Source organism: Impatiens glandulifera, chromosome 4, assembly GCF_907164915.1.
Source record: "Impatiens glandulifera chromosome 4, dImpGla2.1, whole genome shotgun sequence".
In the NCBI taxonomy this organism is placed as follows: Eukaryota; Viridiplantae; Streptophyta; class Magnoliopsida; order Ericales; family Balsaminaceae; genus Impatiens; species Impatiens glandulifera.
Window position 1 is genome coordinate 14,183,134 of NC_061865.1, and position 72,089 is coordinate 14,255,222.

At 33.1% G+C, this 72,089-nt stretch overlaps 5 protein-coding genes across 6 annotated transcripts; 4 read left to right on the forward strand and 1 right to left on the reverse strand.

Moving 5' to 3' along the window:
• The first annotated feature begins 8,759 nt into the window (after positions 1–8,759).
• LOC124936469 (translation initiation factor IF-2, chloroplastic-like) lies at positions 8,760–14,650 on the forward strand. The gene is made up of 13 exons (XM_047476971.1): positions 8,760–8,920; positions 9,194–10,641; positions 10,751–10,783; positions 11,052–11,165; positions 11,443–11,592; positions 11,670–11,768; positions 11,998–12,060; positions 12,236–12,391; positions 12,507–12,572; positions 12,847–13,083; positions 13,239–13,514; positions 13,833–14,021; positions 14,118–14,650. Exons 2-13 carry the CDS (start codon positions 9,223–9,225, stop codon positions 14,280–14,282), a joined length of 2,967 nt encoding a protein of 988 aa, XP_047332927.1. The 5' UTR covers positions 8,760–8,920; positions 9,194–9,222; the 3' UTR covers positions 14,283–14,650.
• A 19,898-nt stretch (positions 14,651–34,548) lies between these two features.
• Positions 34,549–38,907, forward strand: LOC124934117 (UDP-glycosyltransferase TURAN). Of its 2 annotated transcripts, XM_047474589.1 has the most exons (16): positions 34,549–34,688; positions 34,973–35,006; positions 35,425–35,480; positions 35,567–35,707; positions 36,002–36,150; positions 36,238–36,327; positions 36,441–36,507; positions 36,592–36,655; positions 36,729–36,840; positions 37,229–37,395; positions 37,486–37,596; positions 37,685–37,746; positions 37,815–37,867; positions 38,165–38,240; positions 38,497–38,625; positions 38,742–38,907. In XM_047474589.1, the coding sequence occupies exons 1-16, from the start codon at positions 34,656–34,658 to the stop codon at positions 38,760–38,762; spliced, it is 1,365 nt and encodes a 454-aa protein (XP_047330545.1). In that variant the 5' UTR covers positions 34,549–34,655; the 3' UTR covers positions 38,763–38,907. The 2 variants fall into 2 exon arrangements, with proteins under 2 accessions (XP_047330545.1, XP_047330544.1); XM_047474588.1 differs by lacking the exon at positions 38,742–38,907 and having other exon boundaries at positions 34,563–34,698; positions 38,497–38,682.
• Positions 38,908–41,097: 2,190 nt separating this feature from the next.
• Positions 41,098–44,544, forward strand: LOC124933914 (polyadenylate-binding protein-interacting protein 8). The gene is made up of 10 exons (XM_047474356.1): positions 41,098–41,685; positions 42,235–42,342; positions 42,426–42,473; positions 42,556–42,628; positions 42,735–42,847; positions 42,931–42,990; positions 43,067–43,114; positions 43,202–43,270; positions 43,848–43,909; positions 44,078–44,544. Exons 1-10 carry the CDS (start codon positions 41,377–41,379, stop codon positions 44,136–44,138), a joined length of 951 nt encoding a protein of 316 aa, XP_047330312.1. The 5' UTR covers positions 41,098–41,376; the 3' UTR covers positions 44,139–44,544.
• Positions 44,545–52,033: 7,489 nt separating this feature from the next.
• On the forward strand, positions 52,034–52,390 carry LOC124934787. Its single transcript, XM_047475293.1, has one exon. The coding sequence runs from the start codon at positions 52,034–52,036 to the stop codon at positions 52,388–52,390; it is 357 nt and encodes a 118-aa protein (XP_047331249.1).
• A 12,974-nt stretch (positions 52,391–65,364) lies between these two features.
• On the reverse strand, positions 65,365–66,684 carry LOC124934788 (benzyl alcohol O-benzoyltransferase-like). Its single transcript, XM_047475294.1, has one exon. The coding sequence runs from the start codon at positions 66,682–66,684 to the stop codon at positions 65,365–65,367; it is 1,320 nt and encodes a 439-aa protein (XP_047331250.1).
• Between the last annotated feature and the right edge of the window lie 5,405 nt (positions 66,685–72,089).

Genomic DNA, 72,089 nt, shown 5'->3' on the forward strand with positions numbered 1-72,089 from the left:
CCGCCCTTGAACACCGGTTCAAGAGTCTGTGACAGGTTGTGCAGTGCTGAGAACGGTTTTAGTCTCTAACCGGACTATCACCAAGTTGTGTGTGTTGTTGTAAGCGGCCACCCTTATCTAAACCGGAAAAACACCCCGGTCCTCCAAGGGCGTCCCCGATCCTAACAGTATGATTATTAGCTAAGTCTTTAACTTTATGTATGATTTATGTAAACATTAATAACATATTTAACATGTAAATAAAATAAAATATAACTAATAAAAACATGAAGCTTAATGTAAATAAGAGGTTAAAAAAAATTTGTTTTCTTTGTACAATTTTCTTTTCTTTAGTTTTCTTTTGTCTTTTTTTATTTTTTTTCTTTTTTTTTTATTTTTTTTTATCTCATGCAAACCCTTTAAATGTTTAAAATGAAAAAAATTATAAAATGTAAAGCGTAAGAAATTTAAAAAAAGGTCAAAATTAATTAGTAGAGACCTTAGGGCATTGTGGGACATGTCATCTAAAAAACCCTTTCCCACACGTAACCAAACGCCGAACTCACATATCTTAATTTCCTAATTTTTGAAATTAGGTGGCGACTCTCTAGTCGTGAGGTTAATTAATATTGAAAAAAAGTTAAAAAAGGCCTATGACATACTTCCCATTAAAAAACTCCCAATCTCTCCCAGATTCGACAGGAATGTAAGATATGGAGTTGTCTACAAAACCTCATTTTTAAAACTTCAATTTTTCAAATATTAAAATTAATTCCCCTCATGTTTTAAAAATAATAATTTTTTTAAGAGCGTCCCAGAATTTTCAAACTAGTCGATCAAAAAAATGTTTATAAAAAATTGATCACAGGACACTTGCGGAAAGATTGTCTCAAGAGTAAAAATGAAATGAAGAATTACAATTCAAGAAAGTCTCATGGTTAGAACTACGCTAACACAATAAATGTAGGTCATGCGTATGATAGTGTTGAAGTTCTCATTATGTCCAAAGACGACACTAAATCCTAGTGAATTCTTGATTTAGGGTGCACTTTTCACATGATACCAAGGCGAGATTAGTTGTTTGATTTCAAGGAGTCCACGGGTAATAAGGTCTTGATGGAAAACAACGAGTCATGTGATATCATCAACGTTGGTTCAATAAAGTTCAAGATGTATGATGGGGAGTTTAGGGTGCTAACAAATGTGAGACTTATTCCTGAGCTCAAGAGAAATTTGATATATCTTGGTGTGCTTGATTCGATAGGTTATGAAGTAAAAATGAAGGAGGGGAGTCTGAGTGTTCAGAAAGCAGGTCATATTGTCATTCAAGGAAGTCTTCAAAATGGACTGTATGTTCTTGATGTGGAGGTTATCAGCGGAGAAGCCGATGTGACAACTCAAGCCTCAAACGAAATGATATAGTGGCACAATCGATTGGGACACATGAGCCTTAATGGTTTGTTGGAACTAAAGAAACAAGGTTTCTAAGGAATACAAGATCAAAGATATGGAATTATGTGAGCATTGTGTGATGGGTAAATCACATCGCTTGAGTTTTCCTATAGCGATTCACACAACAAAAGGAACTATTGAATGCATACATTCAGATCTTTGGGGATCAACTCAGGTTCCATTATCTCTTTCTCGATGCCAATATTTCATATCATTTATAGATGATTTCTCTAGAAAAAAACTGGCTTTATTTCTTAAAAACGAAAGATGAGGAATTTGATAAATTTATAAAATAGAAAACTATGATTGAAAAGCAAACAGGAAAAAGATTAAGAGATTAAGAACATATAATTACCTGGAATATTATAATGATCAGTTCGATTCATACTGTGCTATAGAGGGTATATTTAGACAACATACTTGTGTTGACACCCACAATAAAATGAAGTGGCCGAGAAGTTAAATAGAACTCTTATGAACAAAGTAAGATGCATGTTGAATCAGTCTGGTATGCCTAAGAGTTTCTAGGTTGAAGCCGCATTAACTAAATCTATGTTATCAATAGATCACCTTCATCAGTGTTAAGTTTCAAGGTGCCTGAAGAAGTTTGGTCTGGAGTCTCTAGACAATCTCCGAGTTATAATCACTTAAAGCCATTTGGTTGTTTGTCCTATGTACATGTGAACCAGAGAAACTTAGTCTAAGAGTCGAGAAATGATATTTTCTTGGTTATCCTCAAGGTATAAAGGGTTAAAAAGTTTAGCTTAGTGATGAAAAAAATATTGTCATATCTCGTGATGTTATCTTCGACGAAGATATGTTTTATTATAATGATGCACAAGAAAAGCAATATGTTGGTCAATATGATCAGAACAGACACACGAGTTCAATTTCAAGGTGGAGTTTTGGACTCATCGTCTTATAAAGGGTTACAAGGTTTGGCTTAGTTAAAGAAATTTTAAATATCAGACCTGATCAGTAAGAATTTAATCCTGATGTTGTAAACTTGGAATAGGCCTTTGAACAAAAATTTGAAGAAGATGATTTGTTTGATTATCAGTTGGTACGTGATAGAGTTCGAAGAGAAGTGCGACGTCCAACGAATTTTGGTCAAGCTGATTTGGTGGCTTTTGCACTTAATGAAAGGGAAGTTACAAAAGTTGAAGAACCTTTGAGTTATAAAGAAGCAATGTTAAGTAAGGCATTTAAAAAATGGTACGAGTCAATGATAGAAGAGATGAAATCTCTGCATCAAAATCAAACCTTGGATTTGGTTGATAAACCCCAAGGATGTAGGGTGATAGACTGTAAATGGGTATTCAAGAGGAAGTTAGGGATTCTATGGGTTGAGAAGCCAAGATTCAAATCAAGGCTAGTCGCCAAGGGTTACTCTTAGATTGAAAGGACTGACTATCACAAGATATTTTCTCCGGTAATCAAACATTCCTTAATTAGGTTGATGTTGGCCATAAATGTAATGAAGAACTTGGAAATTGAGCAACTTGACATAAAAATAGTTTTCCTTCATGGAAATCTTGAAAAGGTTTTGTACATGAGTCAGCCCGAAGGTTTCATAAAAAAAGGAACCAATCATCAAGTTTGCAAGCTCAAGAAGTCCCTCTATAGACTAAAGCAATATCCTCGTCAGTGGTACAAAAGATTCGACGAGTTCATGTTGAAGAAAGGCTTTACTCAGAGCAAATTCGATAGTTATGTTTATTTCACTTAACTCCAAGATAAGTCTTTCATGTATATGTTAATCTATGTAGACAATATGCTCATAGTTTCAAGTAATGTGGTTGAGATTTCTGAAATGAAAAAGCAATTAAATTCAGTTTTGATATAAATGATTTGGGTGCTATTAAGAAAATTTTAGGGATCAACGTGACTAGAGACATAGTTAATGGAAAATTGATGTTGTCTCAGCAAGACTACTATTAAAGGGTAGTGAAGTTGTTCGAAATTGAGTCAACTAAGTCTGTTTCTACACCAATTGGAGCTTAGTTTAGTCTGTCTTCTGTGAAAGAAGATCAAGCTATGACCGAGTATGAGTACATAAAATAAGTCCCTTACTCAAATTGTATATGAAGCTTGATGTACGCAATGATATGTACGAGACCAGACTTGGCGTATGCAGTTGGTTTGGTAAGTAGATTTATGGGTCGACCTGGAAAAGATCGTTGGCAAGCCGTCAAGTGGATTATTAGATATTTGGAAGGTTCGTCTAATATGACATAGCTTTGTTGCCTCCGATCCCTTATTATTGTCTAAAGTTGATACAGGTACTGCTATCTCATTAACTGTACTACCTTGATAGTAATACAAATTATTATTTTCCTGATAGCTTTCAACATAACTAGTGCTCTAGAGATTACCTAGAGAATTCCATTTTCCAATCTCACATGTAGGCCTTTTGACTCAAAGGCCCCCAAATAAGTGAGATTATTTTTCATATTTAGTATATACCGAACATCTTTGATAATTTTGGTGGATTCATCATCATTTCTCATCTTGATTGAACATCTCTTTTATTTTACATGTATTAGAATCTCCCATTTAAACAACTCCACCATCTAGTTCTTGAAAATTAAAGAACCACTCTCAAACTGGTGTCATATGATAAGTGCAAGCTAAGTTCCATATCCACACGTCAGGATGTGATGTTATGTGTGACATCGATAAAAAGAATTTTGAATCTGCATCACCTTTGTTTTCTGCAACATTTGCATCTTCAAAATCTTTATCTTTTTTATTCAACTTTGGGAAGTTAGTATTCCAATGTCAGTTCTCACGATAAAAAGCATATTCATCTTTGGCAACTCTGCTTTTGAATATTCCTCCTCCCTCTTTTGATTTTCTTTGTTGACGGCCCTTGACCACTAATACTTCATATGTTGTAGCTATTTTTTCCTTTTGTCCCGTTTTCTCAATTCATGACTATATAAATCAAAATTTACAACATTAAAAGATACATTTCTCTTCATATGAAGTAACATTGTTTCTAAATGTTCAGATTCAACAAGAAAGGACGATAATAACATAAGGCCCATTTCTTCATCCTCAAATTTCACATATAATTTAAAAGATATACTACTAATTAATTAAATTTAGTAATGTGTTCATTCATGGTGGTACCTGACTAGTAATCAAACCAGAACAGATGATTTTTCATTAGGATCTTATTCTGACCACTCTTCTTCAGAAATTTTTCCTCCAATGTTTTCTTTGAAGAAGTTTCGTTCTTCACGACATATTTCCACTACAAACTTCAATTTCCACATCGGGGTCCTCGTCTAGGATGACAAAGGATTTGATGCCCATTTTGAAGACTCAATCGTCATGTCATGGATGAACCTTCGACTCTGATACCACTTGTTATAGAAAACTGACATAATAAAGGAAGGAACGAAAGAAATAACATGTTAAAAATTTAATAACGGAGTTTGACCAAATGTTGCCTACGTCTTTAAGCACTAAGGCTACAAATTAATAAAGAAGAAAATAAACAAATATTTGGTACATAAACCAAAGGGGGAGAGTTTCTTTTATAGACTAAAAAACCTCCCATACTCCTATCATCTTTCGATGTCAGATTCTAATTGTGAGAAAAATTTCTTTTATATACTAAGAAATTTCCCTCACTCCCATCATCATCCGATGTGGGATTCTAGTTCTGCCAAATAATAACACAAACTTCTCTCGAAAAACGATAGGCTAGTCCTCATTAAGAACTTCCTCGCCACAATCCCAACATTCACTATGTCACACTTCCTATCCCTACATCTATGGCCATCATAATGGACACAATAATTAGAAATTTCTTTTGGGGAAACTCCAACTCTTCTAAAATCACTCACTTGACGAGATGGGACACAACGAAGCTTGACTTTGTTGACGGCAGACTCAGAATGAATGACTTCTTCCTTTTGAACACGTCGCTCCTCTATAAACGATGGTGGAGATTTCTCAACGACAACGTAAGCCTCTAGAAGAAAACAATCATCGCCAAGTACACACTTCAAGATAATGAATGGATGCCTCATTTTGGGAGAAAGTTTATGAGTAGAAGCATATGGTCTGTATCACTAAAACATGAGAGAACCTTCACCCCTTATCATTTTTACGGTTAGTAATTAATTGTAAGAAAATTGATTTTTGGAATGAATCCTGGCACCCCAACGGGAAATTGTCAAACTCTTATTGAGACCTTTTTGAGATTTCTAGTAAAAAGGAGGCTAAAGTGGCAGACTATTTTCGTCTCATATATCTAAGCAAATTGTTTGGAGAATTAATTTAAATAGACATTTTTTCATCAAAAAGGAGGGGAGGCGGGATCTCTTCATACATGCTCTTACCCATGTTTCGACTAACATAAAGACCGACTCTCTCGATTTAAATTAGTTACATTTTCATGCGTCTCTCTAAAGGATTTCATCCCATTTTCCTTAGAAAGAGTTGTGGAAATCAAAAATTTCATCAAAAATCTTGTTTTTGGTTGGGAAGCTATCAATGGAAGAGTCTTGACATCTAACAAACTGAAAAATAAATGATTTTATCTCGCTAGTAGACACAATATTTATTTGAAGAGTGAAGAATCTATTGATCATATTCTTCTTCATTATGACTTTGCCAAGAGTATGCGAGTTCTTCTGCAGACCTCCTTCATTTTCAATGGAATACACCAACAAAAGTTGTCGACTTCTAGGTTAAATGGATTGAATGGAGTTCTAGCAACAACATCGCGAACGATTAAAAACCAATTCTCCTCATCATGTGGTAGATGATTTGGAAAGAAAAAATAGAAGAGTTTTTAAAGGAAAAGTTATTGATACAAACGTCTCAAAGGATTCATATTACACGTGTTTGCTTCAATCTAAAAAAGGGAGTTTGTACAGGATGATAATTTTTTGATCTTATTAGTATTTAAAATCTTTACGTTGTTTTCTTATTTATTGTTTTATTTTTTCCTTTCTTTTTATAGTGTTCGAACGCACATTGCGCTCTATTTAATAAAAGTTGATATTTTTCAAAAAAATAAATTATTAATGTTTAATTTTTAAATTTAGCAAAATCGTGAATAATGACCATTGTAATCATTTCTATGAATTACAAAATTATTGCATTGAGATGGTTAAAATGTTTTTTATCTGTAATTATCAACTATTTATACAAACGGTAAATATAATATTTATTATATTATATAAAATAATTCAAATGTATAAATATATATTAAAATATAAATAATTAAATTTATAAAAAATAATTTATATATATATATATATATATATATCAAAATATAAATAATCAAATTTATAAAAATAATAATTAAAATGTATAAATATATATTAAAATATAAATAATAAATTTAAAAATAATAATTTAAATATATATATTAAAATATAAATAATCAAATTTATAAAAATATTAATTTAAATTTATATATCAAAATATAAATAATCAAATTTATAAAAAATAATAATTCAAATATTGTGATAAAAATAATATATATATATATATATATTTAATAATGAGTTTAATTATTTAAATATAAATAAATAAATAAATAAATAAAATAAATAAATAAATTGAGTTTAGTCAATAAAATATGTTAGTTTGATAATAAAAGTTGAGAACATGAATATCAATCCAGGTTAATTTAAAAAAACCACCATAAAAACCGGCCCAACACAAAATTGAAGGTATAACACAAAGTCTCTAAATTGGATACGATTAGCCCAACAAATGATGCCCTTGCTCTACTTCTGGTGGGTTGAATTGCATTGACTTGGTCATGGCTTGAGAAAACTCCTACCACCTTACTTATTTTACTCAATTACTCTAAAAACTAATCATTCGACTTTACTGCACAATCCAACGGTTTTAGGTATAAGCAGTTTCTAACACTTGTGTTTTGTTGAGTGTTTTAGGTTCAAGATGTTTCAATCATTTTTTTATTCTTCTCTTAATTCTTCCATAAAACTTTAAATGTAATATTCATATTCTCTTGGTACGACTAATTTTCTAATACTACTTTAGAGTACCTATTTCTCTTAAATGATTAAACCAATTGGGTGACCGTGATTGATAAGGTATTTTGAGAACCACATGTCTAATTCTCTTACCCTAAAATAAGATGCATAGTTAACCTTAAGCATTAGGGTATATATTTAAAACACATAAAAGGAAATTAACACTTACATATGTATCCACTATTTATCAACAAGATAATATTCAATTTTCTTTCGTTTATCATTCTTTAACATTTATCGTTTAAAAATTCAAACCAAGCAATGATTGATGTCATTATTCATTTCTCCTAGTAGTAGAAGACAAGAAGGTCTAAGCATGCTCCACACATGATGATCTTATTTCCTTCGGTACCAACAAGACTAAACCAGTTCACACATCAACATGTATTTTTCTATGAACAATACATTTTAAGTTATTTTTAACAATCTTATCAATTTAGTTTATAAATCATACGATTCAGTGTTTAGATAATTATGACTAACAAATTATCATATTATCTCTATTTCGATCATCTACATAATAATTGAACCCTAATATCAATTAATGGGATACTATAATTAACATAGAAGATGTTTAAGTTTTTTTGGATGATTCGCTTTGTATTTTTTTTTCATGCTTTGTTAGGTTTAGTGTTGTCTTTAATGTTGCATTTCTTATAAATAATATTTTCTTTTATAAAAAAGAAGAAGAAATATTGGCCTACCTAGACCAAATGTCAGTCATTTTTTCCATTAAATGTGAAAATTCATTTTTTATAATTTCCTTTGTCACATTAATTAAAAAAAAAAACATTATATACATCTTAAAACCAAAATTTACTAGTTGATTTAATTTCATTTAAAATATTTTAAATAAGAACTGAATTGGGACCTTTAGCATAAAAAATAATTTTATCACTTTAAACGTAATGTTCAAAATAATATTAATACTTAATAGATTTATTTTTAAACTTAGAAAACTAGCATAACTCACCCGCAATAACTCTACTTTAACTTAAACCATTTTAAATAAGAATTAAACCCGTAATCTTTAGTCTCTTATAAACCATTTTTACTACTCTAAACTCTATAAAAAAATAATGTGCTTGTACCATAAATAATTGCAATTCAAAACTCTTGCAAAATTATGTAATTAGTTGACTTAGTGACTTTTCATTTTACATTTATTTTACATTCTAAATTTAGCCTTAAAGTAAAGGGAGCTATTTGAACTTTGATATGAATTGGTGTGTTATTTGAACTATTTTCATAAGGAGCAAAGTCTCTAAGTAAAAAAGAAAATGAAAAATAACAGGAAGATAAATTGGCCACGAAAATCATCAGACTGATCCTCCTAAAGCCCCTTCACAACCACTCGGCGTTTTAAGGCTTCACAGGCGGAAACTATCTCTATCTCTCTCGCTCTCTATACAGCACCAGTTGATTGAAGAAAGTTCGGGTGACCCTTCTGGTTGTTAAAGGTAAGATTTTTATTTGCTTTCATTAAATTATAGCTCGATTCCCACGTTTGAGTACACTATCCGTTCTGAATTCTGAAAAAAAATGTTAAGAATTCCATTCTTAGGAAAGTTTTCTTAGTGGGTTATTGATCATAAAGCTGATTATCTGACTAGATTTTCTTTATCCCAATTTAGACAAAAGACTGGAAGTTTGAAAATAACATATTGTTGTTCTTGTTAATACTCTACCAAATTTAATGTTATGCATTTGATGATTCTCTCCTGCGTTTTCAGCTGATGATTCAGTAACACTAGTGTCTACCATGGCTTCTCTGACTTCCCTTGCGAGCTTGGGGAGTGTAAGTTGTGGTTCATCTGTGCATTTCGAGGGAACATTTTCGCTAGTCCATAGGGTTTCTTTATCGAGAAATATTCAAAGTTTTCGTGGGAGTTGGATTGGAAAGAAGTGGAAGTACATTGGAGTATGTAGATGTTCAGTAACTACTAATTTTATAACTGAGCAAGGGACATCTGTTTCCCTTGATTCAACAAATGATGCTGAATTCGTACTCAGGGCAGCTCCTAAACCAGCGTCAAAACCTGTTTCTAAACCGAATTTAGCCATTAACTCAGAAAATTCAGACTCTATTGATGAAAAGTTAAAGGACGATGAAGCAGAGAGGAAGAAAGTCATTGAGTCACTAGGAGAGGTTTTGGAGAAGGCCGAGAAGTTAGAGACGAGTAAAAAAGTGAATGTGACTTATAATAGACCACCTCAAAACTTATCTGTGAATCCGAGGAATGGTAAGCCACTCAATGCAGCTGTTGGTCAGAAGTCTAATGCTTCAAAAAGTGTGTGGAGGAAAGGGAATCCAGTGTCTAGTGTACAAAAAGTGGCAAAAGATTTACCGAAAACTGAGAATACCCAGAATCAAGAAATCAGGCCAGAAGTATCAAGAAAGCTAAACCCCGTACAAGCTACGGCTCAACCAAGTTTACAAGCTAAACCCTTTGTTGTTCCGCCTCCTGTGTTGAAGAAACCAGTAATTCTGAAGGACGTAGGGGCATCCCCAAAAAGTCCATCTCCTGAAGGAGTTGTCCCTGTAAAATCTAAAGAAAGGAAACCGATACTAATTGACAAGTTTGCGCCTAAAAAATCTGCAGCTGATTCTCAGATTGCAGCAACAGTATTAGCACCTACAAAGCCTGGAAAGACACCTGTAGCAGGGAAGTCCAAAGATGAATTTCGTAAAAAGAGTGGTTCATTTGGTGGCGTACGGAGACGGATGATGGAAAATGAGATTCCTGACGAGGCTTCTGAACTTAGTGTCTCTATTTCAGGGACTTCTATGCCGAGGAAGGGACGGAAAATTACTAAGGCTTATCGGAAAGCAATTAGACTCAAGGCAGCTCAAGACGCTGCTCCTGTAAAAGTAGAAATTTTGGAGGTCGGTGAAGAAGGTATGCTGATTGAAGAGTTGGCTTACCACTTGGCTACCAGTGAAGGGGAAATATTTGGTTCTTTGTACTCCAGGGGTATAAAACCTGATGGAGTGCAAACCCTTGATAAAGATATGGTGAAGATGATTTGCAAAGAGTATGATGTTGAAGTGATTGATGGCATACCAACCCGAGTGGAGGAAATGGCAAAAAAGAAGGCAATTGTTGATGAAGAAGACCTTGATAATCTGGAAGATCGTCCGCCCATCCTTACCATAATGGGACATGTGGACCATGGAAAGGTAAGGAATGAAATGAACTTTGTATATTGACTGAAACTAGATAAATTCAAATTTTGCTGCCTGTGTGCTAATTTATGTCTATTTTTTGTTTCTTTTGCCTTCCTGGCAGACATCTCTCTTGGATTACATTCGGAAGAGCAAGGTATCTTAATCATGTTGAGTTTCCATTATAGTTAATGATCAACTGATGAGCATATCTATGCTAGATTAGATCTCAAACTTTTATCTTTTCTGATTCATTATAGAGTTATGATTACTATCTCATTCTAGGAAATCTTTTTTTAATGAACATTTTTTAAAATTCTCCGCCCACTGTATCATTACATTGTTATGCTTTGAGATAAGATTTGACATCCAAGGAATGCTGAAATTGCAAATTAAGTATGTTAAAAGCCTATTTCTGATTGTAGGTTGCAGCTTCAGAAGCTGGCGGCATTACACAAGGAATTGGAGCATATAAGGTGCTTGTTCCCATTGATGGGAACCTGCAACCTTGTGTTTTTCTTGATACCCCTGGCCATGAGGTAAAATGCCATACTCGTTGGAGGAACCATTGTAGGATTGTTTTTCCCTTGATGTTAATCATGCTTTCTTGTCAATGATCCTCATTAAATTTATCGGATAACTATTAACAAAATGTCTGTCTATTTCATTGGATTAGTATTGGCTATTTCATCACTTTTGTTGGCTGATTCATTGTTCTTAAATGACATTTTAACAAAAGAAATCTGTACCAAACACAAAGTGATCTCATGAATATGTAATTGAGGAAGTAATTTACTGTACTCCTCCTACCCGCAGGCATTTGGCGCTATGAGAGCTCGTGGAACAAGGGTAACAGATATTGCTATCATTGTAGTGGCTGCAGATGATGGAATCCGTCCTCAGACCAAAGAAGCTATAGCTCATGCAAAAGCAGCAGACGTACCTATTATAATTGCCATTAATAAGGTATCTTTTTCAATCTATATTGTGTAGTTTATTGTGATATGTGTAGTAAATCGATTTATTTGTTTCCTTCAACACAGATTGATAAGGATGGAGCAAATCCAGATCGTGTGATGCAAGAACTTGCTTCCATTGACTTGATGCCAGAAGTTTGGGGTGGTGATGTCCCAGTAGTTCAGGTAGATGTTCCATTCCTATATACATTGATTGTCTTTGGCAGGAATGCTTGAAGCTTCCACTGTATTTGGATGCTTACATAAGGAGAACTAGTTGTCACTTGCCAGATTAGTAGCAAATCAGATGCAGTCTTGACCTTGGATGGGAGTTTTAAATAGAGCCATTGTACTTTCATGTAGGGATGATCACTTTATTTGTTAAATCTTACTGTTTGCATTTTTGCTTTTACAGATAAGTGCGCTTAAAGGGCAGAATATAGATGAACTGTTGGAAACTGTGATGCTGGTTGCAGAGGTGAGAGAATTCTGTAAATTGTTTGTTTTATGTCCAGTTTATATGTTTATTTATACAATCTGGACTGTTTAAGATAAATTTTGTTTGCTTTTTCTAGACGCACAATAGAATAAGATTGTCTATCCTATTTTTTTTCTTTATGTTTCTTACTTTCTATATCTTTGTTGGACTGAAGATGCAAGAGTTAAAGGGCAATCCACAAAGAATGGCAAAGGGTGCGGTCATTGAGGCAGGACTTCACAAATCTAAAGGACCATTGGCTACATTCATTGTGCAGAATGGAACCCTTAAAAAAGGAGATGTTGTTGTTTGTGGTGAAGCTTTCGGAAAGGTTTGTTGATAAGTTTGATGAATAATAAAACTCTATTTTAAGAACTTCTGTTATGATAGTCATAAAAAGTTTGACGCCTATTTGGGATGGTTACCAATTTGTTTGTGGTGTTTAGGTTAGGGCTTTATTTGATGATGGTGGAAACCGTGTTGATGAAGCTGGGCCCTCAATACCTGTACAGGTTTGTACCACATCTCAAACTCACTTACAGATTTAGACTTTTAGTTGCTACTATCCAATAGGTTCATTGTATATTTGAAATCAGTTTCATGTGTTAAGAACTTGCCTTATGATTAGAAATACATGTTATCCAGGACAAGTCATCTAAGAGCATTATATGGCATTTGAACAATTTCTTGGATTTGCAAAATTATTTCCTCAACTGACCCCGTCACTTTACCAGCAAAATTTCTTAGGGCATATCATAAAGTTATTATCTGTACATGCTTCTTCAGGTTATTGGATTGAACAATGTCCCAATTGCTGGTGATGAATTTGAGGTAGTTGACTCCCTTGATGTTGCACGTGAAAGGGCAGAAGTTCGTGAAGAATCATTAAGAATTGAACGTATATCAGCCAAGGCAGGGGATGGAAAGGTTACATTATCTTCCTTAGCTTCTGCTGTTTCTGGGAGGAAGCTTTCTGGACTTGACTTGCACCAGCTGACTATCATTATGAAAGTTGATCTTCAGGTATCCATATTAGTTTTATAAAAAAAAATGCGATTGATTGAAGTGGGAGTTACAGTGGTGGGATGATCTGCGAGCCTAAAATACTTGAATATGTTTATCTTATTAACTAGGATGAATGTTTTTCATTTTTTTTTTCTTTTCTATCATATGACCAGGGTTCTATTGAAGCTCTTAGACAAGCCCTTCAGGTTCTTCCCCAAGAAAATGTCACGCTAAAGTTCCTCTTGCAAGCCACTGGTGACATAAACAATAGTGATGTTGACCTTGCAGTGGCTAGTGAAGCCATCATTTTGGGTTTTAACGTCAAAACACCTGCTTCTGTTAAGAGCTACGCTGACAACAAAGGTGTTGAGATTCGTCTCTACAGAGTTATTTATGATCTTATTGATGATGTAAGGACTGCCATGGAAGGACTTCTGGAATCGGTCGAGGTAATCTACATTGAACGCCATGTGGATTTAATATTACCCTTCAGTTTATTGATGAACATACTTCCATAAGCTATCTTCTTCAATCATTTTATTTATCTTGTTTAGAATCAAGAGTAGCTTTTTTAGTTGATTATTTTAATGATTTGATTGATAATGGGAAAAAATCCAAATGGGCCTTTGTCGGAAAAATGGGTGATGCATGCTATCATTCCATTTTTTGCGATAAAATTGACTGTTCATTAAAGAGGAGAAACAAAACGATACCTGATTCTTCTAAAGATTCAATTTAGAGATGTGTTGTTTTATTTTATCTAACAGGAACAAATACCAATAGCCTCTGCGCAAGTTAGGGCATTGTTTAGCAGTGGAAGTGGTCAGATTGCTGGATGCATGGTGACCGAAGGAAGAATAGTGAAAGATTGTGGCATTCGGGTGATTAGAAAGGGCAAAACAGTACATGTTGGTACACTAAATTCTTTGAAAAGAGTTAAAGAGATCGTGAAAGAGGTATATATATATGTTTGGTCTAATATGTATGATATGCCATATGCAAGAATATGATTACAAATTTATTGTTTAATTAATTTTGGTTCGATTTGACAGGTAAGTGCTGGACTGGAGTGTGGAATTGGGGTAGATGATTACGATGATTGGGTTGTAGGCGATGTTATCGAAGCTTTCAATAGGGTTCAGAAGAAAAGAACGCTTGAAGAGGCTTCAGCCACAATGACGGCTGCTCATGAAGGAGCTGGCATAATCCCCTCGTAGCTTTGTGGGTCCCATCAACCAATTAACGTGTGATTGGGGTTATGAAGACAGCTTGCGAAGTTTACTGAAATCTGGATGGATGAATTCCCACTTTAAACACAAAGCAGTCTTCTGTAAATAGCAAGATGCAAAGAGTTGGCGAAGAGAGGACCAATGGCTGGCTTTAGTGCTTATTGAGAAGATGGCGAAAATTGCGATGTATCATCGTTTTGCAACTCTTGAAATTTTGCTTGCAATTTGTAACTAACTTCATTTAGTTAATTATTATGTACAAACTCCCATTTCAAACTGCATTTATTGTTTGTATAATAATAGCTGTCATGTTTTTCTTCCCAATCAAAAAAGATATTATATTCTCTTTGTGGTTCTTTGATTAGGGTTTATGTTCATCATTGTCCACTTTAAGCCCTTGATAACATAAAATATGCAAATTTCTCTTAATAAATCGTGACACTTGTACTAAGTAAAAAAAATGAATTTAAAGAATCTTAATTAAAAAACAAGTCAAGTTTACTTGACAAAAAAAAGTTAATTGTGTCATATATTTAAGGCATTGTTATATATATATATTAGTAATGTTTTCCTGTCCCATCTTTGATAAAAAAAAAAAAAAAAAAATCACAGACATATTATAATTGTCATCAAGTTTCTTATAGGAAAAATTCACTTATTTTGGATTAATTTTTAAAATTAATTAAAAATTATTTTTAATCATTTATAAATAAAAGAAACATTATTCAAATATATATATATATAATAATGTTTAATTTCAAAGGATTTAGATTGTCCGGTTGAGAATGATAGTTAATTTGAATATATATATATATATATAAGAGTAAATAGATATTTGAGTCGAATTGTGGGTTGACCCGTCCATAAACTTAGAACAGTTAAAAATAAAATTAAAAATATTATATGTATGTTTCTGTTAGGGTCTCCAAATTAATGTATCGGTCCTAAAATAATTCCAACACCATTTATCGGTTCTATTGTGTACATGAGCTAGATTTCTGTTTGTTGTTTTAATATTTTGTTTTGCTTTCCCTTTATATTTTACAAACCGAATTCTGTTATTTTCTAAGTAGTTGTAACCGAATATTCTGAGGCAAGACATCACCTATATAAGGCTGATCTTTCTTCCCCAAGGACTCATGAATAGAATAATGAATATATGAAATTACTTGTGAAAGTTCTTCACTTCTTCACCCCCCATTTGTCTATTATGTTTTGATTATTTATAATGAATAATGTTTTGGGACTGTTTGGTATAGACCAAAAGTATTTCTCTTCTCACCTTTGGTTCTTCTATCTCCTCATCCCAAATTCTCCATTAAAATCTTCCGCTGCCCTTTGGTTATAGAATTTCCACCCGGTCCTAGAGATTAAAAACTTGATTCTTGAAATCAAGAACCATAAACACACCTTACGAAACAAGTCGTAATACTTTCAAACTTGCAACATAACAAAACAAATACAATCATTTAACCAACTAGGCCAATAAAAATTTATATTTTAAATTCAACATCAAATTTGATGAACGTGGAACATTCTTAACAATATAAGTTCAACTTTTTAACTAACTAATATATATAATAATGCTTAACTTCAAAGTGTCTGGATTGCCGGATCGAGAGTTGTGGTTAATTTGAATATATATGTGAGTAAATTGATACTTAGATTGGATTGTGAATTGATCTGCACATAAAATTAAAACGGTTAAAAATAAAATTTAAAATGTTATATGTATGTTTCGAACTTGCAACATAACAAAACAAGTACGATCATTTAATCAACTAGGATAATAAGACTTTATATTTTAAATTTAACACCAAATTTGATGAACGTAAGACATTCTTAATAATATAAGTTCAACTTTTTAAGTAACTAATCTATATATGTAATAATGCTTAATTTCAAAGTGTCTGGCTTACCGGATCGAGAATTATGTGCTTAATTTAGATATATATGTGAGAGTAAATAGATACTTGAGTCGGATTGTGGGTTGACCTGCCCATAAACTTAAAACGGTTAAAAATAAAATAAAAATGTTGTATGTATGTTTCGAACTTGCAATCTAATAAAAACAACTACAACCATTTAACCAACTAGACTAATAAAACATTATATTTTAAATTCAACACTAAATTTGATGAACGTGGGACATTCTTAACAATATAAGTTCAACTTTTTAACTAACTAATATAATAATAATAATAATGCCTAATTTCAAAGTGTCTGAATTGCCGGGTATATATATATATATATATATATATATATATATATATATATATATATGCCGGGTATATATATATGAGAAATGATTAGGTGAGGGAATTTGGTGAGAGAATTTTGTGAGGGAATGACGTGACATAATATTATTTGCTGAAAAAATCAAATAATTTCTCTATTTTCTCTCTTTCCTCTCATTTTTACATTTTCCAATCAATGAAGGTGATGCCACGTCATTCCCTCACCAAATTCCCTCACTAAATTCCCTCACTCTATCACTCCTATATATATATATATATGTGTGTGTGTGTATGTGTGTGTGTGAGTAAATTGATATTTCGGTCGAATTATGGGTATTTGATCTGCCCATAAATTTAAAACGGTTAAAATAAAATAAAAAATGTTATATGTATGTTTCGAACTTGTAACCTAACAAAACAAATACAACTTTTTAACCAAGTGTGATTGAGATGTGGTTTGTCGAAGTATAATAGACCGGTAACAATTAAAAATTGTTAAAAAAGTGAGGTCACGATGCTAAATGTCAATTAAGATTGGTAGTTTGTTTTCTTAGGGATAAGAGACGTGTTAAAGTGTGATTGAGATGTGGTTTGTCAAGAGATAAGAGGTCGGTAACAAAGGATTGTGAGGTCATGAGACTAGAGGTCGATTGAGATTGGTGGTTGATTTGCTAAAAGATACGAGACATGTGAAACTATGATTGAGATTGATGGCTGATTTTCCAAGTAATATATAAAAATGAGTGAAAAAAGAGTTTAGTTAATTAGGAAAGAAATTAACATTTTTTTATTTTAATAATAAATTTAAACAAAAAAATTAATAATTCAAAATTTATTTAAAATAATACATTAGTATGATAATAATTATATATATATATATATATATATATATATATATATAATAATAATAATAATAATAATAATAAACCTTTAACAGTAAAAAGGGAGTTTAAGTTAATTAAGAAAGAAATTGATATATATATTTATTTTTTTTAATAAAAATTTAAATTAATAAAATTAATAATTTAAAATTTATTTGAAATAATATTAAAAAATCAACCTTAATAGTTATTATATATATAATAAATCTGAGTGAAAAAATTAATAAATTTTTAAAAAAAAATTAATTTAAACATATTAACATAATAAGTATTTATTAAATATTTTAAAAATACAAATATTATATATATAAATATTTTTTTAATTGTGAATCATATAAAATATACATTCATCACAAAATTATAAATATAAATATAAATATAAATAAAAAATCTTAAGTGGTCTAGTGGTTAAAGTGTTAATGTTACATGAAATTGGTGGGTGGGTAAATGACATTCACAAAATTAGGGGATGTATGGTTAAAATATGTTATAAAATTGGTGGTTGGGTAAATGACATTCACGATATGGAAGGAAATGATTTGTTGTTTGTTGATTTGTCCGAAGTGAAAGTGTGTAAGGTCACAAGATTATAGGTCAATTGAGGTGGATACAAATATGAAATGAGATGCTTGGTTAATCGAAGTGAGTATGTCACATGATGAGATGCCGATTGGGGATTGGTGGGCCAAATGAGGGTAAAAGAGATTGGTAATGTACCAAAGTGAAAGTTTAAGGTCACAGCATGAGATGTCCAAATATGGTGGATAACTGTGAAATGAGATGGGTTGGTCAGTCGAAGTGAGGATAAGTAAGTCAGATTGTTTATTGTAAAATATGTGAGGAGATGGATTGTTTGACCGAAATGAAAGTAAAGTCTTGAGATGAGAGGTCGATTGAGATTAGTGGGATAAAAATGTAGAATGCGATGGTTTTGGTTAATCGATGTAAGTAAGGTCACACTATGAGAGATCGATTGAGGAATTGATGGGTCAAAGTGAGGGTAAATGAGAGTGGTAACGTTGGAAATGGTTGATTTGACCGAAATTAAATTGTGTAAGGTCACACAATAGGAGAGGTTGATTAAGGTATGGATAAATGTGAAATGAGATTGTTAGTTATTTGAAGTGAGGATAAAAAAGGCATGTTGTATATTGTAAAATATGTGAGGAGATGAGTCATGAAATAAGATGTCAATTGGGGATTAATGACCAAAGTGAAGAGTAAAAGAGATTGGTGATGTTAGAGATGATTGATTTGACCGGAATAAAAGTGTAAGGTCACATATGAGAGGTCGATTATTCGGCTGGATAAATGTGGAATGAGATGAATGATTAACCAAATTGAGGTGTTTGAGATTTTTGATTTGACCAAAGTGAAAATATAAGATCACGAGATGAGAAGTTCATTGGAAAAAACATGTGATGAGATATGTGAGAAGATGAATTATTTTACCGAAGTGAATAAAATATAGAATGAGAGACCCAATCATTAACTAGAGGGGATACCAAAGGCTTCTACCCTTCCATCCGATAAAAATGGAGGTAGAACTTTTGTTTTTTCATGTTATTAAAGAGTTAGTTACTATGTGAGAAAATAAGTTATTTTACCGAAATGAATAAAATGTGGAATGAGTGTGTTCTATTTTTTTATTTTAATATATTATTCGTGATTTATTAAAAAATTAAATATTAAATAAATATTATTATATTTTTTTTATTAATTTTTTATTCATGTGCATTGCACGTATCTTCCTAATATATATATATATATATAATGATGCTTAATTTTGAAAGTGTCCGAATTATCAGGTCGAGAGTTGTGGTTAATTTGGATATATATGTGAGAGTAAATGGATACTTGGGTCGGATTCTGGGTTGACCCACCCATAAACTTAAAACGGTTAAAAATAAAATTGAAAATGTTATAGGTATTGTTAGATAAAATTAGACCGATTCACAGAACTTAACACAAATAAACCTTTCATGCAGGAACAAAGAACCGAACTAGTCAAAGTACTCAACCGGTTTGAGAAAACCAACCGGTCAGATCACTCAACCGGTTAAGAAGTTCCACCGGTCAAGTTATCAAACCGACCTGAAACATGACCGCTCAAAAGAAGGCTGGAAACACCAGACAGCCGGTCAATAACCGGAAGTCATCAGGCTAAGTCAAATGACCGACCAGCATAAGAAGATACTTCGGGTATCTGTTGAAAACGATACCAAAGGAACAGACTAAACATTGCCATATTCATTCAAGTCTGAGGACAATCTGCAGGCTGCAGAAGACCGTCCTACAAGATCTTTCTACTTCAGGATAAATCAGAAAGGAAATCTTCCAAGTACAGACAACTGTCTAACCAACAGTCACCATATTGAGTAAAAGACAAACCTAGCAGGTTTGTCTTACACACTGGAAGAACAGACTGCCAAGTCTGTAAAGTTGACTGCCAAGTCTGAACAGTTGACCGCCAGGTCTGAATCACTGAACCTCTGCTCAGCCAATCAAATTCAAGGAAGTGAAATATGACCGTTGGCATATTTCACCTATAAAAGGAGCAGCTGAAGAAGAGTAAATGTGGGATACGTGAGACACAAAAGATTCTAAGGGGGACATAGTGAACATTTAATCTACAAGTGATAAAAGTGTGTTCTCTCTCTAGAAAAGCCTAAGTGCTAAAGTTGAAGTGTGTATTTACAATTTCGGTGTAAATTGTACGGGTGTTATCGAGCAGGAAATAAGTCTCGATCGGATCGTATTTGTATTCCTTAGTGAATATCCTTCTCGCGGTTTCGAGAGGAAGGGGTGACGTAGGAGTTTTATCTCCGAACATCCATAAAAATCTGTCTTGTTATTTACTTTCTGCTGGTTCTACATTCTAACCGACCTGTACTAACCTACCTACACCGCTCTAACCGACTCTACACCACCTAAACCGAATCACCAAGTTACAAAAACCGACCCATCAATTTCCAAACCTGTCCTATTCAAAACCGGTTCTGCCTATCCTGTAAGTGTGTTGTTTCAACCTGAAACAAACCTCTTCCGCGCTTGAACCTGGTTTAAGGGTTTGTGACAGTTTGTGTAGTATTGAAATCCCGGTGTTAATCTCTAACATGATTAATCACCACCATTTGAGTGAGACGCGCAAACCGGCCCAACCCTGGTCCCCCAGCCGCGACCTAGATCCTAATAATTGGTATCAGAGCAGTTAGTTTCAATACTCAAGCAAGCATGTCGTTTGATAGGCCACCAATGCTAGAAGGTGATGACTTTGCCAACTGGAAGGCACGGATGTACCTACACCTAATCACCATGGATGACGAGATACAGTTCATTCTAACCGAAGGACCGATAATCATTGATAAGGACATGAAGGATTGGACAGCTGAAGATATGAGAAGAAATAACCTGGATAACTATGCCAGAAACCGGATCTCCAACAGTGTGGACAGAAACACATACTGCAAGATCAGAGACTACAAAACCGCAAAGGAAACATGGGACACGGTTATTCAGATTTATGAGGGAAATGAAAGAACCAAGGAAAACAAGGTAATGGTAGCTACTCAGAAGTTTGAAAGCATCAAGATGAAACCGGGAGAAACAATGAGAGAGTACAGTGACCGGTTCACTGGTGTGCTAGATGAGCTAGCAACTCTTGGCAAGAAGTATGATAATAAGGAGGTCATCATGAAAGCATTAAGATCTCTTCCAAGTGCATGGGACATAAAGACAATGGTGATGAGAGAATCAAACTTCCTAAGTAAGATGAAACTACATGATGTATTCGAAGATCTTAAGGCGTATGAGTTCGAAATGAGATCTAGGACTGAAGAAGAGGTTTCGGCCTCAACCTCAACCAGAGCACTAATCACATCCACAGAACCGGCTGCACCTGCACCGATCAGAACCGCCGAACAGTTCACCGAGGATGCCATGGCGATGCTTGCACAGAAGTTTGGGAGGTTCATGAAAAGAAGCCAACCGACAAACTACAACTATGGTGATAAATCCAATGTAAGATGCTATAACTGTAACTGTTTGGGAAATTTCAAGTGGGAATGCAGAAAACCGAGGAGGGATGACCGGAAACCGGATAACCAAAATAACCGAAATAACTACCAACAAACCGGTGAAGGAAGTGAGGCTCAGAAAGCACTGATAGCCGATGATGGAGGAAGCTTATGGGCTCACAGTGACAGTGATGATGAACTCACATGCCTCATGGAAAATGAGAAACAGGTATTTGACTCTCCTTGTGAAGAATTTACTAAAGATGAGTTATACAATGCATTGAATGATATGGTAGCAGAGTATAAGAACCTACTAGCCATGTTACCTAAGCAACTCAACTTTAGAACCGACCCTATAGTACCCATTCTGACAAAATCAGAAATAACCGTTCTAACCGAATCAGAGATCATAGAACCTGATAAAACTCCTACCATAGAAACCGAGTTAGCACCTAAACCACCACTCAAGACCGAACAGTCTAGTGAACCAGTTCGAGAACTGACCGAAGAGGAAAATGCCCGACTCCAATATAAAATGGCCGCATATAAGAGATCTAGTGACATGGTAAAGAAGATGTGTAGCTATAAGAGACATCCTTTTTGCATGTTCGGCTTAGGATACAAAAAGGATAGATCCAAAGACCAAAAACCCGCAGAGAAAGTAAGGCTCTCAAAGAATGACCTTCCTTTTATAAGTTTCATTAGAAGTTCCTTAACCGCTGAAGAGGAACTGACCGCATACTATAGTTCCTCTAAGAAGTGGCTTGACCCTGAGAAAAGAAAAGTCGACCTGCTCAAAAATAGGAGAACCAATCCTCAACCGCCTAGGACAAACCAAAGATCACCCTCATTTAAAGTCTTCGTAGAAAAACTGAAATATCCAAAACCGAGTACCAAAAAGGCGGTTAAGACCTTAGCAAAGAAAGCTGTCCGGTTAGTCAAGGTCTGGATGCCCAAGGGACTAATCGCATGTGGAACCAAGTAAATGTGGGTACCAAATAGTTGTAAATATGTACATTTTGCAGGATTTAAAGAAACGGCTAGGAAACTCTGAATGGTACTTGGATAGTGGTTGCTCCAGGCATATGACCGGGAACAACAACCTGCTAACCGACATCAGAATAGAAACCAGTGCATTAATCACTTTCGGTGATAACTCAAAAGGTAGAACTGTGGGCAAGGGTAAGATTGTCCATGGTAACTTAGCAATTGATAATGTACTCTTAGTTGAAAACCTACGTTTTAACCTACTAAGCATTAGTCAAATGTGTGATGCTAGATACACGGTAGAATTTCTTAAACATGCATGCTTAGTTAAGAACTCTCAAGGCATCATACTACTAACCGGAAATAGGCTAGGAAATATTTACAAGGTAGACTGGAAAACTAAGGTAGAATATCCTGTATGCATGATAGCTAAGACCGATCAAACCTGGTTGTGGCATAAAAGACTAAACCATCTGAATATGAAAACCTTAAACTACATTCGTGGTAAAAAGCTAGTCGAAGACATTCCTGACATAGTATTTAACAAGGATAAGGTTTGTTCAGCATATCAAATGGGTAAACAAACTAGGTCAACCTTTAAAAGTAAATGAAATATTCAATCTAACCGATGCCTAGATCTCCTTCACATGGACTTATTTGGACCGATTCAGGTCATTAGCCTAGGAGGTATGCTTTACACCATGGTAGTTATTGATGATCACTCTAGGTACACATAGGTAATATTTCTACCATCTAAACGTGAAACCGCATCAAACTTGATCACACTACTTAAACGTTTGCAAAATGAAAAATCAACTCGCATTAATAGCATTAGAAGTGATAGAGGTACCGAATTTACCAACAGCACTTTAACCGCATTTCTTGATGAATCCGGTATTCGACACGAGTTGTCCAGTGCTAGGACTCCTCAACAAAATGGTCTGGCCGAGAGAAGAAACCGGACTCTCAAGGAAGCCGCACGGTCCATGATAGCCGATTCGGGCATTGCTCAGAAATTTTGGGCTGAGGCTATCAATACTGCATGTTATACACAAAATCGGTCTTTAATTAACAAGTTTCACAACAAAACACCGTATGAGGTTTATTTTAACAGGGTTCCCAACCTTAGGTATCTTAAAATTTTCGGGTGTAAATACTATATTCATATAAATGGTAAAACCTATCTTTCTGCTTTTGATGCAAAAACCGATACTGGGATCATGTTAGGTTACTCAGCAGTGAGTAAGGCATATAGAGTGTACAACAATAGAACCTTAACCATGGAGGAATCACTTCATGTTGTTTTCGATGAATCGGTTGAAAGTAATACTGCATCATGCTTTGATCTACACAACAGATTGGAAAATAACAATATCCATTTTGATAGTGAAGATGAGATTCCGGTCTTCAGGCGGTTTGTCCATGACCAAATGGGTAATATTGAAACCCAGCCGGATCAAGCTGTCCCACGACAGGAAGCTGACACTTCGGTCCAAACCGAGGAAGTCGGTCGGTCTGACAATCCTGTTCATCCTACCGATATGTCTAGCCTTGATCAAGCAAACGGTGATTTGGTAGACATCCCTGAACCGAATTTTAAAAGGAACACCAAGCATCCTCCTGAGCAAATTATAGGTGACCCTTCAGAACCTGTTCGAACTAGGCGTCAAATTCTGGAGGAATACTTTAATTCCGCCTTTATATCCCAAATTGAGCCGAAAAGAATAGATGAAGCATTGTCAGATCCGGATTGGATCTTGGGAATGCAAGAAGAATTAAACCAGTTCGAGAGTAATAAAGTCTGGTACCTAGTCCCTAGACCGAAAGATCAACCGGTCATAGGAACTAGATGGGTATTTAGAAATAAACTCAATGAAGACGGTTTGGTCACGAGGAACAAAGCCAGATTAGTGGCACAAGGTTACAAGCAGGAAGAAGGCATTGATTTTGAAGAATCATTTGCCCCCGTAGCTAGGATTGAAGCTATTAGGATTTTTCTAGCCTTTGCTGCATTCAAAAACTTTAAGGTTTTCCAAATGGATGTTAAAAGTGCATTTTTAAATGGTGACCTACGTGAAGAGGTATATGTTGAACAACCACCTGGTTTCAAAAATGCTGAATTTTCAAACCATGTATACCGGTTAAACAAAGCTTTATATGGTCTAAAGCAAGCACCTAGAGCCTGGTATGACACACTAACCGTATTTTTGTTAAAACATGACTTCACAATCGGTTCGGTGGATAAAACGTTATTTAAATTTGAGAAGAAGGAACATATCCTGCTTGTTCAAATCTATGTAGATGATATCATCTTCGGTTCAACCGATCCTAAGTTATGTGATAAATTCTCAACCTTGATGACTAACAAGTTTGAAATGAGTATGATGGGGGAATTAAGTTTCTTCCTAGGTCTTCAGGTTAAACAACTCGAAGAAGGAACTTTCATTAGCCAACCCAAATACACTAAGGAGCTTCTAAAGAAATTTGGAATGGACACATGTTCCTCAGCAACTACTCCAATGAGCTCATCGGTTAAATTGGACAAAGATGATGAAGGTCAATCAGTAAACCTGACCGCTTACCGGGGTATCATCGGTTCTCTTCTATACCTGACAGCAAGTAGATCGGATATTCTATTTGTAGTCGGTGTGTGTGGAAGATTCCAAGCCAATCCAAAACAATCACACTAAACAGCCGCAAAGCGAATATTGAAATACCTAAAGGGAACACCTGATGTCGGCCTGTGGTATCCAAAGGATTCATCCTTTAACCTAACGAGTTATTCAGATGCAGACTATGCAGGTTGCAAGATTGATAGAAAAAGCACCAGCGGAACATGCCAATTCCAAGGTGACCGGCTTGTTTCATGGCATAGCAAGAAAAAAACATCAGTGGCCACATCAACCGCAGAAGCTGAATACCTGGCGGCCGGAAGCTGTTGTTAACAACTTCTTTGGATCCAACAACAACTGAAGGACTTCGGTGTCACAGCCGAAGAGTCTCCGATCTTCTGTGACAACACAAGTGCCATAGCAATCACCTACAATCCGGTTCTACACTCCAGAACCAAGCACATTGACATAAGGCACCACTTCATTCGGGAACATGTCATGCTGAAGCATATCCGGTTGGAATACGTATCAACAGATCAACAAGTAGCCGATATCTTCACCAAGCCTCTACAGGAAGCTAAGTTCTCTCAATTCAGACTTACACTCGGTTTAACCGATATTAGTCAGATCATCCCTAAGGATGCTTAAAGGAATTCGGTTCGAACAGACAAAACCGGTAGATCCTCCTAAACTGTCGGACTTCAAATTTCCCAAGGTATCTATGGAAGAACCGCCTGGTCTATCAGACAGAGTAAACCGACCGGTTATTTAGGGCATGCACCAAATAACCGCATCGGGACGAACAACTGATAACTGACCGGTTCAGAAATAGGTTACCTTAGATTATTTGAACTTCAAACAAAAGTGGAATAATTATCTGTGTTTAAACTTATCTGTTCTGAAACATTGCCTTTTCAAAGTAAAATGGTCGCACCTAAAAAGATGTGAAGATCTGATATCTTTCATGGTCCAGGTCTATGACCAACATCCTAGGCTGTAAACATGCTTATTTCATGCAAAACTCTTTATCCTATGGTTAATAGACATTATCACCTGTGATATCTGGATAATAGGCTTCTCTCTCCACTAGTATATAAGTTGAACAAACCTTAAACAAAACAATCACAAGCTGCATAACTCTTTCTCTCACTAAGACAAAATGTCTCAGTTTCCCAACATCCTTCAAGTGGATTTCAATTCTGCTCAAAGCACTGAGCACTATGAGATCTTCAAGATGATCAAATCACTTGAAGATACTGGTCTCCAACAATTTCTAGATGACAAACATGTCATCTATTCTGAGTTTGTCTTGGAGTTCTTCTATAACGCCAGGGTCTTTCGTGGAACTCCTCACTTTGACACTCACATCCAGTCAAAGGTTGGAGGAATTGTGTTTGACTTTACAGAAAATGACTTTGCCAAATGCTTTAACCTGCCAAAGTAGGGGCTAACCGACCTCAACATACCGGCTGAACTAAAAGCCGAGATCTCCTTAGCCTTTGCCCGGTCAAGCCATCCAGTGGATGACCACGGTGCTAAGTCACTATTGAAAGCTGAATACCAGCTTCTCAATGATGTAATCGGTCGAGGCATCCTTGGAAGGGATGTGACCAACACATACTGCACCGCTGCCTTCAACATGATGGCTGCTATAACTACTGGCACACCGGTCAATTGGTCGAGGGTACTGTTCGACGTCCTAGTCTGGATGATTGGCGTTAAAACAGTCGGCCTCATTCCTCAAATAAGCTGTCTGCTTCTGGAACTTAGAGTTCCGACATGCCCCGGTGAAGGGCTGAACCAAACTCAAGTGCTAACCAAGGAAATAACCGACTCTTTCTATGAGCGGTTTGAGAAGGCGTGGAAGAGGAGGAACCGTCACACTCACTCCAACGGTCACACCAACTCAAGCAGATATTAGGTCACTCCTTCCTACACCCGGTCATTTTGCTGCACGCACCGGGTGTATCTTTGTTCAACCTCCTTATGATCATTTCAGTTTTATATATGTTTTCTTCGGTTTAGTCTAAGTTATCTTCGGTTTCTATCGGTTACTTTTCAGTGTGTTGTTGCATGGGTCATTAATGAAAAGTAACATTTAATTAATGAGATAACCCCCAACTACATGAGTAATCAATACCCAACTAACTTGGTTACTTTTCAACTAAATCCTACATCGAGCTCCGCAATTAGTCAAAAGCAACCTCTTCCCAACACACTTTGGAAACATAAATATTCTCTTCTCCAATAAGACAAAACTGACATTCAATGTTGATGTTTTCCCTCCAAAACCGGATCTATATAAAGAGACCTTTCCTAATCAAATTAACACATCTCAAATCATAAACTCCTTCTCTCTCTAATAGCAAAGTTTGAATCATGCCGAGCAGAACTCTAGGAAACTTCCTGAGCATCAACTTCGATTCATGTATGGAACATTGGGACATAAAAACAAAGGAGGTCATGTTCGAATCTCTCATTGACACTGGTCTTCGAACATTTCTCGAAGAATCCGGTCCCATACTTCTTGAGGATGTCAAGACGTTCTTCAGAAGTGCTTGCATCAGAGGAAAATATATCGTTTCCACGGTAAGAGACCATACCTTCTGGCTAGATGAAGCCGAATTTGTCCAAATGTTCAACCTGCCCACAGAAGGGTTTTCCGATTTCCCAACCCGGGTGGGAAGTGCAGCAACCGATCACTCAATATTCTTCTTTGGAACCGATGTTCCGGTGGAAAACCATGGGTTAAAAACCCGCCTTGCTCACCACATCCAACTCCTTCTTGAGATTGTAACCCGCTCTATCATTTGTCAATCCCCGAATCAGCGTTACTCCAAGAAAACATACGATATGATGACCTATATTGTTAGTAACACGGCCATCAATTGGTCATCGGTTATCTTCCAGAACTTGAAATCAATGGTGCTGACCAAAAAAGGTCTCGGTTATGCTCCTCACATCAGTCGGATCATTTTCAAGTACCGTCCTGAATTTGGACCGGGCACACCGACATCTCCTTCAAACATCCTTGACATAGATGGAGTGGAAGAAAAGTTTTCAAGAGTCGTTATCACATAAGTCCTCTTTATTTCTTATGTATTTCTATTTCCAAACCGATCCATATATCGGTTTCTATCTTGTACTCTCATTTAATGAAACTCTATTTCAGTCTAAATAACCGGGTCAACATAACAATCAGAATATCCATTTAAGTAACCGGTTAATATTATCAAGTAACCTCGTTTTCATTAAAATATCCAGTCAATATCAGAGAAACCGCGTCTTCGCAGTTAAGCACGGTATCAAAAAGAACCGCTTAATCAAGAGTTGTAAACAATTCAGGACATTCTTCTAAATAACCGGTTAAATCGATAGGCAAACCGATGTTCGTAGAATTCTTCGGTCAAAGTCAAAACACCGCATCTCTGCGGTTCACAATACGGTTTCAAAAAGGGGGGGTGCGTCATCAAAATCAAAATCGAAAAATTTGGAGGGAAATTTCCCGCCCAAAGAGCTCCCGCTCAAAATTCCCGCCTCTGATTTGGCGCCCATAGTGTGCCGCCCTTTTGGTTTACCGCCCATTGCTTCCCGCCTCTTGGATTACCGCCTTTTGGCTTCCCGCCCACGGTTTGCCGCCTTTTTGGCTTGGAGGGAAAATTCCCGCCAAAAGTTGATGGGACGGTTGGGCTTCCAGACCGCGCCTATAAAAAGGGTTCTTGGCCATTTCATTTTCCTCTCACGCGAAACAGCTTTCTCTCTCTAAGTTATTAAACTCTCTCACACCGGTTATTCTCTTGTTCTCTCAAACTCTCTCAATCACCAACAATGGGTCGTGTTTCGGCTTTATTCAAACACATCATTCAGGTGGATTTTGAGGAGATCCGACAAAAAGGGTCGGCTGCGGCAAAAGAAGTCATTACCCGGATCTCTGAAGCCGGACTCGAATATTTTCTAGGCGGTCCTTTTGTTCTCTACAAAGAAGCGGTTGAAGAATTCTTCAAAACCGCATCTCTTTCTGGCGACAAAATAACCGCAACTGTTGGCGGAACATAATTCGAGATAACCGAAGAATCGGTTGCGGAGATCCTACGTCTTCCAACAGATGGCCGAAACGCTTCGATGGAGCTAGCCCCAACAACATTCGAGGCGGCCTGTCAGATTCTCTCAGCAACCGGGGAACCGGTGAAAGTATCCGGTAAGAAATCGACATTATGACCGGAATACATACCGCTTTGTGACATCTTCACAAAGTCGGTTCAAGCGAGAGGTGGAAATTACGACAACCTCACCAGGGCCAAAATCGAGATGCTTATCGGTTTGCTGGACGGTACGAACGTCAACTGGGCGAAGAAGATTTTCAACAACATGAAAGACATGGTGAAACCGGATTCCGCCCGGTCATGGGGATACGCCATCCCACTTGGAAAGATCATGCTGCATAACAACATTAACACCGGTCCTGGTGTTCTTCTCCCCTCAAGCAAAATAATAAGATCCAAACAATTCCTAGAGAGGAAGCAGCCGGCCCCCGGCTCTACAGGTAGCCGAAGAAAGAAATCTACAACCAAGACACCGGCTCCGGCAAAAGACAAGTCGGGAGGCAAGGATAAGGAACCGATAGTATTCACGGAACCGCAAACGCAAGATGAGGAAGACTCGGCTTCCACGTCTGACCGAACAGGATCACAGAAAACCAATGACAATCCATTTGATAAAGAAGGACCGAATGAAGAAGAACAATCGGCTACAAGTCCTGACAATACCGGTGCGGCCGTAAGCCTTGAAAACTCCGATGCCGATGCAGACGGCCGTGAGGAGGAAGAGGTTACCGCTGACAACGACCAGAAGATGGCTGAAATTATAGTGCACAGAATCCTGGAGGAAATCGAACTGCGAGTTCAAGCGGCTGCCGCAGTATACCGGGAATGGCACGAGTACCGATGCGACAAATTCTTCAAACACATGTTACCGGGCCTAACCGATGAACAAAGTTTCAGAAGGCTGAAGGAGATAGAAGAAAACGTTATAAGCCTCACAAACGCCAAAGATCCTAATGAAGCAATGGACCGACACGCAATCGTGAAACCGCGTGCTCGGCTACAAAAGCTAACCGTACGTATCCGAAAGCTTTCAGAAAGGTATGTTGCGGGAACACCGAAGGCTAAATTACAGCTCTTGGTGTTGGATAAGCTTGAGATAAAGAAAGGAGAATTCACTGAAGAAATAGATCGGCTTGACGCGGTGCACAGACAACGAGAAACAGCGCATTCTCCGCGTCTTGAGACCAATGACGGTCAGAATCGAGGTGAAACGCCTCCTCTAGCGGATCCGGTTATAAACGAAACCGACGAAAGGACAGAGACTCCTTTCACCGGGCCATTTGAAACGGATCAACCGGGGGATTCAGACCCGGTTGTCACGGAAGAAAAAGTAAAGACTCTTATTCAAGAGTTTGCCAACTCAAAGGTTCGACCGTGGAAGAGGAAAATCAAGAAAGCCGCGCGCCAAACAATCCTATTAACCGAAAAGACGAGGGATGATCTTGTAAAGGTAGAGGCCCGGATCACAGACATCGAAGCCGACTACCGGGACGACACGGTTCTGCACAACGATCATCTTCAGCGAACCGAGGACTTGGAAGATAAGACCTCAAGGATGGTGGATGACATGGGTCGGTTTGAAAGGGAAACCGAGCAACGGCTCACAGAGGTCGATGAAGATCTGGGGCGGTCAAGCAACGAAGCCGCTTCCACACTCAACAAAGTCATCAGCCTCGAGGAAAAGAATGCAAGCCTTGAGGACCGGAATACCCAACTTGAAGCCGACCTCAAGGCGCTAACCGAACAGGTAAATGGATTAATCAAGGCCAAGATTAATGCTGATACAGCGGTTGAGGAAGCAAACGCCCGAGCGGCTAAGGAAGTTCAAGATGCGCTAGACGAAGAAGCGAGGAAAGCAAAAGAGGCACCGCGATTGTCCGAAGTGGAAATAGCCGTGCGCGAACGAAACACAGCGGCAAAATATCCGGGACTTGCGAAGTCCATGGCAGCTCAAGCGGTCAAAGATGCAGAGCGGTTAAACGCACAAAAACAAGGGCTCGAAGAATATGCCAGGGCTCACAAGAAGACCAAGGCGACTTCTTCCTCTTTGGTTCCGGCAAAACGAAAACGGAAAACACCATCAAGGAAGGTTCAAGTAGCCGGGATGCTGGAGAGGATTACCGAGACAATCATTGAAACTCAACCGAACCCAGTTATGCACACCGAGGATGGACTCGAAGAAAACCTCGAGCCGCGTTCTACAAGACAGCGAGTCTCCAATGCGATTCCAATCAGCACGGGCGGTCATCCGCAAGTTAAAGGTTCATCTTTAAGACCGGATCAACCGGATGAGGAAGAACCAACCGATGCTATGATGAAAGACTTCATATTTTCCGAATCAGAATAGGGGCTCACTTTTCCTAATCTATGTTTATTTCGGTGTCTATATAATATTTTCCCTTTTCGGTTACTTCTATATATATAAAGCTATTTTTGAAACCGGCCTATACTTGCATTCCTACATGGTTTTGATAATTTTAAATAAAATAATCAAAAAAGGAGAAATTGATAAGATAAAAGATAATAATTTTCCAAAATTTTTCTCAAAATTTTTTAAAATTTTTCGAAAAATTCTCCTAAGTTAGTTTCAAAAATTCGGTCAAATAAAGAACCGGCCTACGTTTGCAATCTTACATAATTTTGATAATTTTAAATAAAATAATCAAAAAAGGAGAAATTGTTAGATAAAATTAGACTGGTTCACAGAACTTAACACAAATAAACCTTCCATGCAGGAACAAAGAACCGGACCAGTCAAAGTACCCAACCGGTTTGAGAAAACCAACCGGTCAGATGACTCAACCGGTTAAGAAGCTCCACCGGTCAAGTTATCAAACCGACCTGAAACATGACCGCTCAAAAGAAGGCTGGAAACACCAGACAGCCGGTCAATAACCAGAAGTCATCAGGCTAAGTCAAATGACCGACCAACATAAGAAGATACTTCGGGTATCTGTTAAAAACGATACCAAAGGAACAGACTGAACATTGCCATATTCATACAAGTCTGAGGACAGTCTGCAGGCTACAGAAGACCGTCCTACAAGATCTTTCTACTTCAGGATAAATCAGAAAGGAAATCTTCGAAGTACAGACAACTGTCTAACCAACAGTCACCATATTGAGTAAAAGACAAACCTAGCAGGTTTGTCTTACACACTGGAAGAACAGACTGCTAAGTCTGTAAAATTGACCGCCAGGTCTGAACAGTTGACCGCCAGGTCTGAATCACTGAACCTCTGCTCAGCCAATCAAATTCAAGGAAGTGAAATATGACCGTTGACATATTTCACCTATAAAAGGAGCAACTGAAGAAGAGTAAAGGTGGGATACGTGAGACACAAAAGATTCTAAGGGGGACACAGTGAACATTTAATCTACAAGTGATAAAAGTGTGTTCTCTCTCTAGAAAAGCCTAAGTGCTAAAGTTGAAATGTGTATTTACAATTTCGGTATAAATTGTACGGGTGTTATCGAGCAGGAAATAAGTCTCGATCGGATCGTATTTGTATTCCTTAGTGAATATCCTTCTCGCGGTTTCGAGAGGAAGGGGTGACATAGGAGTTTTATCTCCGAACATCCATAAAAATATGTCTTGTTATTTACTTTCCGCTGGTTCTACATTCTAACCGACCTGTACTAACCTACCTACACCGCTCTAACCGACTCTACACCACCTAAACCGAATCACCAAGTTACAAAAACCGACCCATCAATTTCCAAACCTGTCCTATTCAAAACCAGTTCTGCCTATCCTGTAAGTGTGCTGTTTCAACCTGAAACAAACCTCTTCCGCGCTTGAACCTGGTTCAAGGGTTTGTGACAGTTTGTGTAGTATTGAAATCCCGGTGTTAATCTCTAACAGGATTAATCACCACCATTTGAGTGAGACGCGCAAACCGGCCCAACCCCGGTCCCTCAGCCGCGACCTAGATCCTAACAGGTATGTTTCGAACTCGTAACTTAACAAAACAAGTATAACTCTTTAACCAACTAGGCTAATAACACTTTATATTTTAAATTTAACACCAAATTTGATTAAACGCGGGACGTTGTAACAATATATTTTTATCCGTGTGCATCGCACGAGAATCTTCCTAATTTTATTAGTTACTTTAATTGAATTTTTATATTTTTTAGCATGTTATATCGATTCCAACAATAAATTTATGATTAAAACGTCATTTTTTTTATAAATGAATTATTAAATTAAGATTTTTTTATTGTAGGTCAATTATAATTTTGAACCCCTTTATTCAAACTTTCACGATATTAACTTATTAACGTGACATTTATAAATAAAAGATTGATAGTTACAAGTTTAATTCCTTTAAATTTGACAGTTAAATTAGTAAAATGAATATTTTATTTATTTATTTATAAATGACGAATAAATAATAAGTTAATATCGTTTGAAACCGTTAAAACAAAATATTATTAATATTTTGTATAAATTTAATAATAAATAGTCAAATTATAATGTTCGAAAGAATATGTCTTAAATCCCAATTCACCCAATAAAATTCAAATTCTATACATTTTTATTATCAAACAGTATAATGTACTAAATCTATGAAGCTGAGATTTCGCTAGAAAATAAGAAAAAGCAGCAATTTGTAGCTTAAAGGGGAAATTTGAGGAAATGACCCTCCAGATGGGCCTAATTACGGATGGTGCGGGCCCATAATTTTAATAGCGCTGGTGACCCCTTTTTTTTTGACGAAAATGTCCCTATTGCGTCACGCATCTTCATGTTGCGTGACGCAATTTTTTATTTTTTTATTTTTCAAAAAGTTTTAATTATAAAATTTTTTGGACGAAAATGCCCCAGTTGCGTTACGCAATCGCGTCACGCAATCGCGTCACGCAACCCCAGTTGCGTCACGCAACCGCGAGACGAAAAAAAAATTAAAAAAAAAATTGAAAAAAAAAAAATTCGATTGCTTCACGTAATTGGAGTTGCGTTAAGCAATGGTATAATTGTCATTAAAAAAAAGGTCACCAGCGCTATTAAAATTATGGCCCGCACTATCCGTAGTTAGGGCCATCTGGAAGTCATTTCCTCAAATTTCCCCTTAAAGGAGAGATGATAATTGAATAAAATTGAAAACTACATATGATCCTTATTGGACTGTTTTGTATAGTATAACGGGTTAAACGTTCAAAATGATTTTAAACAAAGTCTGAGGATGAACTCAAATATCTCATATAAATTTGAGGGGCAAATTTTGGTTTCCAGACGCCGTTTTTTTTGGTTGCTAAGATCCAGACGCCGATTCAGCATTGTAGTGTATAATCCGCAGAGTTTTCATCCGCCGATCTTCATCAGCATTTTCCTGTTTCTGAAGGAATACTCACAAATCGAATCAATGGCAGGTAAATATTTATCTGAATTCATTTAGTTTTGTTCGGAAAATCTAGTTAATTCTGAAAAAAAATGATGATCAGAGAAAGAACCGGCAAGTTTTGGGAGAAGAGGTAGAGCTGCAGTTGTAGTTCTCGGCGATTTTGGACGTAGTCCTAGAATGCAATATCATGCTCTCTCACTTGCTCGCCAGGTACCTTTGTGTAGGTTACTCACTCTCCCATTCTCTATCACTATTTCCTTTCAATCTGATCTGTTTACGGACAAATTTCGCTTTTAAAACTATGATTGGAAGAAATGTTATCAAAGAAGGAAATTCAATGCTTATATTGCTTAGTATATGTTAATCATGTTGACAGAATGAGATAAAATCTACATCAGAGCTTGGACTCAGAAATTGAATGATCTAAGATTCAAGGATTTGATGATAGGATGTACTAATTACTATAATGTTAATGATTTTCCTTTCTCTTGCAGGCCAATTTAGAAGTGGATATTGTTGCTTATGGAGGTAAGTGAAATCTTCTCGTAATTTTTCTTCTTATGTCATCTGTCTGTTGAGTTTGAATCTTGCTTTCTCTTGATAATGTTACCTGAATACTGCTAACTAGTGTTAGGCAATTCCTAGAATTTCGTGTTTAATTGTTCATGATTCTGCAATTGGTGCCCTAGCTTGAAATATTTTTTCTAATATTTAGAAGAAATTATCTTATTCTTTTAGAGAGCTACCCAAGGGAAAAAAATGAGAAAGTGCGGAAAGGACACCCATTTTTGTGTATTCAATTATTTGTGATTGATTTCTATTCTTAAGGTGCTTGAATATGTTAGTTTTGATTTTCTTAACACAGACAGCTAAATTTCATTGATTTTCTTTGTGTAACTTTAATAATGTATGTTCATAGATTTCTTGCATTGTCCTGTATGTATAGGCTCTAAACCACATGCGACTATCCTCGAGCAAAGGTCTATTCACATTCATGAAATGGTACTCTCCTTTGTTTCAGCATATCATTTGATGAAGACAACATTCTTTTCTTTTCTGTCTTTTTAATTGGGGATTATGTAACACAGGCTCAATGGCCGATTATCCCACGCAGTTTACCCAGGATACTTCGACCCTTGATGCTTTTGCTCAAGGCAGTAACTCAATTTCTCATGTTGCTGCAATTTCTTTGTTTTAAAATACCTGCGCCAGATGTTTTTATAGTGCAGGTGAGTATGTAAACCTTTAATTTGTTGGAGTTGATGTTTCTTAATTTTCTCTAGATTTAGAACTTCCCCAAGAGGATAAAAAACAGAAGGGAACTAAACCCTACTAAACTGGTAGAGAACATACCTGGTTTAAATAACATATTTTTTCTGTTACAAAAGGACACTGAAAAAAGGGTTTATGCTTTGGAATAATTGAGCCCAAGAAAACTATAGTTGTGGTTGATTGATCCATTTTTCTTCTTCTTGAGAACACGAGTGAAATAAAATACAAATTAAACTGATTTCCTTTTGTAGAATCCCCCTTCTGTCCCAACATTGGTGGCTGTCAAATGGGCAAGCTGGCTGAGAGGTAGTGCATTCATTGTCGATTGGCATAATTTTGGATATACCTTGCTTGCACTATCTCTAGGACGAAGCAGTCCTCTTGTGGCATTATATCACTGGTATATAATGTTTTCTTCTCCTTTGAATTATGAAGATTATCCCTTTAATGTATACCTGAAATTCAAGTGTTTGTTTCTATGTTTTAGGATTGAAAAGCACTACGGAAGAATGTCAGATGGTTCTTTATGTGTAACCAAGGCAATGCAACATGAGTTGGAGCAAAACTGGGGAATTAAGTAAGATACTCAGTGTATCACATCATACTGTTTTCTTCTTTTTTATAATTGTTGTCAGAAGTTGTTCCACTTCTATATGCTGAACTTTCTTCTATTTTTCTTAACCCGTTTAGAGCTACAGTTTTATATGATCAGCCTCCAGAGTTTTTTCATCTTGCATCCCTTGAAGAGAGACACCAGGTACTTCTGTACTTCAGATTCTGTTGAAAACAATTACTGTATAGACTCTTCTGGTATATTATTTACATTGTACTACGGATCTAGTTATTTTGTAGGATACACAATGACCTCACTCAACCGCGTGGTCTTCAAGATTGTGTCTCCTATGGTAAAATGTATTTTAAGCTTAGTTATCTTTGATAGGTCAAAATTGAAAGATTTGTTAATTTTTTTTTCTGTAGGGATAGATACAGGGAGAGTGGATTTCTCTGAAACATTATTTACAGCAGGGGAGGGCTCTGATATCTTCCTAAAGGAACACAGGCCAGCACTTATTGTAAGCAGCACAAGCTGGTAAGTTCAGTCGTGGTCTGTTTCTTCTTCTACAATGACAATAGACATTTCCTGCTTTCTCATACCATATCGGGTTTGACCATATGCGACTTTATTCACTAATAGACATTGATCTGGATCCTTTGAGAAAAAAGATTATTACTACCCACCCAGGGTCTGTAACTAAGATGATGTCTAGGTTTGATTTCCACTGAAAGTACCTTACTAATTACTCTTCCAACATTATTCACTTCCTATAACTTTTTCAAGTTAATTTCCGTAAAGAAATTTTACATGCCAAGTATAAGGAAATGTGGGAAATACACGAGCCTTTACTAACGACGGTATAAGTATAATTTACCAATACACACGGGAATCCATTATTTACCAGAAATGATGATTCTTTTAGGACTCCTGATGAAGATTTTGACATTCTCTTGGAAGCTGCAGTTATGTATGATAGACGAGTGGCTGCATTGTTAAATGAAGATGATTCAACCAGTGAAGAGATTCTGTGGAAGGATATTTGCGATGGGAAGCAATTTCCCTATCCACGCCTTCTTTTTGTGATTACAGGTGACATTTGGTACTCTGTGTAGACCATGTTTGCAAAGTTTTATTTTGAAAAAACATTGTTAACATTTTGACTTGAAAATGTTATGTAAGGTAAGGGGCCAGATAAGGAAAAATATGAAGAGAAGATAAAGACATTGAAATTAAAGCGTGTCTCGTTCCGTACAATGTGGCTGTCAGCTGAGGATTATCCACTTCTACTTGGTATGGTATATCAAGTAGTGTTTATTGCGGTTATGTCTCATTTTTCAGCTCGTTGGTGTTTGTGTAATGGTTCAATACAACGATGCAGGATCAGCAGATTTAGGTGTTTGTCTGCATACTTCATCATCTGGGCTGGATCTTCCAATGAAGGTATTCTATTTCAAATTTATTGTCCTAACTGAAACAACTGATTTTATTATGGAATATTGCTGCGATAGGTTGTGGATATGTTCGGCTCTGGCCTCCCTGTCTGTGCAGTGTCATACTCTTGGTAATTTTTTATATTTTTCACTTGAACTCTGCCTATATGGAAACCTTTTTTTGCATATGGTCTGGATCTGAGGTTGGAAGAAAAATGTCAATAATTTTATGAATTTATATTGTTATCTCAAAATGTTATCTCATCATATTCAAATCCGGATGAGATATTTTGACAAAATAAACAACTGTTTTCAAATAAATTTATCGACTATTTCTCCTCCAAATTCAGACCCAGACGAAAAAAGTGTTTCCAAACAGGCATGATATCAGTTTTCTGTACTACCTAACTGACTTTAGTTGCATGAAGCATTGAAGAACTCGTAAAAGTTGGTCAAAATGGACTTCTTTTCTCCTCTTCTTCAGAATTGGCTGATCAATTCCTGGTAAGCATGTTTGTCTGTTGGGATTCAATTAAAAGCTTGTTTGATCTGTGGATTTTTATTTATTTAAAATAGATCTTGTTTGATGAAAAAAGTTGTTTATATCTGGACTATTTTGATAAAATGACCAAAATATTCGGTAGTATTTAATATTTTGTTTAATGATTTGACGGAAGAAGTGATTGATAATTTGATATTGGTTTATTTCGACATCAAACAAGCTCCCTAAGTAAAAAAATATGGCTACAATACTTTGCAGATGCTTTTTAAGGGTTTCCCAGACGATTGCCCAACTTTGAAATCTTTGAAAAATGGAGCGCTCAAAACAGCTTCATCCGATAGATGGGCGACAACATGGGAAGCAAATGCCATGCCACTCATATCCGAGGCAAGTTTATCTCTACATGGCTAGGGTAGTAGAGGCTTTGAGAGACTCGATCAATTCGATTACCATTTTCTTCTTTTAAAAATAAAATAAACTCGATGACCATTTCTATTTGTCAGGTCACTGGGCGAAATTCGTAACTCTGCAGAAGAAATGCAAGGTGAATTAACAAAATAAAATTACTATGTAAGGGAACTAACAAAAAAAATATGTGCTTTTTCTTGGGGTGTCAAAATGAATTTAATTGTTCCATTTTGTAGCATATACAACAAGTGATTGTGTGTTATATTGATAATTAAAAAGAAAAGTAGAGATTCATATCTTAAGATAGTTCAATTGGAAAAAAGAAAAAAAGTCTTCCCTAAGCGTTTACGCGTATCATGACTGTAGAATCGTGCTAGATTTCTAACTTTTTTGAGTGAATAAACTATGGTTTAGAAAAACATAACAGATAGGAAAACGTTATCTTACTATATATAGTGTATTAAATATGGTGTTGTAATATGTAAGCAAGGAATAATCCCATATTAATCTTTGATTCCATTACTCTTAAAGAAGTTGTGTGTAAGCAAAGAAATAATATTAATTATATGTATAGTTTGCTTTGTCTTGTCTTGAAAGGTTTAACTGATGCTGTCTTTCTTTGTCCAAAAAAGTCACAACTCACAATTGCACCTCATATCAAATTTATTAATTTTTTTAGCAAATTTGTAATTCAAAAATTTTGAAAAAAATTGGTAATAAGATTCTTTAATTGTATGAATTAGTAGTGTCTAATAATGGTTTGTCATTGTTTTATTCTGTTTGTCCTTTGAAAAGGGGGAGAATATATTGCTCAGGCATCTAATGATATAAGTACAAATGTATTTTTATTTTTAAACAAAAACCCCTTTTTGTTTACATTTAATATAAAATTCTTATGTAAATTAATATCTTCAAAATTTGAAATATCACATTACTTTTGTGATAAAGTTATTTTTATTAGTTTTTAACTAAGTAAATATTGATTTTTATTTATTTTTATAATTGTTGGTTGATGTATGAGGCATGCATATAGTTATGGTCCCCCTTTCCCTTTGAATTAGTGATTCTCAATTGGTGGTCCTTGTTCTTGATGCTTCAACCATTTGATGCCAATGTTCAAAGCAATTGTGATTGATTTCTTTTACTTTTTATTTTTTATTTTTTAATGGTAAATTTCTTTAAAAAAATCCTTACAAGATTAACATTGATCCTGAGTTCTTGATTGAGTGTAATTACACCCTCAATTGAAATAAGTTCACAAAGAAAGTCATTAATCTCAATTAAGAATGTTTATGGATCATGGATTATTAATGGTGTAGTTAAGAATAACTTTTTTTTTATAAAGTTTAGGGACTCTATTGCACTTTTATCCTTCTACTATTTCCTCCACATTTTACCTATTTACTTATTTATATTAATCCATTATAACTATTTAAAATAAATTAGTATAACTTTGACCAAGTTAGGACAATATTGACATTTTTTGTGTAAATTTCATCTTGACAAAATAACTATTTTCTTTTAGTTATTGCATCTACTCATTATGAATTCAGTGGAGTGAGTATAAGGAGAAACTGTAATTTTACAAAATAATTTCTTAAAATAAGATTAATGAATTATAATATATCAAACCACATAAGAATTTGCTTTAAAAAATGATTCATTAAATTCAATAACAAATATATATATAGAAAAAACAACTAAAATTAGAAAGGAAAGACATTACCAAATAGACTTAAGTTTGATAGGAAATCTTATAATTACATAAATTTGATGAGCAAGAAGAAATGGAAATTATATCACTATCCATGTTAATACTTTATTACCTAATAATTCATATTTCATATATATTAAAAATAAATGGAAAATATTAATTATTATTTTTGATTAGATTATCTACATTCTTATTAAAATATAGTATTTATATCTAATAAATACTTTTTTAAGTTGTTGCCATTAATGCTTAATATTATAATAAGGTATAAATTTGAATTAAATTAATATTTTATTTTTTCATAATATTCCAATTTTTTTTTTAACTATCTCACATTTCAAACAAACAAAATTAGGATGAAAACAATTGATCCATACACCATCCTTACAAAAGAAAAATAAAAAATAATTTGTAAGTATTAAATTTATAATATAATAAAACAAAAGTAATACATAAAAAAATGTTAGAAGACCCCACCCATAAATGTAACATCAATGTCAACACCTTATATTATTATATCAATCTGAAAAAAGTTTCCACTTGAGCAAATTTACATATCAACCCTTCATCATTTTAGGGATGACTATAACAAATTTACATTTAGTTTGATCCTTAAACTTAGTAAATAGTTACAATTAAGGTTTAAACTTTATTTTAGTATCATAATAAATCTGATGTCACTATCTTTCTTTTATAATGGGCTAAACTGTACATCTTCTTTCTCTTTGACAATAGAAAGGGTAGAAAAAGAAACATGGCCTTCTCTTCCTTCTCTATGATTCCCATTTTGATCAAAAGAATGGCTTATTAAGCTTCACAATTACACCCTATTTCTGAAAATAAAGGACCCTTTTTTCAGATTACATTCAAAGATCACTACCATCAAAATAAAAATCAACTATTTAAAGAAAGAAAGAAGGGAACTTTTATTCTATCGATTCTCTCTGTTTTCAGATTTCTCATTTCTCATTTCAGTTTTGAGTTTTTCTTTTGTGGGTTTGTGTTGTTTTTGTGCCATGACTGCCGAAGCAGAGGTTGCCCGTGAATCGGAAATTGAAGCTTCTAATGTGCAGTCATCGCTGCACATCATCGATTCTTCTGTTGATGATAAGAAAAATGATGAATCCAAGGAATCCGATTCGAAATCGGAGCTGAAAATGCTACAAATCGAGGACGTGTTTACGAATTTGAAGCTGAATCCGATGGCAAAGGAGTTCATCCCTGCTTCGTACTTGATCGATCGGAGTCGCGATCAGTTTGCTGATGGGTATTTCGTTCCTGGTTCCAAGTTTTTGGATAACGAAGGTTTACCTATCAATCGGAGGGTATAATCATTAATCAACTTTCTCTCTATATTCCGATCAATTTAGATTTTTTGCTTAATCGGTCAATAAATTAGCTTTCGCTTGATACTATTGCTCGTTGTTGTCTTGCTTGAACATGGGTTCTTGGGTTTCAAGTCTGCCTTAGATCTTTGTTACAATGGGTCTTCTTTGTTTGTGTATTTATGCTATTTTTCTTGTAAATGTTTTGTATTAGAGGCTTGAATATTGAGAATTGTTTCTTATTTGAATGATTCAGTTTCAATATTCTTAAAATAGGAACTTGATTGGATCATTTCATCAATCAGTTCATGCTCATTAGAGCTGACATGTTGTGTGGATTTTGTTGTCTAGGGTTGTTGTTGTCTTCACTGGGATTGATATGATCAATGTGAACTTTGTTTTGACAAAAAAAAAACTAGCTTTGAATTGGAGTGTTCTTATTCTTGATTCTTTCTTCATGATTCATAATTGTTAACAGTCAGTTTATGATTCTTATTGGTTATTGAAATGCTAGCTTTGATTCTTAAATTGTTATTGCTTATCTATCAGAGAAGGAACAAGTATAATAATGGAAGGAGGATGAATGGTAGAGTGTTTCAAGCTCAAAGAGAAGACAGTATCAGGAGAACTGTCTATGTTTCAGATCTTGATCAACATGTAAGTCAATAAAATGCATATTTCATATATTCTCCACTATATATATGCATGTCTAGGTTAATGAACATGATTTTTCGAGCTAGGTCACTGAAGAGAGGCTTGCAGATTTATTTGGTCAGAACTGTGGACCAGTAAGTTCTTGAAATTCTACTTTAAATTGTGTAAATTTGAGATATTATCAAATGTTTGATCCGTTCATTGTGATCTGTGAAGGTTGCTGATTGCAGGATTTGTGGTGATCCTCACTCACGTCTCCGTTTTGCTTTCGTTGAGTTTGATGATGAGAGTAAGAGTTGGATTGATTGGATGTTCTCAGATCAAATAGTTGAGTTTAATTTTTTCTTTTTTCTTTCTCAAATTCAAGTGTTGATGTTGAATTGATATGTGTGCAGGATGTGCTAGATATGCTCTTAATCTTTCGGGGACTATGATAGGTTTCTATCCGATAAAGGTCCTGCCTTCGAAAACGGCTATCCTTCCTGTGAATCCTACTTTCCTTCCGAGGGTAATAATCTTTAGATGGATCTTGCATCATAGATTCATAATTTTGATCTCATATGCAATCTTCCTGTGATTTGTTGTTTTCAGTCAGAAGATGAAAAGGAGATGTGTGCGAGGACTGTCTACTGCACAAACATAGATAAGATTGTATGTTTTTTTTCTCTATATGAAGTTTTGTTCGTCTTTGTTACGAAAATAACCTTTCCATTCCTCTAAATTTCAGGTCTCACAGTCTGATGTCAAGAATTTCTTTCAATCGTCTTGTGGTCAGGTTCGACTTTTTAATTTAGTTTCTGATTGATGTAACATAAAATGGTTTTTTTGAAATGTGTTTTCTTATTGGCTTTCGATAATGCAGGTCTCTCAGTTGAGACTTTTGGGTGATAATGTCCATTCAACCCGCATTGCCTTTGTTGAATTTGTGATGGTAAGTAAGATTTTTCTATGAATGTACCTTTCGAGAAAATATTAGTACAGTTGTGAAGTGTTGTTTTCTGACATATTAGAGCTTCTATTAGTACAACAGCTTCAGTGTTTTAGCTTTTCGAGAAACTTGTCCACAACTTCCATTCGAGCAAAACCCATGTGCTATTAGTATAGTGTTTTCATCGTTTTGTCTTTTCAGGAGAAACACTTTTGTTTCTCTTTGTGAAAATGTTTTTCAATACAGAATTTTTGTTTCAGTCTATGATCAGAAAATGTTTTCAGATACATTAACAAAAACAAAGGTGTTTGTGATCGGGAAATGTTTTCAGATACACAAACAAAAACAAAAGTGTTTACAAATGGTCCGAATAGTTATTTGTCCACAACTTCCACTCGAGCAAAACAAGCCTTACACAGATGCAAGCGTGCTTTTTTTTTTGTTATATCTTGTCTTAATGTTGGGCATCTTCGATCAATGAATGAAATTACGTCAATTGTTGGTTTCCCAACTTGAATTTGTGATCTGTCAGCTTGATCATACATACTAGTTAACTATCTGAATCTTATTTGAAATGCAGGCTGAGAGCGCTATCGAGGCATTGAATTTGAGTGGTAAAGTATTGGGAACTCAAGCCATAAGGTAAATAAAAAAAAGATTTGACAGTCGTTTATATATATATTTTTTGTTTTTGAAATGGTTCATGTATTTTAAAAATGATAAAAATTGTACAGTCTTTTATATTCTATTCGATTTAAAACTTGTTTTTTTTACGTTATAGTAATCTTATTGTGAACTGTATTATTATAGGGTAAGCCCTTCAAAGACTCCTGTTAGGCCACAGATGGGGAATCAGAATGAGGGGGAATGAGTAGCGGTTGGAAACCCGAACACAGATCGTTGTACTTGTCGTTTGGTGTATTCCCTGGCGCAAGAAAACTCTGACCTTTTGGCGAAAGGAATGGCAAAGCTTTTGCCTGTTCTAGAATTTCCATTCTTTCTCGTCTTCTTCTTTACTTTTTTCCATTTGCAACTGAGATATAGGAGTATTTTGGTAAGCAACTTCGGTTGGAAGTTAGCCACATTGAGCCCGGGGCTGTCCCGGGAAGTTTAACTTAAAAACTATCTGCTGGTTTTTGTATGGAATTTCTGGAAACTTTTGAGATCAATTGCTTGTGTTGATTAGATGATCTGAACATACTTATAATGAGAACTCTTCATCACAAACTTTTCATCAATGGTTTTTATTTTTAATATTATTTGAATTATCTTTTTATAATTTTAAACGTTACAAAACCAGTTCAGAACTTCTTCTTAAGTTTTAAGTATAATCATTGTTAAAGTCTGACTATGAATCAACAAAGAGGATGTTACAGGTCTTTGCAGACATAGTTGCAGAATTAGCTCAATAACCTTTCTTTTTTTGTTGGAGATTTTCATTGTGGGATCCTTAATTACAGATCTAAGAGGAAAGGTTTTGTTAGGCCTTGATCTATGGAGGCTGCTCCACATGTCTTGCTCCATTGCCTGTTGATTGCTGGGATCTCTTGAGTGGTTCGATCGACATCAATTGGGAGGCTTGGCTAGTGGTTTGAAACATTAGGATTAACTGTTACACAGTGTCATTTTCATGACGCTTTCAAAGGTTAGATCTTGGATTTCTGTTGATTCTACAGTCGATCTGATCCTTTATTAGGGGATCGAGGGGCTCAATAAGTCTCAAAATTTCTCAACAAAGAGACCTCAACCTAAAACTAAATTCACCTTTGAATCTCCATTCAATTAATTTTTTTTCTATTTAATGGTAGAACTTTTATTATATTTTGAGAAAGTCCCTCACCGAGTTTTTTTATTCTGGTGTAGTTAAGTAACTCATCTATGCAATTGTTTTGTTCTCGAACAAATTCTAGTATTTGCGGTTAGCACATATTTGAAAAAATTCCAAGAAAGGAATATTGAAGAGCGGTTGGATATTACACTATTTGAGAGATTTAACAGGTGTTTACTTACCATTTGGGAGGTATATAGATAAAATTGGTGTTTACTTACCATTTGGGAGGTATATAGATAAAATTGTCAGTTAGACGACACTACTTATGTTGACAATCTTGATTGAAAAAGATTAGTTATATGATTTTAATTATTATTTTAATTTCAATCAATTTTGTTTTTTTACTCATATGTTCGATTAATTCGAAAGCTATTCTATAAAATAGAATCGCGTTTTATACTACAAAGACAATTGACAAAATGAATTGCTTTTAAAAAAGCCCAGGTAATATGCTATATATTTTTGGGGACTCAATGAATTTGCATATGATAGGTAATATGCATAGGTTTCATTACAGAACTAAATACATTGATACTCAATATTATTTTGTACTATTATGGGTGATGATATTATTGTTAGCTAGTGTGACCCTTAAAATAGAGAAGCCCAATTCTAATTTTGTATTTTTTTAAATTGTGAGTTTTTTTTTGTTAGACTTATATTTTGATAACAAAAATTATATATATAAAATATAGATATTTGTGATCTAGAAGGTGGGTGGCCGGGCCAACTATTGGTAAGCCGGATAAGTCCTTGGACTAGGGCAGCCCACTTGTTAAAAATATTAAGGTATTTAGATAAATTTATTGTAATTTTAAAAATAAAATTATATATATCAGTGATTTAATAAAAAAAACTTTTAATTTTTATAAGGTTACGAGTTCAAATCTCTCTAAAAATAATTTTTTTTATCAATTTTTAAAACTAAACCTAGGTTAACAAAAATATATCAATTTTTTTTCTAGTAGGGCTGGGGCAGCCCAAAACTCGGGGCCGGCTCTAGGGTGGCCATATGCTTTTGCATAACCGACATCACCTCTTAACCATGCCTGAATTTGAGCAAAAATTTTACGGTTAGTTCGATCCTACCTGTACAGACACAGTCTAAATCCACTTACGCAATGACACCTGTACACACAAGTGAAGTTGTCTTTTATTTAACACTTCTCTACTTCACTTATGTGTACATACGACATTGTCCGAGTGGATTCAGGCCGTACCTATACTGATATGATTGAACTAACTATGTTTTAATATTGATAATATTTTTTTTTGTGAACGTTGGATTCCGTTTCTCTTATGTATGATATTGTCCGAGTGGATTCAGATTGTACCTGTACTGATCATATGATCGAACTAACTATGTTTTAATATTGATAATATTTTTATTTGAGAGCGTTGGGTTCCGCTTTTTCTATGAAATCCGACTAATCTCCGCGGATTAAACACAAACACACTTAGCCAATTAACCAGGCGAGCGGAACTTATCGAATGACAGACTCGAACTTAGAACCTCAAAGAGGACGGGGATATCTACCTCTACTAGGCTAGAAGAGGGGATAATATTGATAATATTATTAATATGATGACGAAATTGTTTTTATTCCCAAGATTTAACATTGCTCGAAATTAACTAGATGAAATTGGTAGTTGAATAAGCTCACAAGAATTTTGGAAGAGGTGAAAATGTTATGTTTGTTGTACATATTTCAAAATGCATTTTTTTTTTACATATTACATTTCTGTGAAGATGAATATGGCTATAGTCACAATAATTTGAATGACTTTTGACTAAGAGCCAGATTTGGGCAGTTGTATATTAAAAAAAACTTAAATATTTCAGAGTTGGTCCCAAAGACAAAATCTAAAAAAAAAAATTCCTTAGTTAAAAATATTATAAGTATTACGCTAATACGGGTAATAAGTGAACATATTAATCAAACCATTTCACGAATACCTTTACTAAAATAAAATAAACATACAAAATCTAATAAAATATAAGAATATTCGATTTAAAAAACAAATTTATAAATTTAAAACTACATAGTAAAAGAAAAAATTAGATTAAGAAAACGTGAAAAGTTAAATTAATTAGGTTTTAAATAAGAAAAAACTAACTATATAAATAAAGAAAATATGAAAATCTAATTCAATTGATTTGAACTTAGTTTTGTATTAATATAAGAAAAAAAATATAAAATCGTGACAAAAACAAATTATTAAGTGAATAGACATTTGAGAAGACAATTGTAAAATATTAATGTCTATAAATTGTTTTGAAATAATAAATAATATATCAATTTATTTATATATCGAACCAAATTAATCAATTAATATAAATGTTTTAATTTATTTATGAATATTAATTTATATTTTTTATAAAAATTTGAAATAGTTTAAAATTAAAAAAATATAAAAGAATATTTTATTCTTATTTTTATATAAATTATGATTAAAATTGTATTAATTTTTATAAAAGGATGATTAGACATGATTTAATCTCACCTCAATTATAAAGTTCGGATCCAAAGCCAACTGAAAAAGGCTCTATTTGTTAAATATATATAATTTTTTTTAAAATTTTACCCTAGACTACCACCCTGCGTTGATCTGCCACTAGTTGGTCCAATCATACTTAAATAATTTTTTTTTTTTAAATTATTTTCAAATTAGTTTGCTTTGCTAACTTCTAAAATAGGGCAATACATTATTGACTTATCAAAAGACAATGCATTTTATAATTGTCAATATCTCAATGTTGTTGGTATTGGGTGATATGATGGAATCAAGATCGTGCTCATTTATTTACGTTGGAATCAAAAGAAATATCACAAAATAAATCATAAATTTGATCTCCATGGTTTCAATAAGAATTGTTAGAAGGTATTATTTTTTATTCACTTCAATAAAACAGATAGTCGGAATCTTCATCTGCCTTTTCATTGTCAGAGGTTGATTTAATACCTTTAGGTAGCGTTTGGTAAGGGATACAATTTATATATGGTATAAGTTGTACAGGAGTATAAATTGTAACGAGGTATAAATAATATAGGGTAGTATAAGTTGTATATGTTATTGTTGTTTGGTTATGAATTATAAGAAATGGTATAAGTTGTATATGGTTTATAATTTTGTGTTTGGTATATGTTATAAAAATGTAGTATAACTTGTATAAATAATTTAAAATTATTATTTATATTTATTTATATTATAAATAATATTATTTATTATTATTATAAGGTATTGTATCGTTATTATTTAATAATTAATATAATTTTAATTAAAATTTAAAAAATTAATTATAATATAAACATAAATTATGTTTATTTAATTTAAATATGATTAATAATTGTAATAAAATAAATATAAATATAAAAATTATTTATAATATAAGTAAATATAGAAAATAATAATTAATAAAATTATTTTTGTAAAAATAAATAAATATTTTTTAATTAAAATATTGAACAATTTTAAAAATATTTATATTAAAAATGATTATATATAATAAAATATTAAAATTTAATAAAATATATTTAATATATTATATAATAATAATTATATAATATTAATAAAGAGTATAATGAGAAATTAAAAATTAAATGATATATATAAGAATAGTGTTGTACCTAGGGGGACTAGTTACTATTTTATACCAAATATGAAGTATAAATTATATAGGAGTATAAATTAATACCAATAGTAAAAATGTAAAAAAACACCATATTAAAACACTAGTATAGTTTATACTATATCAATAGTATAGTACCTTTTTGTACTCTCAACCAAATATGGCCTTAATGAGTTGTTCTTGAATGGATAGTGTATTTTTAATGTATCATCTTGATTTAAGAAAATAAGAATAACACAAAAGAAAATCTAATATTTTGTTAGGCTAATATAACTAGAAAAATATTATGACAAAATTCTGTAGATTATTGACAAGATATTAGTGCTGACATAGTTGAGACTTATTTAAAAGTATAGTCGAACACTTTAGAAAACTGAAGTATTTTCCTTGAGAGCATCGTTTCTAGTCCCAATTATGTATACAATAGGATTTCGAGGGATCGAGTGTTATATAAATTCGTGTCATAACCCTAGTATTTCATTATATAACTTTCGTTCTAATATTCTCAATAATATCATCTTCTTTGATAGACGTAGTCAAGTTTAATCTTGGTGAACCACATTAAAATCTGTGTCATTCTTTATTACTTACGTCGTCTTCCGTTAATCGTTATAATAAACTGGTATCAGAGCAATATTTAAATTCGATTGTTTGTTTTTTAATTGAGATGACAATAGTGAGAATTAAGATGGACAAATTTTGGAAGACAGATAATGTGACAGATCAAGATGCGAACTTTACTAAAATGACAGAATTTATGAGGTTGTTGAAGTTGTCAATAGAAGCAAAACCGTTGAGATGATCATTTTAAAGAACAAAATGACAAATCAAAATACAGACTCTAATGAAACAACATGGCACATGGCTTATGAAATTATAATAAATATGTTTAAATATTTTTTTTTATAGTTTATATGTCTAAAAGATTTAGTTGTGAAAATATATACGTCTAGACGAGATTTATCTCTATAATAAATATATAGATAATATGGATACTAATAATAAAATAAAGACAAGAATACGATAAGGATTATCCTACCCTAATAACTTCTCCAATAAAATTATAAGGGATTTGGAAGGTAAGATTTAATATTTATTATTTTAATTTAGATTAATTAATAAGCTGCTTCCATGTTCACAAAATATGTAAATTTTTTATTATCTTTTCATTCATTTTGACTCATTTTATAAAATGATCAATTTTTATGAACACCAAATTTGAAGCAGTAGATTAGATACTATTAGTACTTGTGATTTTGTGCGTCTGTTAGGGTATTTATCGGTTTAGTTTTTGGGTTATTCGAGTTCTATGGTTCGGTTTATTCGAATTTTTAATTTTTAGTCAATTCGTAAATCGAACCGAATTCGAAATAATTCTAATTAAACCGAATTGAATTCAAATTTAATATTCGGTTCGAATTTCGAATAATTTGAATTCAATCCGAATCCGAATTCGATTTTTTATTTTATTTTTTTGAATAAATGAGAACTAGCATAACTTAAAATAAATTGTACCAGCCGAGAATTGAACCCGGGTCTGTACTACCACTAGACCAATGGTGCTTTTCTTTCTTTGTTATTTTATTATTAAATCTTTTATTCAAATATTATAATTTAATTATTTTGAACTTTTTCTTAAACTAAGTTTTAATAAATAAATAATAATAAATGAATTCAGTTTTCGGTTTGGTTTCGAGTTGAAACTCAAACTCGAAAATCAATTCGAAAACCGTATTTGAATTCGAATTGGTTTGAAATTCGATTCGAAAATCAAAAATAAAATTTTTCGAATTCGATCGGATATTCGGTTCAGACCAAACATTTAACACTCCCGGTGTCTGTTTTTATTTTTGTTTTATGTTTTTAATTTTAATGTATTTTTTTCTTCATTTGGACCTAAATTAACCTAATATATTTGTTAAAATTCACAATAACCTAATAATTTTCATCAGGAAAATAGTCTCCACTCTTCATATCAATTGAACACAAAATTCACACTATCTCTACCAAACGATTTCAAATAATTTTATCTTTAATTGAGGCAAAATAATATTTTAAAATAGTCTCAATTTAAATAATAATAATAATAATAATAATAATAATAATAAATTATTCATTCCTAAGGTGTCTCTATCACCACTTATAAACACACACAAATCCACACAAAAGTACAAGTCTTCCTCTACGAACTTATTAAGAAAATACTTGTATATTATTATATATTATATATCTCAAGGTAATTAATGACTTCTAAAACACACTACTATATAAATATTAATATTGACTTATCAAATGTAAATGCATTTTTTATTGTCAATATTCTCTAACTGATGTGTTGGGTCATCGGATGGAATAAAAATATCTCATATATTGTTTTCATTGCAAGCAAAAGACCGGAATAATACATATCATTTAATAATTAATGTTTGAAAACTATTATTTTATTAAAATCACGATTTAATTGGATAAAATTATTATATAATATTGTTTTTATCAAGATTCAAATTGTAATTTTTGTAATTATAATTCAGATTTTTTAGTTTAATTTGGTAAAAAATTATTTTCAAAATTATGATATATTAAATTTGATCCATTTACAAACATAACAATACAAAATTGTACTGATTCAAATGAAGAAATGTAAATCCATATAGCCTGATGATTTGTATCTTAATATGTCAAATTATTAATTTGTTTATTCTTTTTTTTTTTGTTGGTTTTAATATTTTATAGATCAAATATATATAGAATACAATTTAAATGTTCAAAGTAGTGAGGTGAAAGGATATTCATATTAATGTTTGAATCTCCTTTTTTCAATAATTTCGATAACTTTGATTAAGTAACACTTTAATTCTCCTATCGAGGATCTCTAATTTTTTTATTGCATTCTGTTACATTTATTGGATTCGGATGCCCTTTTGATATTATTTATTTATGATTATTTCAGTCAAAACTTGAATTGTGTTGAGTTTATTTCTTTTAAGAAAAGTGAATTTATGGTTGTTCAAATTTAACTCTTAAAATATGTATAAAGACTTGTGTAGGGAATTATTTATTTATTATACCTTGTAAGCTTCCTAACAAATCATTCCACATAAACAATGCCAATTAATTTATATTATATAGGGCTTATTTGATGTATAAGTTCATTGGAAATAATCAAATAATTTCAAAATTAATATCCTTAAATATATAAAATTAATACAAGAGTAGTTTATTCAATTGAAGTTTGAAGAGTACTATAAATACATCAAGTGTGTAAACCTTTCATTATTGTGTGTGACAAAGCTTTTTAAGAGAAATGAAAGCATACATCATTGCCCTCATAGTTTGTTCCTCTGTGATTGCAGCTTTGTTTGTACTATGTTGTCTCTTCAAAGTTAGGTCAAAAAAGAAACCAAAAACTGTTGCTGCCCCTGCCACTACAACCGCCAATTATAGGCCTCCTCCTCCCCGTCCGACCTATAGGGATGTTGAGAAAGGACTAGAGAAGCCAAAAACAAGCCGAACCAAGGATGGTGGCATGCTTATTATGGCCGGAGCTGGCGCAGTTGCCGCCACCGTAACGACAACTGCTGTCAGTCGCAGCAGCGATGGAGACGGGGGTGGGTGCAGTGGTTGTGGTGGAGGTGGTGGTTGTGGTGGAAGTTGCGGATGATCATGATCACATGCCTCTACCCTAAAGAATATGAATTGTATGAGTTTGTGCAATCTTTCTTATAATAGGCTGCACACTCTGCATTATAAATGTGAAATAAATGTAAATTTGTTCTAACTTTCTATTATAAATCTGAAATAAATACTTTTAATTGCAATTGGTTACATAAATTATATTATTTAATTTGGAATTGTATTTATTAATTGTCTAGGCATTAATATAACAAACAAATCGATCACTTGTTGTTTCGATTTATCGAGTTCGACTGTCATTTTCTTCTCTAAGGCCAACTAGTTGGCCATTGAATTAAATTTTATAGATAAACTAAAACTTAGAATAAATAGTCTATTCAATATTATTATTTGTGAAAACAGTAATACATTTTCGAAACTAGAAAGTCTTATTTAATAATATTATATAGATCATCGTGACATTGGTGACTGATTGGTGCTAACAAAAAAGTCTCACATGTTTTTTTTTTTTTTTTTTTTTTTATTTTTTTATTTATCTTCCAATAACTTAAATAAATGTACTGAAAAAAAAAACAATAAGGAAAAAATAAATATTCAACAGTGTTTTGTTATCCAATTTTTTAGTTCATTAGCAATAGTGGGATGTATTTTCAAGTAGAGATGACCAAACATAATTTCTTTAATTTATTGTATAAAGGTTTGAGATTCCAATCACTTGTAACTACAATATTTCAGATTTTGGACAAATTTATTGTTCAATTATTTTAAAAATTATGAGATGAATGAGATCCGTTAAATGATTTTAATCATGGGAGTTAGAATTATTCTAATTTATTGTGTAGAAATTAAGAAATGAATTAGAGGCATTTAATAGTTTCTTATATAGATATATAGATGTTTAATTTGTTAAAATGACTTTATCAATGATATTTCGAAGTATTTTAATTTCTTTTATAAAAATTGTGTGATTAATTATTAGATGACATATAATGAATGTCATTTGTGTTATAACTCATTATATTAATGCGTTCAAAGAGACACCTATGTGCGTCGAAATTATCTTTGTAGGAACTATCTTGGTGAGAACGATCCACCTAGATTTGTTTTGAGCATTATTGCTTCATGTGAATTGTGAATTATCGGTCAAAGCACGATAATGTAATTACTTCGATTAAGACATATAGTACATTTGTAGTTATATATTGTGTTGCTAAGTGATTGCTTATATATATAACATGCATATTAGCTAATAATATGATAACTTGTGTTAATTCATAATAAGTATGATTAACTAGTTATTTGTATATATACGTACGTGGATAAAAACTATTGTACGTCTATTTTATTTAATTAAAAATTATGATTTTTTTTCATAAAATTATGTGACTTTTGGTCTAAAAAACTTCTATATAAATTAGTTAAAAGTCATCATTAATTAAGAAATTTATGAATTGATGACAGAACAATTATTTATAATAATTAGTTATTTTGTATTTGATTAAAGATAAATTATCAATATCATAATTAATTGTTGATGTATTTTATAAAGGTATTTGCTTAATGATATATGAAGTAATTATAATATATATAACATATCATTTGTTTGATTATGTTTCTAAACTATTCGATTATATATTTGATATACACCGTTAAATTTCATCATAAAGACTTGTTTAATTTGATGTTTTTTTGAAATATAATATATAATTACAAGAAATTTAGTCGTGTTTGATTCGAGAAATAATGTGGCAAACATGTCGATATTATGGGATGCAAACGTGCAACCAATATAAATGTTTAAGCGGCTTCGGTCAAAGATGCTTGAAATATTATGATTTTTTTTTTGTAAAATCATGTGATATGGTGAATTTTGTTTTTGATTAAATATTTTAATTTCTTTTATAGAAATAATGTGATGAAATAAATATTTTAATTGATTTAAATACTATAATTTATTATGTAGAGATTATGTGAAGATTGATTTATATATGAATAAACATTCTAATCTCTAATATGGAAATTATGTTTATTCAAATAAATATTTATAATATAGTTGTCTTATTCATTTTATGATAAGTATAACAAAAGAAATTTGTATAAGAATTGTGTGACAATTTCTTTATTAGAAAATAATTGAGTTAAATCATATAAATGTGTGATTTAAAAATAGTACCAACACGATTGTGTGGGAAAATATTTTTATTGATAATATCACAAAAGTTATTATGTATATTATGTATATTATGATAAATAAAAAGATAATTTATTGTTATAGAAATATGTTCTTTACAAAATATCAAATTGTGCAACTTAACAAAAAAAAAAAAAACAAGAAAATATCTTGTTTATATTTGTTGAGTTGGTACTTAAATTGATATTTTAAAAAGGAGTGATAATGAGAGAGAATTTGGGGAAAATGGAAAAGAGAATGTTGAAAAATGAAAAAGTGTGAGGAAAGATAAAAGAGAGAAAATTTATTTTTATTTTTTTAGCCAAGGCCATGACATTCTCTCTCTCATTCTCTTTCCCAAATTATCTCTCCCAATCATTTTTCTATTTTAAATTGTGGATTTTAAAACCAATAAACATGTCAATTTTTTACTTACATTACTTTTATAAAAATTTGAAGAACCAATGTCTTATATAGGATTTTATGAAATAAATGAAAAAAGGTTTATAAAGTCTTGATATAACTTATAACAACTTTTATAATAATGATATGAAAATTTGATCAATATTTTGATTTAAAAGTGAATGTGACAATTATATATAACATGAAAACAATATAAATTATTTCATCATGTATCTTTTTTACTATATATTTATCATTGAAAATTACAATAAAAATGATTAAATTCACTAAGGATGTGAATTACACTATACGAAATATCATGTTGTTATCAAATGATGATTGATATTATTAAATGAAAGTTTTACGTCTACAAGTGGATATGTATACACTTCAAAGTGCAATCTACATATGAAAATCTTCTAAAAAAATTATGATTGATAGATTAAATGTTATAATCTATAATTTTGACTTATGTCAGAAAAATAAATATTTCTATGAAAACAATGTACAAAAAGATAGAATAGTTCAAAAACATTTTGTCTAATTGATAGCCAAGTAAAAAATATTTTCATAAAAAAAATCTTTAAATGATAAACATGTACGAATGTATATGCTTCTTATTAGAAAATATTCCAAGATTATCTAAGAATGTACCAACAAAAAATTCTAATTATTGTAATAATAATTTGAAATTGGATAAGCTTAGAGTCTATAACAAGTCTAGATATAAATGTCTTAGACATAATGTCATTAGACTATACTCTCTAATAGAGTTATCACATTTGATTATGTTAGTCAAAGATAAAATTGTGGACCCACTAATCAAATTATTGAATAGAGAGTTAGTTTGAAATCTTTTGAGATATTAGCCTACAATAAGTTGGTATGAAGGAAAATCCAACCTATGCAGACCGGAGATCCCAAGAACTAGGTTTAATGAGACAACCTAATTGTACCGACTTGGAAAGTTATTGTTGAAGATTAATCCTATAATGAAAAAATATATATTTTGACGAGGATAAGCATATTATTTTTAATGATTCTTTGTGAGAAAATAGATCACTTATGTGAGGGAGAAGTGAGTCTACTTCAAAGGAATTACACAACTCAATTCTAGACCCTCTCATAGAATCAGACACAAATTCTATGGCCAAAATGAACACAACCATTAGAGTTTGACATTTATTAGGAATTTTTTTATGTGAAAGTGTTCAATCATTTACACTAAAGACATAATAGTTCAAGGATATCAAGTCTACTAATTAGCTAGTAAAGTTATATAATTTCATAAGGGAATGTTAAAAGGGTTACACTTACCTATCTTATGTTGAATTCAATTGTTGAACCTTTCACCGGGTTAATCTTTCAATTGCATTAATATGGAGGATTATTGAAATTATGCTAATTCCATTAATGAATGGAAATAAGATAAATAAAATAAAATCAAATTCACACTAAATTCAAACGTGAATTAAAGGTGAATTTAATCCAAATCATAATTAAATATTAATTATTTAATTAATATTTAATGTCTAATTAGAAAATTAAAGTTTAATATTATGATAAACATTCAACTTTGAATTGGTCTATCCATTGGCTAACGTATGGACTTTTTAATTAGCTAGCACTATATGTTTAAGATTGCATTTCAATAAATCAACTCGTATATGCAATGATGTTAATTAGTTATAGACTAATTGAAACATGAATAAACAATATTTATTGTTAATAAATATTTGAATGATTTTATTTGAAGGTTTAATTATTAACTATATAATCATTATTTATTCATTTCACCCTATCACATCATCTATACCATTCCCTCTCTTAAAATTCAAAGAGATTTTTCTTTCTACACTTTCATTTGAACCCGGTGATAGTTTAGGTAAATTGTCAAGTTTGATGCGTATTGATTATAGTGCATAATCACTACTGGATTCATTGTACCCTAAAAGACAATCATTTGCGATAAGCTCTAGTACAAACAGGAGACGGTGGAACTGTTTTAAGGGAAATGTGTCTAACACATGCCTCAAATCAATATCTCAAATCGGTGATTTTGTTTCTTCGTATTTTCTATTTTCTTTGATTTATTTGTAATATCGTTCTCTTATATATATTTTTTGTAATTTAAGGACAAGAATGTCTAATACAATTGACTCTCCACCATGTAGATACAAGGATCAGTCCGATCACGTTTTTTATATGTCGTTGATTACTACAGAAACGTGTAAATTTTCGTTCGAATTGAATTAGAATTTCGACTAACTTTTGTTAACCGACAACTTTTATCTTAGAAATAATTGATAAATCTTGAGATTATCAACTATAGAGTTGTTCTAACAATATAAAGTACAACTTTCCAATAAGTCATGTATATGCTTTATTCGTGAATTGAGATTATTGTTGTACAATATGCAATATTATGCTTGTTCTAATTTAAATATAATCATCTTTAATAGATCTCCCTAATTTATTCGATTCATTGATAAATTTCGGTAATTTTTCATTTATTTTGATACCCCTAATCATGGATTCATAAGTAGATTTCTACCAGTTGATATCCCTAAATGGATTCTTGGTTAAATTTATATAATTTTTTTTATAAGTTTAATACCACTCCATGAGTTCATAATTATAATATTTCTACAATTTTATATAATTTGATACCCTTGGATGAGTTTACATTAGATTTTTGCAATATTTAATGCAGTTTGATACCCCTCCATGGGTTTATAATTAGATTTCTGCAATATTTTATGCAGTTTGATACCCTTCAATAAATTTATAATTATATTTATGCAATATTTCAGATAGATACCCCTCTATGGGTTCATAATTAGATTTCTGCAATATTTCATGCAGTTTGATACCCTCAATGGGTTCATAGTTAGATTTCTACATTTTTTCACTTAGTTTATACTCATAATCATGATTGTTTTAACAGATTTACAAAGTTCATTTGGTCAACATCACTAATAAATACCATTACTATTATTTAAAATTTTGAGACCAAGATTTTTTTTATTTATAATTCCAATGTATTTGATTTTGATTTAAAATCAATGGATCTCATAAGTATCCATAATAATATTTATTTTCATTACATTAATACCATAAACATCATACCAATAAAGAATTTTACAATTTCAGGGTCTTTGATTTTAGTTTAGAATAAATGGATATTATAAGTATATAATAATGATTTCATTAATAACATCGATATCATGTTCAGTTTTGAGATAATTTTTTTTTTGAATTAATTATGTACGATTTTATAAATGATATGTTCTCCAACATTAATGATGGCCCGAACAACCATGAACCAGACGAGGATGCTCAGAGATTTTATAAATTGCTTGATGATTCTAAACGGCCATTGTATGAAGGTGCTCAAATAACAAAATCATCATCAATACTAAAACTACTCCACATAAAGAATGTCGGTCAATAGAAAAATGCTTCGTTCGATATGTTGTTGCGTCTACTTAAAGATGACATATTAGCGATGGACGCTCAATTTCCAAACTCCTACTACGAATGTAAAAAATTCATTATAGATATCGGGTTTAAGTATGTGAAGATAGACGCATGTAAGAATAATTGTATGCTATTTTGGACGACAAAAATGTAGAGTCTTGAAGAGTTTACAACCTTTCAAGATGGAAAGTCGACCAAACAAGTGGGGTAGTTCGAAAGAAGCAAAATGGGAAATTCATTCCAACTAAGGTGTTAAGATATTTCTCTCTAATACCGAGACTACAAAGACTATACATGTCCTCAAAAACTACTCCAATGATGAGATGGCATAAGGAAGAAAGAGTTGATAGTGATACGTTGAGACATCCGGCTTATTCATTAACTTGGAAAACGTTTGATGAAAATTATAAAGATTTCGCGTCGGAATCTCAAAATGTAAGACTGAGTTTATCAAGCGATGAGTTTCAACCATTTGTAAATGGGAAAAAGTCATATAGTGTTTGGCCGGTTATTCTCGTTCCTTATAATGTGCCACCCACTACTTGCATGGATGATAACAATTTCATTCTATCTATGTTAATTCCAGGTCCAAAGAGTCTAGGAGATGCAATTGACATATTTCTCCAGTTATTGATCGACGAGTTGACTGAATTGTGGTAAAGTGGTGTGAGAACGTTTGATGCACACACCTCGCAATACTTTCAGTTGCCAGCGGCGTTGCTATGGACCATTAACGGCTTTCTAGCTTATGCGAATTTGTCAGATTGGAGTACGAAAGGAAAATTTTATTGTCCTTGTTGTAACAACGATACTGTATCTCTTCGATTAGTTAATGGTTCCAAACATGTTACATGAGTCACATACGCTTCCTTCCACCAAAGCACAAATATAGAATGGATAAAGAGTCGTTTGATGGTCGAACATATTATAAAGAACCCTCTAAATTGTTAACGAGGAAAGAAAGTTACGAGCAAGCACGAAACCTAGAAGGAACAGTTTTTACTACAGATTAGAGTAAGAAAACCAAGATATATCATGAAACACGGGGAGACAATTGGAACGAACTTAGCATTTTCTTTTGTTTGCCTTATTGGAAATCACTATTATTGAGACATAATTTGTATGTGATGCATATTGAGAAAAATATTTGTGATAGCGTGTTGGGAAGAATAATGAATTTGAAAGAGAAGACTAAAGATGGTCATAAAGCCCGTAAAGACTTACAACTCTTAGGCATAAAACAATGGTTACATCCTATAAATGATGAAGGAGTGATTCATTATCCAGAAGCGCCTTTCACTTTGACCTCTGATCATAAAAAATGTCTTTGTAATTTCTTGAAAGATCTTAAGTTGTCGATGATTTTCGCTCAAATATTGGAGGTTGTATAAATTTGGAAGAGAAAAAGATTATGGGATTAAAGAGTCATGATTATCACATTTTATTGGAATATATTATTCCTTTAGAACCCGTAGATTACTTCCAAATAATGTGTATGATGCTATAAATTTGTCTCGGTTCTTTCGGTTGCTGTGCTCCAAAGAGTTGATTGCAGCAGACCTCGAACAATTATACATGGATATTATATTGACACTTTGCAAATTTGAAATGATTTTTCCACTGTCAATCTTCGACATCATGATGCATCTCCCGATTCACTTGTCATTTGAGGCTTTGCTTGGGGGACCTGTTTAGTATTGATGGATGTATCCGTTTGAACATTACGTGGGTACAATGATAAGATATTCGCGGAATAAAAACCACCCCGAAGCCTCAATAAGTGAGAACTATCTTGTAAATAAGAGTATTAGTTTATGTGCCAGGTATATGGAGAAAAAAGACCAAGAACATGCACAAATTGAAATCTCGGGCATTTCAATATTTTCATCGTTGGAAGACCTATTCAACGGAAAAATATACAACTTGGATTATAGCGATCGAGTGTCAACTCATTCATACATTTTGAAAAATTGTCCCGAAGTAGAACCTTTTTACATGTAAGATTCAATATGTTGTTGTTATAGTACGCCTTATTAATTAGCATTAAAAAGTATGCTATTTAATATTCGATCTATTTACAGTGATTATATACAGTATTGCAATAACAATGAGTCCCGTGGAGAAACGTATGCCACCTATTTTAAGCATAGAGTGAGTAGATTCAAAACCATATCTAATAACTTTATATTTATTTTAACGACTAAATTTTGGGAATGTATATATATATATAGGTCGCTCAATTAGCAGAAAATAACAACATATCAAGAGGCCTCAAGATCTTAGGTGAATGTTCAAGTATGTACTCATGTATGTGTGTTTAGTGTAAAGTAAATGGATAAAAATTCTGTACAGAAAAACACGACAAAGGTTTGACCACTCAAAATAGTGGAGTGGTTGTTGAAGGGTACAACGGGTCAGATACTATGTCATACTATGGTGTTTTAACGGATATAATCCAAGTACAATATTTTTCTCACAAACGAGTTGTCTTATTCAAGTATAAGTGGTTTGATACACACTCGGGGGGACTATGAGTAAAAGTTGATAAATATGGCTTCGTAAGTATAAATGTAAACCAAAATTTGAAAACCCAAAGTCAGGACCCGTATATATTGGCGAGTCAAGCAAAACAAGTATTCTACGCCCCTGATATGTCAGCAAGACCTGGTTGGAAGATTGTGACAAAAATAAATCCACAGTTTACGAATATATAGTTCAGATTAATTAGGTAGATTTATGTTTTTACTTTATATTCATTCTTATTACTACTTTATTTCAATTATTCTCCTATTTATTAATGGTATGCATTAAGGATGTCTGAAGGTCCTAAAGACAAACTTGGATAAGTATGAGGAAAACACCCAAAAAACTGTCTAGGCCATACCAAAACCTAACTACACAGGCAGATCTCTTAAGGATTCGAGGAGAGTGTTCTAGAGATGCACCAATAGTTGTTGACCCATTAGATACTAATGCCCCAACACATGATACACATGACGAGGATGATGCTGAGGTTGAAGAGTTTATTGAGTGTACGTTTGCCTCAATAGGGGATGACGAGGAGGCTCACGAGGAGGATGACGAGGAGGATCATGAACACCATTTCACTCCAGACCCATCATCGACAGGTAACATGTTTACACTTAGTTATTGTTTTTATTGATTTACATATAATTATGAATTTGATAATTTTGAAGAATCTTTTGCCCGCAAGAGACGGGGGAATAACAATAATATTGCGCTATCAAGGAGGCCACCAGGGACAAAGATTACTCTAACTTTTAGAGAGGTATATGGGAGGCCCGGTGGCGGCGATGGAAGAAAAATATGGTCCAGACATTTGGGGTCAGTGGTGCGGGACCCCTCAACCATCTCACACCGTCTCCTGAAGTGGAAGGTTTCAAGTGTTGACCAATTGGATTTATTTTAGCTTGCTTGCTATGACGGTAATAATTACTTAATTATACATTAATCATTCAATACTTTTTTTTAATAAAATTTGAATGATTTATTTTTCAGGATCCGTTCGAGTGTACTAATGGTTCTATTGTTCAATATCGAGCGACCAGATTGGCATACGCCAAACAAATATGGGATAGATGGTGCTCAGATTTGAACATGGATGATATCCGAATTCATGAAGAAGACGAGGTGATGGTAATTTACAATCCCCCACGAGACTACGATCAAGATGATTGAGAATTCGTGTGTCGAAACCATTATTTCACCGATAAATTTAAGGTACGGTTTGATAATTTAAATTAAATCTGATATCAATTATTCTAACTTCATTTTTTTTAATTTCAAATACAGAGAAACAATCGTACCAATGTTGTTAACAGGAATAAACTAAAATCCCCACATCATACTAGAATTAGACCGTTTTCTCAAGTGGAGTAAGAGTTGGTATTTATATTATTCATTATTTTTAATAACTTAATATAAAGAATGTTATTAATTTTATAAATCATTTATTTCAACAGACGCTTGAAATAGGACGGACTCCCTCCGTCGTTGAAGTATTCAAAAGTTCCCGTACCCCCAAACCTACGAAGAAAAACTCAACCCCCATCCCGGACAAAAGAGCGCAAGAGAAAATTGTAAGTTAATTGAATTTAAATAAATTACATAAAAATAGCTTATTATTATATAAATGAAAATTTATTTCAAATGTGTAGGCGGAGATGGAGGAGGTAAGAAGCAATGAACCGTATACATCTGACTTTGACTTGCCGAAGAGAGTGTTCGGACGTCAAATGCATGAGAAAGTGATCAATATAGGATTAGGCGTCCGACCCACACGCTTTCAAGAGGATCGTCGAAGTGGCAACAATTCACAATGATCCACTAATCGGTTGTTTGAGGAGATTGAAAGATTAAAGGAAGAACATAAAACGATTGCGATGAAAGTGGAGGAATTGGAAAAGAGGGATGCAGAAAGAGCTCTAACGATTAATGAAATGCAAGCGGAAAAAAAGAAATGAGGACAAGAATGGAGAAATATGAACAAAACATTGAAATGTTTATGAGGCAATATCAACCACCTCCCTCTCCCCCCACCAGCTAATTCTAGTACGTTTTGATTGTTTGTTCGATTGATAACATGTTTATTAATGATTGAGTACGTTTTAATTCGAATGATAATAGATTGTTTAGATGATTGGTTTGGTAGAATTTTAGAATGATAATGGTCATTTACTTTATCAATGTTATATATATATATTGGTTTGACTGAACAGGTTTTGGTTGCGCACAAAATAATCGGCCTATTTTGTACATTTTATAGGGGTAATACCGAAAGTTAAATGGACTCTCGGTTTTTCACTTTTAAGAAAAACCGAGAGTTATTTGGAAAACTTTTAGTTTTTCTTGAAAGTGAAAAACGAGAGTTTTCCATATACCTTTCAGGTTTATTTGAAAAAGAAAAACCAAGAGTTATATGGAAAACTTTGGGTTTTTCTTAAAATGGAAAAACCGAGAGTTATATGGAAAACTTTCAGTTTTTCTTGAAAGGGAAAAACCGAGAGTTTTCCATATACCTCTTGAGTTTTTTTAAAAAAGTAAAAAACGAGAGTTAATTGGAAAATTTTCGGTTTTTCTTGAAAGGGAAAAACTTAGAATTATGTGGAAAACTCTCGGTTTTTCCCTTTCAAGAAAAACCGAAACTTTTCTAATTAACTCTCGATTTTTCTCTTTAGTATCTAAACCGAAAAATCTACGATATCTCTCGGTAAACACCCAATTATATTTACCGAAAGTGGTAATACCGACGAATGACGAGAGTATCTGAAACTTCCGGTATTAGGTATATACCGAGAGATATACAGTCATTACCGAGAGATTTTACTCTCGGTTTTGACCCCTTTTTCACCAGTTGTGGAAAGAGATGATTAGTTAGTCAAAGTGAGAATAAAAAATTTAGGTTATATATTGTAAAATATGTGAGGAGATGGGTCACGAAATAAGAGATCAGTTGGAGATTGATTGCTAAAGTGAGAGTAAAAGAGATTGATAATGTTGGAGATGATTGATTTGATCGAAGTAAAAGTGTAAGGTCACAAATGAGAGTTCGATTATTGGGATGGATAAATGTGGAATGAGATGGATGGTTAACCAAAGTGAGGATAAGAAGGTTATGTTGAGTATTATAAAATATGTTAGGAGATGGGTTGTTTGACGAAGTGAAAGTAAGGTCTCGAGATAAGAGGTTGATTGTGAATTAGTGGATAAATGTAGAATGAGATGTATGGTTAGCCAAAGTGAGGATAAAAATATCGGGTTGTATATTATAAAATATGTGAGAAGATGGGTTGTTTGACGAATGGAAAATAAGGTCTTGAGATTAGAGGTCGATTGTGATTGGTTGATAAATGTGAAATAAGATGAGTTTTGATTAGTCGAAGTGAAAGTAAAGTAAAGAGATGAGAAGTCGATTACAAAAAATTGATATTAGTGGTTAAAATATGCGAGAAGATTAGTTGTTTGACCGAAGTAAAGTTAAGGTCTCGAGGTGAGAGGTCGAGTGTGTTTGCTGGATAAATGTGGAATGAGATAATTTTTGTTTAGTCGAAGTGAAAGTAAGGTAAAGAGATGAGAGGTAGATTGAGAAAGAAATTGATATTGGTGGTTAAATATGCTAGAATATTAGTTGTTTGACGGAAGTGAAATTTAGGTCACGAGATGACAGATCAATTGAACATTGATGGGCTAAAGTGAGGGTAAAAAATAGATTGGTAATATTTAGAATGAGATTGTTTTATTTTTTATTATAATCTATTATTCAAAATTTATTAAGAATTTTAAACATTGAATACATATTTTAAAATTATTATAAATTTTTTTATTTAATTGATTTTGTTTATATTTTTTTATCCATGTAAATCGCACGAGAATCCTCCTAGTATATATAATAACGCTTAATGTAGATCACCGGGTTCTTTCAGCACAATGCACCATTCATTTTGTAAGAGTAAACGTGTTGAGTTCTTGATTTGTAGATTGATCCGTCCAAAAAACATGAAGCGATTAAATTTAAAATATAAAATTAAAAATAATATTTACAAGTCTCACAGCCTCACATTATAGGTAGAGCACTTTAACCTAAACTATGAACTCCATAATTTGAACTCCATAATTTAAATTCAACATGTTAAATTTTTTGTATGCAATTTTTAAAACTTAAACTATGTTTTATAAATTAAATAACACAAAAATAAAATTATTAAATAAATTTTTTTTTTACAGTCTCAAACTTACGACCTCACAAATATAAGAACACTATAGTCAAAGTAATTTGATTTCATAATTTAAAATTTGTGTAAAACTTTTTATAAATAAATTTATGTCATAAATACACTATATTTTATTACTTATATATATAATTACATTCACACTAATGTACTTAATAAAGCTTACAATAACAAACTTAATTATTCACCCCATGCATATATTTATATGGAAGACTTTGAGTTGAAACAATGATGATTTTGTTGAGAAGAATGTTTTAGCAAGCTTAGGAGCTCCTCCTGAAATACCTTCATGGCTGGCTCTGAAAGCCATATTGGCACCATTAGCCCAACCTCGCCTCTTTCGTTCTTAGTGGGTATGAACATACTCTCCCACTCAAAGCACTTGAGTGCTCTTCCATAGCAAGGTTTCCCCCAGCCAATGTCAATTTTTGAGAACCCAGAATTCCTCAAGTCTGAAACAAAATAGTTGTTCTCAGTCGTGATGTAAGGTCGCCCTTTGAGGACTAACAACCTCAAGTATTCTTCCGTGACCTCCCTTTTTGCTTTCATAACCAAATTTACCGCATAACCTAGAGGGTTCCTACATAGCTTCCCCGCAGTTGACAACGCCGACGGTGTTACAGCCGTATTGCCATAGTAACCGGAAGGAAGAGGTGGTTGAAACTTGTTGAGGGCGTTCATTAAGATAACCAGCCGCACTTCATCGTCTGGGTGAATCCCGAGAGCGATGGTTCGACATCTCCATAGGCAGGCCGCCATCAAGTCGAACATCGTGCAGCCTTGCAGTTCTTGAGGGACAAGTTTCCTCAAAGCTTCCACTTCCGTGCGTCCAAAAAACAAAGAGTGTAGAACAGTCTTATCAACGGAAACATTTGTTGATTCATGGTGCGGCGTTACTGTTGGCGGTGGATCCCTAGCGTTTAGAAGCTCCCTCTTCCATACAGGCTCTACAGAGAGTTTTTGACCTCGTGCTAGTTCCCCGACAGCGACCAAGAACTGCCCAAATCCTGCGGCATCACCTAGAACATGGTTCAAACGGATTGCAAAGACAAAGCCCCCACACTTGAGGCGTGTTACCTGAATTAACAGCAATGGACAACCTATGATATTGGCAGAGCCAGGGACATTATAAAGAAACTCCTCAAAGTTCGAAAAAGGAGGTTGAACAAGGTTGGTTAATTGCTGGAGGGTGATATCGGCATCAGCCTCAATGAATAAGATTCCTTCACCGGTGCATTCAACGAAAAGCTTACTTCCTGAGCCTTCCCTTAAGCGACCGGCTAATGGATAGTAATAAACAAGGGCCTGAGCGAGGGCTTCCTTCATGACCATAGCTGGATCTCTTTGGATCATTGTTGCATGCTCGAGGCGGGAGTATAACAACATGTTCTCTATTTGATAGCGAACTCCTTTATTGTTATCGAAGTCGGAAAGACCCAATTGGACACAAGGAGTGCTCTTAGCTGGAGGCACTAACTTTGCTGCCTGTCTTCTCACCGTAAACACTAAGGATTTCGCCATTTCTGAGGGTTTGGATTAAAAAAAGGAGTGTATTAATTTACTTGAGAGCAAATAATTTTTTGAATCTAATGGTAAAAGGATGGTGTAACACAATATGTCATAATCTGGCTTTACAAACACAAGGACAATTATAAGGAAAATAAGTCAACACATCGCGTCTCAAAATACGCCACTTAATACAAAATAAGGCGTCATGACACCATTATATTCTATGTTAACGTATTTCTATATGATTCATCTTTCTTTCAACATTATTAGAATAGAGAGAATTTTATATTGTTTGTGATACATGTGTTTGATTAGTTTAAATGTGTGTGAATCATTTGGATATTTATATATACTTGAGTCATGATTAGATAATTAATTATTAATACCAAATTCTTTACCCAATAGAATGTTTAAATGATATATAAGATCCCCGTACAATGCATACGGATAAAAATATATTATTACAACGTCTCGCGTTCATCGTGTTGAATTTAAAATATAAAGTGTTATTAGCTTAGTTGGTTAAAGAGTTATAATTGTTTTGTTAGGTTGCGAGTTCGAAACATACCTGTAGAATTTTTAATTTTATTTTTAACCGTTTTAAGCCTTGTTCGGTTATAGGTTTTTTTAAAAACCAAGAGAGAGAAAAATTGAATGGTGAGTGATGATTTTGAGAAGGTAATGATTATTTTTGGTAAAAAGATTTAAAGAGTATTGATATATATAAATAAAATATAAAATAATAATTTAAATTAGAAGGTATTTTAGTATTTTGGTTAATGAAATGAGTGATGTGATTGGTGAGAAGTGATTGATTGGAAAATTGATTTGGTTTGAGTTTTTATAAAACCTAAAGAGAACAAGCCCTGAGTTTATGGGCGGGTTAACCTAGAATCCGACTTAAATATTCATTTACTCTTACATATATATATTCAAATTAATCAAAACTCTCGAACTAGCAATTTAGACACTTTCAAAATTAAGTATATTATAGATAAATATGTATTAGACTTAGAAAAAGAAAAGTATGCGCCTTGAATGACCAGTGAAGCAGCTCTATTTGGCTTAAGCCACTCCCAAAAAAAAAATTATTATCTTAGTAACATTTTACATATTTTAATTTTTTAAACTATTGAATTAAATTAATGTAGAGCACTTATACTATTTTAAAATTCTGAGTATCCAAATTTTTTAGAAAATATTTCTATAAGTATTCATTGTACAATAATAATAATAATAATTAATTTTGAATTTGATCAGATTTCAAATTAATTCTTAAAATAAATAAAATATAAGTTAGAATAAAATAATAAGAACGGTTGAATAAAACTTAAATTAATAAGTTTTTTTTGTTTTGTTTTTTATATTTAATATTCCTAGGGTAATAATAATAATGATTTAGAGGTAAGTGACATAACAAATAGATTTGGGTAGAAGTAAGATGATTTTAAAATCGAGAATTTACGTAAAATCGTTAAACCATTGTAAACTCGAATCGTAAACTCGAATCGCAAACTTATGCATATCGAATATATAAATATATAAATTATGAAATAATTTGTATAAATTCATTTGAATATATCACAATTATAAAATATAATAATAATCATTCATAAAAATTAATTTAAATATCTCAAATCACATAATTTATTATTATTATTATTTTAAATAAATCTGAAATAAAATTATATTAATTCATAATTATTATTTTATATATATAGAAAATAAAATTATATGAATTATAATTTAATCATTTAAATATATCACAAATAAATTTATAAACATAATTTATAAATCGGACTCAAATGAAGTTCGCTTCACTCAACAGTGAATATATGTCAATCAGTTTTACATGAACAACCACATATAAAATGGTGTAGGCCATCTGTTCAATGGGTCATGTAAAACGGAGTGAAACGAAGGAAGCTCCACTCCTTTCTGCTTCTGCTGAACCCGGAATGAAATACGGGTTTCGAGTTCTCTCTTCCTTTCAACCCAGTTTTAATTTATTAATATAATAATGCTGATGAGTTTTGATTGGTCCGCAACATGGGAACACCTCATTTGATAGTAGAGGATCTAATTTGTAAAGAAAGTATTACCTAATTAGGGCAGACCTAAATAGGTATCATGACCGTTAGGTCTACCGTCTACCATACCTATTATCAAAAAATACTAGATTAATATAACACTTGCAAAACACTCCATAATGTTCATTATATTTAAAAGGTCATTTATAAAATCTAATACAATACTTTGCGTTGCTTATTTTGAATAGCATTGTTAATAATATATTATTATAATATATTATATTATATATTATTCTATACTTATTATTTATTCTTAATATATTTGTTAATGTAACTAATGTATAAATACCTCTATCGTCTCAAATATATATGCATAACATTATTCACTTTCTCTTTCTTCTAATAGTTTAGGCTCTAGGTTTTATGACCGTTTAGAGTTTGTGTATTTATTTCTGAATATTAATGTTCACGTTGATTCAACTTTAATAGATCACAAGTCTTCCAAATTTGTATTATCTACTGTTGCGGCTGCCACATCTACTTTATTAGAGAACAATTTTCCTAAGTTCTTTCTTAAAGACCTTCAATCACTTTTACAAAAACTTCAATTGAATCATGGTATTACATCTTCTCCAATTTTATCTTCTCAAGTGTTATCTACCATACCAGGTACTTCTACCTCATGGTTTTTTTTATTCAGGATGTTGTAATCATATGACATATGAATACTCTTTTCTCACGACCACTAGAAAGCTTATTATTCTACACAGGGTCGACCCTGGGGTAAGCCCGACAAGCCCCCGGTCTAGGGCACCCCACCCTCCAAGGCAACCCATATTTAAATTTGTTATAATTTTAAACATAAAGTGTTGTAGCTTATTGGTTTGAGATAAAAACATAGAATTTCATTTGGTTATGAGTTTGAATCTCACAAAAAACCATTTTTATCAATTTTTTAAACTAGACCTAGGTTAATAAAAAAAATATCGATATTTTTTTTCTATCGGGGTCTAGGGCAGCCCAAAACTTAGGGCTGACTCTGATTCTGCATATTGTTCATACTACTCATAATACTATGTTGAATGTTCAAACTATTGGTACTGCTCAAACTTCTATATTGTCCTAACCTAAAACATTTTTTGTTCCAAAACTTTCGATAAATATTATTTATATTGGACAACTATGTGATCTCGGTTTTAACACAACTTTTTCGAGTAATGGTTGTGTTGTGCAAGATCCTTAAAAAAATAAAATCATTAGAACATGACGTAAGATTAGACGACTGTTTGAACTCACTTATCTATTTCTTCCATCACAAAATTTTGTTGGAGCTATCACTTCTCAAATTTGGAACTCTCGATTAGGTCACCCTTCTACAGATCGTTTGAGTTCTTTAATTTCTAGTAGTTCTTTAGGCCCTATAAAACCAAAACTTTTGATTGTGTTTCTTGTGAGTTTTCTAAAGGATACACTTTACCTTTTTTCTTAATGATTCTAATTCCTTAGCACCTATTGATACGATTCACTCTGATATTTTGGGTTCTGCACCAGATAATACTATGGGTGGTTTGAAATATTATGTGATATTTATTAACAATTTTTCTCGTTATACATGGATCTATTTGATGCGTAATATGTTTGAATTATCCTCAATTTACATTCGATTTTCTAATATGATTCAAATTCAGTTTTCTTCAAAAATTAAAATCTTGCGCATTGATAATTCCATGGAATACAAAGACACAAAATTCATAGAATTTCGAGGACAAGAGAGAACAATTATTCAAAGATATTGTCCTGGAACTTCTCAACAAAATGGTCGGGCATAACAAAAACATAGACACATTCGTAATGTTGTTCGAGCCCTTCTCATCTCGTCTTCTTGTCCCAATAACTTTTAGGGAGAAACAACTTTCACCGATGTTTATACTATCAATTGTATTCCTTCTCCTGTCATAAGTAATATCTCTCTTTTTGAACGTCTTTTTGATCGAGCTCTGAATTATCAAACTCTCAAAGTTTTTGGATGTGCTTGTTTTGTTTTATTACAACCTCATGAGTATACCAAATTAGAATCTCGAATTCGATTATGTTATTTCTTAGGTTATGAAATCGAACACAATATATAGGTGTTGGGATTCATTATCTCAACGACTTTGTATCTCTCGTCATGTATCATTTTGGGAACATAAGATGTTTTATCTATATCTAAATTTAGAGTTAATGAACCTCCTACTCTATTTTGTCGTGATCCTACCATACCTTTGTGTCCTGAAATTTATTATGCAGGACCATTTAACAACTCACGCGACTCAACTCTACATGCATTTCCTACATTGGCTTCTCCATCTCAAAATTCCACACATACCTCATATGATCATATCATCCAAGAATCTTCTTATTTTCCACCAGCATCACCACCAGAATCATCACCACCACCATCACCACCTCCACTACCTCCTCGTTGTACCAATCGTGTAAGTAAATCTTATGTTCGTCTTAGTAACTTTCATGTGTATTCAACTATTTTCTTTTTTTATGAACCTCAAACTTTTTGCGAGGCCAACTATAACATTTTGTGGTAGCAATCAATGACAGAAGAATTGCAAGCACTTACCAAGACAAAAACTTGGGACTTGATTGATTTACCTTCACATAAGTCAATTATTGGTTGCAAATAGATTTTTAAAATTAAGACTCTAGCAGATAATTCAGTTGAACGATATAAAGCTCACCTTGTTGCTAAGGGATATAGTCAAGAATATGATATTGATTATGAGGAAACGTTTTCTCATGTCGCTCGATTAACTTTGGTTCGTTGCCTCATTGTATTAGTTGTTAGCAAAAGATGGAAACTATTTCAAATGAATGTAAAAAATGCATTCCTTAATGGTGAACTAAAAAAGAAATATATATGCAACCTCCACTTGGGTATGATCATACTCCAAATAAAGTTTGTAGACTCCGCGAATCTCTTTATGGTCTCAAACAAGCTCATAGGTAGTTGTTCGCCAAATTTAGCTACACCATTAGTAATCTTGGTTTCAAATCCAGCTCTTATGATCATGCATTGTTTTTGTGCAAAACAGATTAAAGTTGTACTTTACTTTTACTTTATGTGGATGACATGATAATTATTGGTGATGACACAAATGGAATTCGCGATCTTAAGAATTTTCTACATCAAAAATTTGAAATGAAAGATCTTGAAAATTTAAGTTACTTCTTGGGGCTTGAAGTATCTTCCGATGAATCTGGTTATTATTTATCACAAACTAAGTATGCAATTTATATCATATCTCGGGCCAGTATTACTAACACAAAAGTTATTAGCACACTCTTTGACTCCATGGAGCATTTGTCTCCTACTGATGATAGTCCACTAAG

Coding starts and splice junctions, on each gene's coding strand:
- LOC124934117 (XM_047474588.1), top strand. CDS start 34,666: ATGCTCTCTCACTTGCTCGCCAGGTACCTTTGT. Junction 37,747..37,814: donor GGCTGGATCTTCCAATGAAG/GTATTCTATTTC, acceptor TTGCTGCGATAG/GTTGTGGATATGTTCGGCTC. Junction 37,868..38,164: donor TGTGCAGTGTCATACTCTTG/GTAATTTTTTAT, acceptor AGTTGCATGAAG/CATTGAAGAACTCGTAAAAG.
- LOC124933914 (XM_047474356.1), top strand. CDS start 41,377: ATGACTGCCGAAGCAGAGGTTGCCCGTGAATCGGAAATTGAAGCTTCT. Junction 41,686..42,234: donor GTTTACCTATCAATCGGAGG/GTATAATCATTA, acceptor CTTATCTATCAG/AGAAGGAACAAGTATAATAA. Junction 43,115..43,201: donor TTCAATCGTCTTGTGGTCAG/GTTCGACTTTTT, acceptor TCGATAATGCAG/GTCTCTCAGTTGAGACTTTT.
- LOC124936469 (XM_047476971.1), top strand. CDS start 9,223: ATGGCTTCTCTGACTTCCCTTGCGAGCTTGGGGAGTGTAAGTTGTGGT. Junction 12,061..12,235: donor CTGTGATGCTGGTTGCAGAG/GTGAGAGAATTC, acceptor GTTGGACTGAAG/ATGCAAGAGTTAAAGGGCAA. Junction 12,573..12,846: donor GGCCCTCAATACCTGTACAG/GTTTGTACCACA, acceptor ATGCTTCTTCAG/GTTATTGGATTGAACAATGT.
- LOC124934788 (XM_047475294.1), bottom strand. CDS start 66,684: ATGGCGAAATCCTTAGTGTTTACGGTGAGAAGACAGGCAGCAAAGTTA.
- LOC124934787 (XM_047475293.1), top strand. CDS start 52,034: ATGAAAGCATACATCATTGCCCTCATAGTTTGTTCCTCTGTGATTGCA.